Source organism: Moschus berezovskii, chromosome 10 (genome assembly GCF_049115385.1).
Source record: "Moschus berezovskii isolate FMDL1 chromosome 10, NW_MosBer_1.0, whole genome shotgun sequence".
NCBI lineage: Eukaryota > Metazoa > Chordata > Mammalia > Artiodactyla > Moschidae > Moschus > Moschus berezovskii.
Window position 1 is genome coordinate 93,970,791 of NC_142469.1, and position 58,475 is coordinate 94,029,265.

At 40.5% G+C, this 58,475-nt stretch overlaps 2 protein-coding genes and 1 non-coding gene across 4 annotated transcripts; 1 reads left to right on the forward strand and 2 right to left on the reverse strand.

Annotated features, from left to right (window-relative positions):
- Nucleotides 1–4,049: 4,049 nt before the first annotated feature.
- GINM1 (glycosylated integral membrane protein 1) lies at nucleotides 4,050–19,819 on the forward strand. The gene is made up of 8 exons (XM_055432967.2): nucleotides 4,050–4,216; nucleotides 8,906–8,962; nucleotides 9,122–9,218; nucleotides 14,735–14,886; nucleotides 15,413–15,569; nucleotides 16,098–16,228; nucleotides 17,915–18,078; nucleotides 19,103–19,819. Exons 1-8 carry the CDS (start codon nucleotides 4,097–4,099, stop codon nucleotides 19,212–19,214), a joined length of 990 nt encoding a protein of 329 aa, XP_055288942.1. The 5' UTR covers nucleotides 4,050–4,096; the 3' UTR covers nucleotides 19,215–19,819.
- Nucleotides 11,420–11,524, reverse strand: LOC129561360 (U6 spliceosomal RNA). The gene has a single exon (XR_008686979.2). It is a non-coding gene; the product is annotated as a U6 spliceosomal RNA (small nuclear RNA).
- A 1,321-nt stretch (nucleotides 19,820–21,140) lies between the features above and the next one.
- KATNA1 (katanin catalytic subunit A1) lies at nucleotides 21,141–57,724 on the reverse strand. Of its 2 annotated transcripts, XM_055432965.2 has the most exons (12): nucleotides 57,432–57,724; nucleotides 54,131–54,228; nucleotides 47,713–47,887; nucleotides 45,671–45,828; nucleotides 38,856–39,036; nucleotides 35,798–35,919; nucleotides 34,391–34,496; nucleotides 33,021–33,179; nucleotides 25,786–25,912; nucleotides 25,138–25,272; nucleotides 24,098–24,224; nucleotides 21,141–22,072 (listed from the first exon to the last, which is right to left on the reverse strand). In XM_055432965.2, exons 3-12 carry the CDS (start codon nucleotides 47,872–47,874, stop codon nucleotides 21,874–21,876), a joined length of 1,476 nt encoding a protein of 491 aa, XP_055288940.1. In that variant the 5' UTR covers nucleotides 47,875–47,887; nucleotides 54,131–54,228; nucleotides 57,432–57,724; the 3' UTR covers nucleotides 21,141–21,873. The 2 variants fall into 2 exon arrangements, with proteins under 2 accessions (XP_055288940.1, XP_055288939.1); XM_055432964.2 differs by lacking the exon at nucleotides 54,131–54,228.
- Nucleotides 57,725–58,475: the final 751 nt, after the last annotated feature.

The window sequence follows — 58,475 nt, forward strand, 5'->3', positions numbered from 1 at the left end:
GCAGAGTACATCATGAGAAATGCTGGGCTCAGTAAAGCACAGGCTGGAATCAAGAGTGCCAGGAGAAATATCAATAACCTCAGCTATGCACATGATACCACCCTTATGGCAGAAAGCAAAGAACTAAAGAGCCTCTTGATGAAAGTGAAAGAGGAGAGTGAAAAAGTTGGCTTAAAACTCAACATTCAGAAAACAAAGATCATGGCATCTGGTCCCATCACTTCATGGCTAATAGATGGGGAAACAATAGAAACAGTGTCAGACTTTATCTTTGGGGGCTCCAAAATCACTGCAGATGGTGACTGCAGCCATGAAATTAAAAGACACTTGCTCCTTGGAAGAAAAGCTATGACAAACCTGGATAACATATTAAAAAGCAGAGATATTACTTTGCTGACAAAAGTCCACCTAGTCAAAGCTATGATGTTTCCAGTAGTCATGTATGAATGTGAGAGTAGGACCATGAAGAAAGCTGAGCACTGAAGAATTGATGGTTTTAACTTGTGGTGTTGGAGAATACTCTTGCGAGCCCCTTGGACAGCAAGGAGATCCAACCAGTCCATCCTAAAGGAAATCATTCCTGAATATTCATTGGAAGGACTGATGCTGTAGCTGCAATAGTTTGGCCACCTGATGTGAAGATGTGACTCCTTGGAAAAGACCCTGATGCTGGGAAAGATTGAAGGCGGGAGGAGAAGGAGATGACAGAGGATGAGATGGTTGGATGGCATCACCAAATGTAATGGACATGAGTTTGAGTAAGCTCTGGGAGTTGATGATGGACAGGGAAACCTGGCGTGCTGCAGTCCAGGGGCTCACAAAGAGTTGGACACCACTGAGCAACTGAACTGAACTGAAACTAGGTTAAGCTGGAGACCAGAGTAGAGGGACATACTTTTATAGACAAAAGGGGATTATTGGGAGGGTTGGTTTTGAGTAGAAATCTATTGGAAGAGAAGTGTGAAAGTGTTAGTCGCTCAGTCGTGTCCGACTCTTTGCAACTCCATGTACTGTAGCCTGTCAGGCTACGCTTTCCATGAAATTCTCCAGGCAAGAATACTGCAGTGTTTCCCTTTTCCAGGGGATTCAGGGACTGAACCCGAATCTCCTGCATTTCAGGCAGACTCTTTCCCATCTAAGTCACCAGGAACCTCTGGGGAGAGAGCAGGAATTCAAACTTCTCATTGACCGAATGTGGTGGTTTCTCATTGGCAGGATATTGCTGGGTAAGGAGAAAACCTTCCTTATGCTGGAGCAGTACACAGTAAGCCTCTTCCTTTTGGAAATGCATGGTGCCTCTCTCTTCTTGTTTTGGGGTTCTGCAGCACAGGCAATGATAAAGCATGAGAGGTCCCCCTTTGGGGCTTCCAGACATCCGTCATTTTATTTTTTTAAGTTGTTTTTTTTTTGGTTATGTTTTTCGTTGTTCTGGGTGGCATGCGGGATCATAGTTCTTGACCAGGGTGAACTCCAAGCCCCCTGCAATGGAAGCTTGGAGTCTTAACTACTGGGCCACTGGAGAAGTCTCTATTTTTTTTAACTTATTTGCTTTTTAAAAGCTTTTATTTTATCAATTTTTCTTCCAGTTTTATTGAGATATAATTGACATATAAGTTTATGTATATGTTTATGGTATTCAGGGCTTCCCTTGTGGCTCAGCTGGTAAAGAATCCGCCCGAAAGACCTGGGTTTGGTCCCTGGGTTGAGAAGATCCTCTTGAGAAGGGAAAGGCTACCCACTCTGGCCTGAAGAGTTCCATGGCCTGAAGAGTCCATGCGGTCTCAAAGAGTTGGAGATGACTGAGCAACTTTCACTTCAGTTCACTTTAAGGTATACAACATAATGAAGTTATTATCACAATAAGTTTAGTGAATATCCATCATCTCATATGTATACAAAATTAAGAAAATAGAAAAAAAATTTTTTGTGATGAGAACTTTTTGGATTTACTTTCTTAACAACTTTCATGTATTACGTAATATAACATACAACAGTGTTGCTTATATTTATCGTGTTTTACGTTACAGCCTAGTATTTATCTTATAACTGGATGTTTGTACCTTTAACTGCCTTCATCCACTTCCACCCTCCCACTGCCTCCCAGACTTTATTTTAAATGGGGTTTCTTTATTTTCACATTTGCTTTAGAGGGTTTTACCAAAAGTTTTTTTAACCTGAAGTGGGGAAGAAAAATCTGTCCTTGTCAATTTATAGGTTAAGAAACTGACTAGAAAAGCTTTGAGAGCCCAGGTGACCTGGCTTCCAGCAGAGTGCTCCTCCCTGCCTCTCCAGTGATCCGATGAATGTTGAACTTAATGCGTGGTTGTTCCTTGGCCTTGGCACAATAAATCCCTGGGGAACTTTGAAACCTATCAATACCCAAGCTGCTGCCCAGACTTACTAAATCAGAAACTCAGGTTCCCTGGAAGACCCCAGAAACAGCAGTTTTTAAAAGTGCTCAGACAATTCCCAAGTGCAAACCAAGGTGAGAAGTACCGATTTAATAAACCCCTCCTCCAAACGTGAGGGCTTCCCCACGTGGCACATGTGGTAAAGAACTCGCCTGCCAGTGCCAGAGATAGAAGAGACAGGGGTTGGATCCCTCAGTTGAGAAGATCTCTTGGAGGAGGGCATGGCAACCCACTCCAGTATTCTTGCCTGGAGAACCCATATGGAGGAAGGATCCTGGCGGGCTACAACAGGCCATAGGGTCGGAGAGAGTCAGACAGGAGTGAAACGACCTAGCAGGGCACGCTAGGTGATATACCCCAAATGTGATATTCAGTTCAGTCGCTCGTCGTGTCTGACTCTTTGCGACCCCATGGACTGCAGCACGCCAGGCCTCCCTGTCCATCACCTACTCCCGGAGTTTACTCAAACTCATGTCCATTGAGTCCGTGATGCCATCCAACCACCTCATCCTCTGTTGTCCCCTTCTCCTCCCGCCTTCAGTCTTTCCCAGCATCAGGGTCTTTCCCAAAGAGTCAGTTCTTCGCATCAGGTGGTCAAAGTACTGGAGTTTCAGCTTCAGCATCAGCCCCTCCAGTGAACACCCAGGACTGATCTCCTTTAGAATGGACTGGTTGGATCTCCTTGTAGTTGATTTCCTTTAGGATTGATTATCCAAATGTGATAGGTTCAACAGTGTTCTGATACATTACCATTATTTTCACTTTGTAGATATATATAAATATATACACATAGAGACATACTGATGTACACAAACAATATGAGAGTTGGACTGTGAAGAAAGCTGAGCGCCGAAGAATTGATGCTTTTGAACTGTGGTGCTGGAGAAGACTCTTGAGTCCCTTGGACTGCAAGGAGATCCAACCAGTTCATTCTAAAGGAGATCAGTCCTGGGTTTTCATTGGAAGTACTGATGCTAAAGCTGAAGCTCCAATACTTTGGCCACCTCATGCGAAGAGTTGACTCACTGGAAAAGACTCTAATGCTGGGAGGGATTGGGGGCGGGAGGAGAAGGGGACGACAGAGGATGAGATGGCTGGATGGCATCACCGACTCGATGGACATGAGTTTGAGTGAACTCCGGGAGTTGGTGATGGACAGGGAGGCCTGGCGTGCTGTGATTCATGGGGTCGCAAAGAGTCGGACACGACTGAGAGACTGAACTGAACTGAAATAAAAAACAACGGCAATGAGAATGTACACTCATTCAGGTGAGGAAATTCTCCGCAAATCAGAGAGCGGGTCTAATGACGAAATCGGGCCTTCTGTGACTTGACCCCGCCCCCGAACGTTTTGCGGCGGTCCAGAGCCACAGAGCTCCAGCTGCTCGCGGAGACTTCCGGGTCCCGCCCCGCCCTCGCCCCGCCCCGCTCAGCCCGGCCCCCACAAAGGCCCCCGCCCCCCGAGGAGCCCCGCCCCTCAAGCCGGCTAAGCCCCGCCCCTCAGGCCCGCTAGGCCCCGGCCTCCGGCCCGCAGGCCCACGCCCGCTCCGCCCGGGCCCCACAAAGGTCACCGCCCCTCGGATAGCCCCGCCCCTCAGCCCTGCTAAGCCCCGCCCTTCAGCCCGCTAGGCCCCGGCCTCCCTCCCGCAGGCCCACGCCCGCCGCCCGCCCCCGGCCTGTCCAAGATGGAGGGCGCTGCGCGGGCGCCCCTCGCTCTCCGGCTGCTCTTCTTCGCGGCCCTGCCAGCCACCGGGTGGCTGACGACCGGCACCCCTGAGCCGCCGCTCCTGCCGCCAGCCCCGAAGGTAGGGCTAGGCGGACGCGACTCGGCCGGGATCCTCGGGGAGAAGCCCGGGCCGGGGACTTGGGACGGCAGCGTCCGCATCGACGCCTCCCGCCTCCCTGCGGGCAGGCCGTGGACTGGGATCGGGCCCGCCAAGCGCTGGGAGTGGTGGGGAGAAGCACCCAAGGAAACGGGGGCGGCAGGGGACGAGGGAGGCGAGAGGGAACGGGACTGTTTATCGCGTGGTTGAGCCCGGCGCAGCGACACTGCTTGTTGCGGTAGTCTCGGTGTGGCCGTCCCGACGGGCGTTTGCCGTCGAAAGTCGCCGATCACAGCCTTTTGTAATGGCGCCTTCTTGGGGCAGAGCCGGGCTCTGGGGCGAGGCACTGTTTATGTGCTAGGGAAACGTGGAAGTTGCTCAACGAGAGCGCGCGAGGGCGTTTCCAGGCCACCTGTCTGCGCCGGCGGGCGGCGGGAAGGAATGCCTGCCCCCGGCGCGCGGGGCTCCGGGTGCCCGGGCTCCGCAGAGGCAGAGACGGGAGACCCTGCGCTGCCGCTGCCGGCCTGCCTTTAGCGGGAGGTTTAGAGGAGCCGGTCCCCAAGCGCGGTGGGTTCGGGCGCGCCAGCATCCGCTGGAAACCTGGTAGAAACGCTCCAATCAAAAGCTCGAGGGTGAGGACCCAGCAGAGCGTTCCAGCCAGCTCTCCATCCAGCTGACCCCGAGGTGGGCTGAAGTTTGCGCATCACCGCGTGCTTGTACTGAAGGGTGACTGACTGGTTCTTACTGTTTTTGCCCGGGTGGGGGGACTCTCGCTGCCCTTAACCAGTGTTTGCCTCTCAGCCGTTGAATGTGTGATGGGGGAGAAGTCTGAAGACTTCACAATTCTTTTTTCCCAGAATGAAAATAAACGACATAGGTGCACCTTTTCTTACAAATCAAGACCTGAATACCCAGCATTCAGGGGTGGCTAACACCATAAATGTCACTGTTTTAAGAGTTACGGCGTTACCCTTCCTGCTACAAAAGTAATAGCGTACCTCGGTTTCAGTTCTCTTGGGATATTCCAAGAAGCGGCACCATCCCAACCTCTCAAAACCACTTATATCCGAAGTGGATGACAGTTGCAGCTGTTCGAAAATATGAATATGAGATCGAGACCAAATTAAAATGAAGTAATTCTTGCTGCTGCTAAGTCACTTTAGTCGTGTCCGACTCTATGCGACCCCATAGACGGCAGCCCACCAGGCTCCCCCGTCCCTGGGATTCTCCAGGCAAGAACACTGGAGTGGGTTGCCGTTTCCTTCTCCAACTCATGAAAGGGAAAAGTGAAAGTGACGTCGCTCAGTCGTGTCCGACTCTTAGCGACCCCATGGACTGCAGCCCACCAGGCTCCTCCATCCATGGGATTTTCCAGGCAGAAATACTGGAGTGGAGTGCCATTGCCTTCTCCAAAGTAATTCCTAGAGTCCTGGAAATAGAGTCATTGGTTACCCCTTTTCCAGACTTTATATTATCATAGTTACTTATGAACCCCAAAGACCTTTGAGTCTATTCCAATTATATGCTTGCCTTTTAGACTGCAGGCTGGTAATACACCATACTGTGGGTTCTTAGTGAGTTGTTCATTTCAGTTCTCCTTATGACTTCTGTCTGCTTTTGGAAAGTCCAGATCTACTCATTTCGTTGGTTAAATGAATGCTCTGCAACTCCTAGGAGGAGAATCTCATTCCTTGGAAGGTGTATGTGGGAAGCTGAGGCCTCTGAATCTAAACAATTTTCGAAGTATTATTGTGAAACTTTTCAAAGGTACAGAACATTTGAAAGAGTTTTAGAGTGGTCGTGCATATTTGATAGGAGTTGTTCTGTTGACTTTTGTGCAGCAATGGTGTGTTTGAACTCTTCGCATCAGGGTAACCACTGGACTACTGTGGTTATTGAGTATTTGAAATGTGGCCAGTGTGATTGAGGAACTGAGTTTTTAACATGTTGTTTAGTTTTAATTAAATGTAAATAGTCACATGTGGTTAGTGGATACCATATTGAATAATGCCAACTCAGCCTACCATTTGTATTTTACCATGCTTGCTTTATCACACACATTTTCATTTATCTTCGTATCCCACCTGACCTAAATGTAAGAAAATTGGTTGAAATCAGGAAAATTCTTTGTGTATCTCTTCAGTCACTGAGATTTATTGGATTATAAGCATTTTTCTGTTTTGTTGACACATGTAAGTTGTCAGATGTTGAGGTTACACAGATTGTGAAATAATAATTTTTTTACAGTTCATTCTTCTAATATTAAAATGACTTGGTCACCAAAGAGAGGGAGGCAGCCAGAGGACGCTTCTTTTCTTATATGTGTAAATATTTATTTCTTATGTGTGTAAGTATTTATTTCATTTATTTCCCTCAGACTTACTTTAAGCCAGGGATCTACTGGTTTTGTTCTTAGGAAGCCATTTTGTCCCAGGTGGGCATTTGTGAGTGACGGAATCAGAGGAGAATTGAAAATGAGTGGGGAGAGACTTCAGTTCTGCCACCCGTTTCTGAGTGTACACTGCCCTGGCTGACAGGCCTGTACTTCCAGCTCCAGAGGCTCTCGGAAAGAACAAGAAACATGACCTGGCTCTGAGCTTTGGGTTAGGAGGCAGGAAGGGATGAGAGTTTCTACTGTTGTGAAATCACTCAAGAGGATCCAAAAGAATTTAACTGGAGTTGGCCCTCTGGAAAATATTGTGTGCCCGTGTCTGTTCATTGTCTTTTCCAAAGACAGTGGGCCCAGTTCTACTGGGCAAGTGATATATGTAAGTGCAGTAAATTACTCACAATATAGGGTATGTTCTCTACTGAAAGGCAGAAGCTATAAAAAAGTTTCTCAGAAGAGCATCACTGGAGGCTTATCTCCAGACTGTTAGAAGAACAGTACTCTACAGTTTTCAAATAGATCATCTAGTTTGGAAAGAATGAATTCTTGACTGAAATTTGGGCATAAAACGATACAGCCAGCAACTTGATGGTTTATTGAATGTTAGTTTGTTCTAAGAGATAAGTTCACTTGTTCTAACCCACACTTAATTCTAGATAAGGATGGGCCAGGAGAAAAGTGGGCTGGAGCTGAGGAATCACTAGTCCTAAAGCTTCCTGGGCTCCTCTGGGAGTTGGGAAGTGGACCAAAGTCATCCTGAATAGATGGCATGCACTTCCATGTTAGTATCGTCTTTATCAAGTTGTCCCAGGAATCAATAAACTCAGCCCATAAAATCACCGTCTTAGTCTCTCATTTGTTAGAAATATATAAAGTACTGGGGTTGCTCATGGTGCCAGGAAATACATTGGTATGTTAGTTTGATGTTTATGAATAATTTTTCTTTTGAAAATTAAGAATACACCCCCAAAAGGTATTTAAGAGGAGTCTTCTTTTTATTCTAGGATAACAACGTTTGTGAATACAGTTAGGAAAGAATTTCATTTACAGATAACAAATTATAGTTCCTGTGACCCTGAATACTTAAAATAGTGCTGTCTTCTGTGTAGTAAGCATCCCGTGAATAAACTTAAATATTTGAGTAGGCTGTCTTTGCGCATGCCATGAGAGGCACTGAAACTGTGAACCCCAAGTCCTTGTCCATGGGCATTGGAAGACACCTTTAAGGATAAGAGCAAGTGTGTACGCGAAAACAATACAGTTGGAAACATTTGATGTCGAATCTCATGGAACAAATAAATAAATTGATGGTATATTACACAGTGCTGTGAGAAAACAAAAGTGTCTACATCTGCCCACATAGCTGTTTTAAATGAAAGAAGTTCCAGAAGAATACATGCAATATCATTCCACTTATAAAGTTCAGGAACAGATAAAACTAAACAATAGGTTGTTTAGAGAAAGAGAACACAGGGAGTTAAACTGTAAAGGAAAGCAAGAAATGTTAACATGGAAGACAGTATAGGGATTCCTTCTGAGGGGCAGTGGGAAATGTGACAGAAAGAATCATGCAGGGGACTTAGAAGATATGAATGACATTTTAGTTTTGCTCCTGGGTAGAAGATAACGTGAGTGTTTATCTTTTCTTTTAAACTCTATATTTGCATAGTACATGCTCAGATACATGATATATTTCATATTAAATGGATAAGTGTATGAAGTGAAGTGAAGTTGCTCAGTCGTGTCCAACTCTTTGCGACCCCATGGACTGTAGCCCACCAGGCTCCTCCATCCATGGGATTCTCCAGGCAAGAATACTGGATTGGGTGGCCATTTCCTTCTCCAGGGGATCTTCCTGACCGAGGGATAGAACCCAGGTCTCCCGCATTGCAGGCAGATGCTTTAACCTCTGAGCCACTGGATAAAGTGTATAGATTATGAAAAGTTGAAATTGTGAATAATGGCATTTAAAAGGCTGTAAAGGGAATTCCCTGCTGGTCTAGCAGTTAAGATTCAGTGTTTTCACTGCTGGGGCCCTGGGTTCCATCCCTGGTTGGGGAACTAAGATCCTGAAAGCCACCCCCCACACACACACAAAAGAGCTGTAAAAATGAAACTGATGAGTTCTGTTTTTTTTTTCCCTGATGAGTTTTTTAACAGTGTTCTTTTAATGTAGTCATAAGCGATCATACAGTAAGTATAACTGAGGGAGAAGAGAATGAACTGAGTTATGCTTGGTTCAGCAAATGCATCCCTACCTGATTTGTGTATTTATTTTGCAGGACAGCATCAGAATTAATGTAACCACCCTGGAGGATGGGGAGGTGTCTAAAGAACAGGTGTGTCTTTGTCATGCTTTCATTATATCACTTAGCTAAGTATCATGCAGACTTTTATTGTTTGTCTGTACACCTCATTTAGTTAGGTAAAGTATTTTGACATAGTTTGTCATCATTTGTAAACCATTGGAATTAATGTATATGCTGCTTTATTTTAAGGTTGTTCTTAACATAACCTATGAGAGTGGACAGGTATATGTAAATGACTTCCCTGTAAATAGTGGTGTAACCCGAATAAGCTGTCAGACTTTGATAGGTGAGTACTGCTAAATTATTTCCATAATTGTTCTGTGTTTTTAATAACACTAAATAAGTGAAATACAATTCTTTGACGTTATTTATTTCCATTTTAAATTAATAATATACATCATTACTAGAGTATATGATAACACTAATGGATTTAAAACTCTTTTCCTACTTAATGTTGGTTATTTCTGGTGTTTTCACATATTCTCTGTCATGGCATTGATGTTGCTCGGAACTGCATGTCTGGCAGGTTAATAGCAATGTAAGAATGTGTCTGGAGGTACTAAATGGGAATTTATAAGCAAGGCAAAATCTCTTCACATTTGTAAAAAAACAAAGAGAAAAGTGGGTTGTCTTTCTGATTCTTCTGCCTTTATGTCTGTATTACATTTTCCTTTTTGACCTTTAAAAATCTTGAGTTGTTTCAAGACAAGCAAAATGTTATATTGGAATATATCCATTGTTTGAATGAAATAAAGAATATGAGAAATTTGTATAATATTCCTGTTACCTGTTTTAATATAGATTTAAGACAGTAAATATTTTTCTGAGCACTTGTATCCTATACTTAATTCATTATGTGTCTTTATTATCATTCCATTCATGGTGTTTTCCAGTTATTGTGATATTTCCTTGTCCTAGGAGTCATTTTGAAGTATACTGCTTAGTTTTCAAACACTGAGGGGTTTTTTTTTTCTTTTTTTACTGATTCTACCTCTATCCTCAGAGATGAAGCTGTGTAATTTTAACCCTTTGAATTTAGAGACTTGCTGTATAGCTTAACACATGGTCAGTTTTAATAAATGTTGCTTTCCATATGTACTTGAAAAGAAGGTTAATCATGTAATTAGTTGGATATGATGTTCTCTATCTTTCAGGTCAAATATGTTAATCACGTTCAGTCTTTTATGGATTTACTGATTTTTTTTGTTTGCTTGTCCTGTCAGTTACTGAGAATGGTATGTTAAAATCTGCACAATGAACATTTGTCTGTTCTTTCAGTTTTGTCAGTTTTTGCTCTATGTATTTTGACATACGATATTACTGAATCATGCAGATTTAGAGCTGTTATGTCTTCTGGTGAATCCACTCTTTTATCATTATAATATGTTCTTATTTATCTCTAGTGATGTTCTTGCCTTAAAATCAGCTTTATCTAAATATATTATTTTACCAGTAACTGCTTTTTGGCTGGGCATGGAGGAGGGTGGTGGTTTGTTTTGTGGTATGTTTCTATTTTTTTCAGTCTTCCTGGGTCCTTATAATTAAGTTGAATGTCTTACAAGCAGCATATACTTGTGGTTTCTTTTTTTCTTTCTTTTTTTTTATTCAGGCTATCATTCTGTCTTTAATTGGGATTTTAATTTACTTACATTAATGTAATAAATGATAGATTTAGATAGTCTATCTTAATTATTTGTTTTCTGTGTCTTATTTGTTCTGTTTCTTTTTTTTTTCTTTTTTTGTCCTCTTCTGGGTTATTTACTTTTTGTTTCTTTGCCCCCGTCTATCTTGTTGGGTTTTATATTATTGTTCTTTTAATGGTTACCCTTGAGATCGGTAAACCCGTACTTTTATAATTTCCTAACCAATGCAGGAATCTTAGAACACTTAAACTCCATTTATTCTCTTTCTGCTTTAAAATTTTTTAATTTAATTTAATTTTTATTTTTTCAGCCTTGTGCCTTGAGGGATCTTAGTTCCCTGACCAGGGATTGAATCTGGGCCATGGCAGTGAAAGCCCTGGGTCCTAACCACCAGACCACCAGGGAATGGCCCTCCTTGCTGCTTTTGCGTTGCTATTTTCATGAATTTGAACTCTTTGGATTCTTTTTTTTTTTTATTGAAGGCTAATTATTTTACATTATATTGGTTGGTTTTGCCATACATTGACATGAATCCTCCCCAGGTGCACATGAGTTCCCCCTCCTGAACCCCCCTCCCACCTCCCTCCTCCCTTTATCCTCCCTCTGGGTCATCCCCGCACACCAGCCCCGAGCATCCTGTAACATGCATCAACCCTGAACTGGTGATTCGTTTCACTTATGACAACATACATGTTTCAATGCCATTCTCCTAAATCATCCCACCCTCACCCTCTCCCACAGAGTCCCAAAGACTGTTCTATACATCTGTGTCTCTTTTGCTGTCTCGTATAGAGGGTTATCATTTGCATCTTTTTAAATTCCATATATATGCGTTAGTATACTGAAAAATATGGAACGCTTCATGAATTTGCGTGTCATCCTTGCTCAGGGGCCATGCTAATCTTGTCTGTATTGTTCCAATTTTAGTATGTGCTGCCGAAGCGAGCACCTCTTTGGATTCTTGGACCCTGAGCGCCATAAGTTGTTCTTAGTGTGTTCCTGTAGTCCAATGTTCTTTTGTGCTTACCCTCAGAGTCACTCTTGCTATTGCTTTTCATTCCTTCCTGAACATCTGTGTTTCCCTCTGGAGTTATTTTCCCTCTGCCTAAAGAATTCTGCTTAGTTTCTCAGTGCAGATTTCAGTGTCTCTGTGTGCGTTCATGTTTTTCCATGTTTTCTCTGGTTCTCAGTGAGAGATTGGTGTACTGCAAGTTAATCCATCATAGTGAGGAAAAGAAGTGCAGTTACTGGCTTGAATAACTGATGTTGTATGTATTAGGAATTTGACGTGGGGCGGCAGTCTGCCTGTTTTATTTATTATAGTCATCTTTCTAGTCATCCCAGTTGCACTGAGTTTATTTCCTTGAAAGCTGAAGTAAAAGACTGTCTTATCATTTTATAGGAATCTACAGCAAAGTCTTCTGTCCTTAATTCTTAAAAAAATTTCTTCTTTGTAAATGTATTAGTTATATTGCTGTTTAACAGTTTAACCCAAACGTCGTAGCCTGTGACACTACTATCGCCTAGTTCCTGTAGGTCATAAATTTGAGCTTGACTTAGCTGGGTCCTCTGACTGTGGCTCAGCTGGGAAAGGTCTGCTTCCGAGCACTCGTAGTTCTTGACAGGATTCATTTCCTTGTGAATTGTTCCTCACAGGATGTTAGCTGGAGTCGCTCCTTCATGTTCTTGCCACGTGGGCCTCTCTGTAGAGCATCTCACAACATGGCGGCTGGCTTTATCACAGAACAAGAGAGACTGTCAGGGAGCGAGCATACCAGCAAGACACAGGTCACAGTCTTTTATAATCTAATCACACAAGTGACATTCCAGCACGTGTGCCGTATTCTCTTTGTTTGAAACAAGTGTCTGGGTCCAGCTCGCACTCCATGGAAGGCAGTTTCAAAGGGTCATGAAGGCTGGAGGGGCAAGAGTCATTGAGAGCCATTTTGGAAAGCAGTCTCCCTCAGTGAGAAAGTCAGAATATAGAGGGCTCTTGTTGTTACTAGTTTTATTCTGTAGCAGCCATTACAGATTTGGAGGAAGAGTCACATACATCAGTCCGCTTTGATGTATTGACGTGACTGCGTTTTCTCATCCGTTGAGTCTCTGTTCTAGTCACTGGCCTTTGGGCATACGAGTAGGCTGACGAGGAGCCTACCCTTCCCTGAGGGAGACCACTGGGTAAACAGTGAAAACACTGACATGGACCACGAGACAGGGGAAGCTTTCCAGTGAGAAGTCTCCGAGGACGTGAGGGAGGTTAGGCAGATGAGAGAGGGCACAGTAATGAGCCTGAGGGGGAGGACCAGGCGGAGAACGGCCAGAGAGGCCACGGGGTGCCGCCGAAGGCGTCTAGCAAGGCCGCTGGGCAATCAAAACCCTGTGACGGCGAGATTAACCTGGCGCCATCCTGTGAATGGTTGAAGAGGGAGGGATTCCAGAAGGGGAGAAGAGTTAGGTAAATATGTTAAGAGTAAGTAGCTAATGGACTGGGTGTTGGGTGGGGAGGTAGGTGGAGCTGGGACACATAGAAGAGGTACTTTGGATCTGGAATGGTCCGAAGGGAGCGGCTGACTGGCTACAGAGGGTGAATGAAGAAGTCAAAGGTGACCTAGTCATTCTTGTCCTTGGTAGTTTGGAGAAGGGGGAGGGGTTTATTAACAGAAACAGAAAAGTCAAGGAGGAACAGGTTTGTGAACTTAGATTGAGACCAGGGGTTAGGCCACTTGTTTCTCAATAAAAATGTATGTACCTGTTTAAAACTTACAAATGTTAGTCTGTACCCCCTGAGATTTTAAGACTAGAGTGAGGCTTTAGCATCTGTACTGTTCCCAGTTGATTCTGATATGTAGTTAGGGTTTAGAACCACTAGACCAGGTATTTGTTTTAAATTATGTATTTATAATTCTGGGTGTAATCACTACTTCACATAGGCTGTAGAATAAGAACTTAATGTATCCTCTCAAGGAACTCAGCCTGGTTGAGACAGGTTTACAAACTAAGAACTACACTGTTAGTGCTTTAATTTTTTTTTTTGAAAAAGGCATGAACTCAGCATTTTAAGGATATGGTATCTAGAACTATTAAGTAGGAGTTTATTGAAAATGTATGGGAGGGGACTTCTCTGGAGATCCAGTGGTTGACTTTGCCTTCCAATAAAGGGGATACAGGTTCAGTCTCTAGCGGGGGACTAAGATCCCACATGCTCATGGCCAAAAAACCAAAACACAAAACAGAAGCAATATTGTAACAAATTGCATAAAGACTTTGAAAATGGTCCACATCAAAAAATGATGAAATTTAAAAACCTAAGGGAGGAGAGTAATGGAGAGCATGCTGGATCAAGGGACCAGCTCTGTAAAGGCGTAAACAGCTGGGCCTGTGTGCAGGGTACCCATCTGGGTTCCTGTTTGGTGGATAATTCTCAGACAATGACATTTGAAAAACGGAAACAAAATGCTGCTTTTGCAGCAGTTTTTTTGGTTTCTATTATCTTTTTCTATAGCACTCCTTAGCTTTATAAACCAGTTGCAACTGCCACCCTCCATTGCTGCTGGGGTGGGGGTGGGGTTTCTCAACCAGAAGGAAAAGGGCCAATAGCCGATCCCGCTCCATCGTTTGTTAGTGGGGAGTAATTATGGGGCTTTCCCTCCCTCATCCCCTTTCCCGCCCTCCCCAGCGATTAACAAGTTGCTTACCGGGAGGATTGACAAAAACCCTCAAGTGTCCTTACTGCTAGAGCCCTTTCTATCACTGGATTTTGTGAATGAATGGATGGATGGATGAATGAATGTGCTCACCTCTCTAAAACTTGAGATTGTCTGTATCTTCCACCCTGTTTTGTAAACAGTTACACCTTACTGTTTCCTCATAGCCAATCTATGTAAAAGAATAGGAAAGGTGTGGCAAATGTGAAGTTCCATACAAAATCTGAAAGTCATCGGGCATTTTTCCCGTTAAATGAGTACAAGAATTGTAGGGATTTGTCAAGTTGTGTTTGTTTTCATAGATCTGAAACATTAATGAGGTCAGAAATAAAGGCAAAGATAATGGTATATAACTGTCTTGTTCCATGTAAATGTCAACAAAATGATCAAATTCAGTAACTGATTTGGTGGCATTTTTTGTTGAAAGCTATCACTACTTTTTCTTTTAACAGTGAAGAATGAAAATCTGGAAAACTTGGAGAAAAAAGAATATTTTGGAATTGTCACTGTAAGGATTTTAGTTCATGAGTGGCCTATGACATCTGGTTCAAGTTTGCAACTAATTGTCATTCAAGAAGAGATAGTAGAGATAGATGGGAAACAGGTAAGATAGTATGCTTGCTATCTGGGAATTAACGAAAGATTTGTGTTCAGTGTTATGCACACATTCAGTTATTTATTTCTGACTTGATAAGGAAAGAAGCTACACTCATGTTGCCTGTATCCAATCATTTAGAATTGTCTACTTGTTTTAGCATTTACTTGTTTAGAATTTGAAGTCTTAATTTGAAAAAATATATTCATACATGTTTATATCCCTTAAAATTATTATGATCATTATTAAGCAGAGCAAGTAAGTGAAGAGATTGAATTTGGTTCGTAGCTTCTGCCATTTCTTCTGGCCACGTCTCTCTTAAGTCAGTGAAACGAAACTGAGAGCAGGCCTCTAATAGTGAGTGCTGAAGCACACTGTGTGTGATTCAAGTTGCAAGTTAATTGTCTTAAAGTTAATTCTGTGACTAGGACAGGTTTTTTAGTTTCAGAAATCAGGGAAGAAAATTCAGTTTTAGACTCTTACCAGGTTGTGTTATTATTCAAAATAAAGAGTAATTGCTTCTGTTTTTTCATAGGCTCAACAAAAGGATGTTACTGAAATTGATATTTTAGTTAAGAATCAGGGAATAGTCAGACGTTCAAACTACACCCTGCCTTTAGAAGAAAGCATGCTCTACTCGATTTCCCGAGACAGTGACATTCTATTCACCCTTCCCAACCTCTCCAAAAAAGGTACTTTCAAAGACCATTGTTTAAGGTATTAAGGAAATGATTTCTTTAGTTGGTAACTTTTTCATCATAGTTAATATAAACATATTAACTTTATTAAAAGAAGTAAGCTTCTTTTAAAAATGCTTTATAACACGTATTGCTTTATGTACCCATTTTGTAAAATGTGGTCTGTGCTGTTGACAGAGGGACATTTTGCTGAAATCATCTAAAAATACATAATAAGAATTTCATTCACTTAAGTTCATTTAGAAGAGGAAATATCATTTTTTCCACTGAAACACAGAACTTAAAAAATTTGACTTTCTCTGTGACAGAATCGTAACTGCTGTAGCACCCTTCTTCCTGTCCTAATTTGAGGTTCCTTTCTGGCATTTAAATTTAAACAATCAAATGTTTTTCTCCCGTGAAAAAAATGGATGTTCTCACCATCCTAAATGTTACTACATCCTAGGTGTAGTAATCCTAGAACTAGTGGGAGAGTCACCAGCACGTGCTTAGCATTTTGGTAACTTGGCTCTTCCTTCTCAGGGGAAAGTGTTAGTTCATTGCAGACCACCAGCCAGTATCTTATCAGGAATGTGGAAACCACTGTAAATGAAGCTCTACCTGGCAAATTACCTGAAACTCCTCTCAGAGCTGAGCCTCCATCTTCATATAAGGTAAATCAGGTATTTGGGATTATCTTTATATGTGTTACAAGCATTTATGGTTATGGTAAAGAAAATAAGTGCTAGCGTTTAAAATGAGGTGGAAACCATGAGAATTGGATCCATAGGACATTGTTAATGATGAACTCATCACTGTTTTAATGTGACGTTTTTAGGTATTCTTGTTTTCCTTCTTAGTAATGTAGTCAGATGATGATGGTTAAGGCATTGGATTTCAGTTTGTTTGGGGGTCTTTCTCATATCCCCACTGGTCTGTTTATTCTGTGACTTCATGCATGCATACATGTACACACACGCACAGTCCCCTCAAGACCTTGTACAGTGACTTAGCACACGTGGTTGAGTGTACTTTCTGAAATCAGACTGCCTAGGTTTGAATCCTGGTTCTGCCACTGACTAGCTGTGTCAGCTGGGACAGGTTCCTAACCTCTCTAAGCTTTTTCTTTATGTGTACAGCAAAGGTCCATAAAGTGATACCTTTTCTGTGAGGTTGTTGTAAGCATTTAAATAAGATGGGTGCAAATGTAAATACACATTGGCACCTGTTAAGTACTCACATATGATTAATAATAGTATACTGCTGACTGGGAAATCAGGGTTCAGAGAGTATGGTGCGATCTCTGTATTAGCTAGGCCCCTTACTCAAAATAATTTACACTTAAATGAGCAGGATCTGTGCTTAGTAACAAAAGATTCCAGAGATGATTCTTTGAAGAGGTTCTCGCTGAAGGTTAGGATTGCTTGCTTTGGGTTACTGGAGAAACCTCAGTCACTTTTTTTGAATGCCTGAACTCTGGTGCCCTTACTAATCTTACTCCATCTCCCTCGGAGCAAGGAAGAACAGACTCTTCAAAGTCCTTGCATCAAAGCATGCCCAAGTTTCTTCTATCACTGTTGAAGTACGCAGTGAACTCCCCATCACCAGGGGGCATCACCGACTTGATGGACATGAGTTTGAGCAAGCTCCGCGAGATGCTGATGGATAGGGAAGCCTGGGGTCGAAAAGAGTCGGACACGACTGAGTGACTGAACTGAACTCCCCATAGGGCTCCAAAAGCTACGAATATGTCTGTCACTCTTTCCTTCTGTTGTCTTTCAAATACGGGAAACACATAGCTGACAGGTCCATTCTGTATAAGTGGACTGGCCTTCTTGTCATGCATGCCCAGATACTGAGTCATGTCTGACTCTTCGGGACCCCAGGGACTGTAGCCTGCCAGGCTCCTCTCTCCATGGGATTTTCTAGGCAAGAATAGTGGAGTGGGTTGCCATTTCCTCTACAGGGGATCTCTTGACCTAGGGATCAAACCCATGTCTCTTATATCTCCTGCACTGGCGGGCGGATCCTTTACCACTAGTGCCACGTGGGAAGCCCTTTATAGTCAGACAACATGTATGAATAGTTGTAAAGGATAGTAACATGTAACAAACATTTAGCCTCTTTTGCTAGAAAGTAATTTTTTAAATTGTAAATAACTTTGAGTTACATTTAAAAAATAAGATGCACCTGTTTAAAATGTACAGTTCGATAAGTTTTGACAAGTGTAGACACCCATGTTACCACCATTACAGTCAAGATGTATAAATGTTACCATTACCTAAAACTAGAACATAATTTTTAAAGTTTCTTAGAGCTCAAATGAAACTTGCGTATCTAATAAAAACTTTTTTTTTTAGGTGATGTGTCAGTGGATGGAAAAGTTCAGAAAAGATCTATGCAGGTTCTGGAGCAGTATTTTCCCTATATTCTTTATGTTTTTGAATGTTATGGTGGTTGGAATTATAGGAGCGGTTATAGTAATAACCATCTTAAAGGTGCTCTTCCCAGTTTGTGAATACAAGTAAGTATTTCTCATTTTTTATCACCTTTAGCATTTTTAATAATTAAAAAGTAGTTGTATTTACTGTAGAGTAGAAAATAGAAAAATTAGGAAGAGTAAGATGAGTGTGGGGGGGTGAATAATATATCTCTTTTTTTCTAGCCCATCTTTTGGCTTTAGCAAAATTAAAAGACTTTTGTTGGATACGTATATGGTCAAGACACCTGTCTTGGGAATTCACATGTGGACAGGACAAACTCTGTTCTGTAAGAACTTAGTGTATTGGAGAGAAAGGAAACAAGTGTCTAAAACGGAAAATGCATTGTATATAATAAGAAAGGAATGAAACGAGGGCTTCACTATGTATTTTCAACTGCAAAGGACCAATTTAAAATGCAATAAATTTTTGGAGACAGCAAGGTGTTTCAGCAACAGGAAAAAGTGAAAGAAAGTGAAAGTCGCTCAGTCGTGTCCAGCTCCTTAGGACCCCATGGACTGTATAGAATTCTCCAGGCCAGAATACTGCAGTGGGTAGCCTTTCCCTTCGCTCGGGGATCTTCCCAACCCAGGCATCGAACCCAGGTCTCCTGCACTGCAGGCGAATTCTTTACCAGCTGAGCCACAAGGGAAGCCCAAGAATACTGGAGTGGGTAGCCTCTCCCTTCTCCATCGGATCATGCAGGCGGATTCTTTACCAACTGAGCTATGAGTAACAGGAGAAATGCTGTCTAGAGATCTCTGGTTGCATGCCAGTGGAGTACTGATTAGAAAGCGGCTTGGGCCTAGCTAGTCCTCTTGCCCACTGTGTGCAAATCTAGGACTGTGTATGCAATGGAGATCTACAATTTACCTTGTCATCTCCTAGAGTACCAGCTAAGGAACTTCCTCTTACTCCTCCAAACCAATTAGTTTGTCATAAATAAATATATCATAATATTTATGAGTCATAAATAAAATGAAGCAAAAATACCTAATCCCAGGTATACATTTAATTATAACCTCAAAGTAGCCCTGTCTTACTTTAGTTTTAATTTTTATATTTCAGAGGAATTCTTCAGTTGGATAAAGTGAATGTTATACCTGTGACAGCTGTCAACTTATATCCAGATGGACCTGAGAAAACAGCAGAAAACCCTGGAGATAAAACGTGTGTTTAGAACACCATCTCAAATCATGGACTCTGAATTAGCCTGATGGTTCAAATTTGCCACTCAAATATAATTTTCTTTAAACCATTAGGAATCAGTTTGTACACTAGAGAAATTGCTAAACTCCTAAAGCTGTCTAAAACTTGATCTTTGAAGAGACAGTTAAAGTTCGTTCACCTTTTCTATAATAGGGCTGCCTGTTCCGGTGGTGAATTATTAAAGAAAATTTAAATGCAATGGAAGAGAAGACATGTGAAGAAACTTTGAAACTACCAAAAAGAAAAAAAAAGGGCAAGACAAAATGCCACGTGCCAATCCTTTTCAAGGTGCCTTCGTTAAGGAAATTATATACACTTAATTACTGTAATATATAAAACTTTATGAAAAGCACTTTATGAAATTCTAATTTAAAAGCTCAAGAACTTAACACTTATTTTTTTATTCAGTAAAATGTGCCTTAATATTAAGTATGTGACTCAGTATAAAAACCACTGAAGTGTGTATCATGATTTGACTGTATCCTGTACCAAGACTACTTACCTTGAATGAACCAGGATTTTAAAATATGACATGTTCTCACTCTAAAAATAAATTTTTTTTTTTTGAAGATAAAAGTACAATGGTTTTGGAATAAAATCTTTGCCCATGTGAGTTACTTATAATAGCTCCTTTCATGTAACACTGGCTGAAACCAAGGGTCACATCAGTTAATAAGTCCATCAATGTTGTCAAATTAGAATGTGCCTTTGCTCTTGTGGTTCTAAGTATAATCCTGTTTACCCTACAGTGATGTTTGGTCTTTTTTTAACCATCACCCATACTGACATATATTTTACAATATGATCTAGGACATAAAATTCTTATCTTTACTCCATGTGATACTTTCTGTTCTATTAAAATTCTTTTTTTTTTTTTAAGTTTTTTTAAAATTGTAACCCATCATTTAAATGGCTTCTTCGGTGGCTCAGTGGTATAGGATCCACCTGCAATGCAGGAGCCGCAGGAAACACGGGTTTGATCCCTGGGTTGAGAGGATCCCCTGGAGAAGGGAATGGCAACCCACTCTAGTATTCCTGCTTGGAGAATTCCATGGACAGAGGAGCCTGGTGGGCTACAGTCCATAGCGTTGCAAAGAGTTGGACGTGACTGAAGCTATTTAGCAAGCAACATTTAAAACACTTTAGAGGGAAATGACTGGATTTTAAAAGCACCAATTTTGGCTAAATAGGTACGTGTGGTACAAGGATGATAAGTAGTAAAGGAGTCATTCATTTTGCCTAGCTGTTTTTAATAAGGAATAACAGCCCTGTGTAATGTACTGTGTCCATCTTCTAGACAAATTAATATAGTTTACAATTTGATCCCAAAGTCACCCAGCAATTAACACTTTATTTTTTTTTTTAATGTCCTTCACTCTCTAAGTTGCTCGAAATCACCAGTTCTAACTTAAAACGACGACAGGGTCTTATTTCATCCTTTAAGCATAAGCTTGTAGCCTCTTCTGAGAACAGTGTAGGAGGCCTTCACTGGAGGGTGCAGGCTCTGCAGTCAGCAGTTCCCAGCCTGCCTTCTCTCCTTACCCGTGATGCTTGAAACCATGGCAAATCATGTGGTTTTCCAGAGGCTCTGTTCTCTATGGTTGGGGTGATCAGAAAGTATTACAAGGAATCATAAATAGAAATCTTCAGTTCAGTTCAGTCGCTCAGTCGTGTCCGACTCTCCGCGACCCCATGAATCACAGCACGCCAGGCCTCCCTGTCCATCACCAACTCCCGGAGTTCACTCAAACTCCTGTCCACAGAGTCGGTGATGCCATCCAGCCATCTCATTCTCCGTCGTCCCCTTCTCCTCCCGCCCCCAACCTTTCCCAGCATCAGAGTCTTTTCCAGTGAGTCAACTCGTCGCATGAGGTGGCCAAAGTATTGCAGTTTCAGCTTTGAAGATTTATACCATTACTATTTATTTCATTTATTAATTTATATTTGTATTGTTAATTATTTTAATTACACTTTGCATCCATGAGTGATGGGTTAGTGACTTTACAGTCAGCAGCACAAATGTAAAGGTAGCTTCCTGCCTACAGTGCAGCCTTTTACATGTGGGCAGAATAAAGTCAGGCAGGCAAGACTGTGTACAGATGTTATATATATATATTTTCCTTTTAAGTTGCACAGTAAAATGAAGGGGTCTTTAAAGCTCTCTCAGAACGAGGAGGGAAACTGGCCATAACACCAGGCAGGAAGGAAAGCACAGTGGGTGTGGTTCGGGCGTCACTCAATTGGCTATTTGTGTAAAAATGTTCAGGAATTTTCAGTTATCCTCTGGCACCTACAGAGCTAAAGCCAGTCTTATTCTTCAGAAGCAACAACAGCCACAGGCAGTGGAAGAGAAAAGGATACACTCAGAAGTGCACATAAAGACAGTTTTCCAAGCCAAGTAACAGCACTTGTGCTATAACATTTGTTGTCAGTAAAAGAGAAATACAGTAATGCTAAAGTAAAACAAGTTTGCTTGTAACTTGAAAAAATTGCCTTTATTCAGAATCATACTTTTTTCCACTCTTACCATAACGAAAGTTTAAAAAAATATAGCGCTTGGTGCAATGAAATACTACATTTAATTATTCAAACACTTAATGCAAGGTTGCTCACAGTTTACATGTGAGAATTTAGCATGATCCAAACTCAAATATCCATTTCTCATATCTTTCAATGTCTGCAGCCGACACCGACTTTGAAACCTTTTTTAAAGCCATTTCAAAATCCTCCATAGTTGTAGGCATGTGCATTTCTTCTCTTGAAAGATTTCTGATTTCTTCCGGGGTCAAACCTTCAATACGCCTTCTCATTGCCATCAAGGATGCATCCCTAGGTCAAATTAAAAAGACAAAAACCACAAAATGATGTGCTGGTCAAAGAAAAAACTCTGAACAGATTTTTTTTTTTCAGTGCATGTGTTATTCTGCAAATTATTTTATTATATATACATAAGTAGTACTGCACAGAATCTAGTATTGAACTACAAGGCCTGTTTTCAGCTGTTTTGTTAGCAGTTAAGTCTGAGCAAAAAGCCCAAGAAGTAGAAGGATATAACATGAGGGCAACTGAATTTTTTTAAAAGTGTGCCATGAAATAAAGAATAAGCATCACAGGAACAGACGAGAACTTGCTAGCTGGAAAATTAAATATTTTCTACTGCATGTGTAAGAAAAGCGAAACAATCAAGTGGTCTCTCCTTCCCTCCTCTGTATTAGTGCTGTATTTTTTTAAGAAGAAACTTAAAATTCAACTACCTCCTTGCTTTCACCCAATTTGATCCTTAACAGCAGCCACCACGTCTGCAAAGCGACAGCTACAAAGCTGTTTCATACACACGTTATTGCTAATCCTCACGTCAGCCCTGCATGGAATGTTTACTTTGGAGGTGAGTAAACCAGTGCAGTCAAGTACCTTCCTAATAAATGTCCAAGCTAATACTGCTGCTGCTGCTGCTAAGTCACTTCAGTCGTGTCCGACTCTGTGTGACCCCATAGACGGCAGCCCATCAGGCTCCCCCGTCCCTGGGATTCTCCAGGCAAGAACACTGGAGTGGGTTGCCATTTCCTTCTCCAATGTGTGAAAGTGAAAAGTGAAAGTGAAGTCGCTCAGTCGTGTCTGACCCATAGCGACCCCACGGACTGCAGCCTACCAGGCTCATCCATCCACGGGATTTTCTAGGCAAGAGTACTGGAGTGGCTTGCCATTGCCTTCTCCGAAGCTAATACTAAGATTAGGACAAAACCTACTTCAATCAGGTTTTGAAGTAGAGACCATCTTTTCTTGTTACTGCTATTCCTATCACATTTATGACACTTCACTGAAAATGAGACTGTACTCTGTTCTGATGGGCCAAATCAATCTGCACTGGATTGCGTCTCCCATGGAACAATACGCTGAATGAATGCGCCAACGTTAATTTTCCTAACCCAGGCACCTGGCAGCGGTCACCCTGCAGACCGGACTCGCTCAGTCATGCCTTGCTCTGCTTCCTCTGCAACCACGTCTGACATACCTGATAGGGCTGAGAATTTGGTAAGTCAAAACTGAAGACAGAAACAAATGGAAGAGAAAAATCCACTGCTTTAAAAAGAAATGACTGAACAGAAGCAGGCAAGTTTTAATAAGGCGTGTGCTGCCAATCAGCACCGTACGTTCCACAGGCTCTGCCTTCTCACCTTACTTCCTTCAGCTGTTTAACTGTAAGATGCAAAAAGTGTGCATCACATTTAAATGACTGTGCTGCCCTTTTCACATGGAAGAAAGGAGGGCTACTGACAGCGGGGCTGAAGGCCATTCCTGCCTCTCCCATCTGCCTGTCTGGCTAGTGGGGAAGAAAACCAGTTCACGTGTTGGTGAAGGAGGAAGCTGGGTGGGATGACAGTGACATCTAAAAAACAAACTGGTCCAAGGTGTCCCATGGGCTGTTAAAATGCAGCGTAATCAGAATAACATTTTGTTCAAATGATTTTAATTACTAGAACGCACACTTTTTAAAGTATGCAAATAAAAAGTTTTAAAACCTAAAACTTTTTTTTCTAATCCAAGACAATTACTGGTTTTCTATTTTATATCAGCTGTTTTAACACTACCTTCTTGAATGTGTAGCTTTTAAATGAACCACAGTCTTCAATGACATACAAGATAACCAAATGACTTACTAGCACCAGCTAACACTAGCTTAATGCCAAAACTTGTCTCTCTGACTAGGTTATATAATGTGGGTCTTTATTCTTCATCTATCTTAATTTAGCATAAAAACTTCATAACGTAAGTTTACGTTGACAAAAACCTATGGTTCCTAAAAACAAAATCAGAACCAGAAACAAAAACCTATACTTCCAGAATAATTCATACCTGCACACGTTGGTAATGTCCGCACCTGAATAACCCTCCATGTTTTCTGCTATACACGCAAGGTCAACATCATCAGCCAATTCCAGCTCACGAAGACTTATTCGTAATAGTTCTTCCCTGCCCTTTGCTATTGGGAGAAACAAAATATAAATGAATATATATAAATATAAACATAACATATACATATTATATATATATAAACATATATATAAATATAAACAAATGTAAATATCACCATAAACAATTTTTATTTTTCTCCAGTCTACTTTAATAAGTTGTTTTTCAATTCTTAGAGCTCATTTGCTTAAAAAATTTACGAGCTATTCCTCATTGAATTTAATTTTTTCTTTTTTTTTTAATTTTTATTGGAGGCTAATTATTTTACAATATTATATTGGTTGGTTTTGCCATACATTGACATGAATCTGCCCCGGGTGTACATGAGTTCCCCCTCCCGAAACCCCCTCCTGCCTCCCTCCTCCCCTTATCCTCCCTCTAAATTTTAATTTTAATTAATTTTTATTTTTTTAATTGAAAATTTTTTTAGTTTTTATGTTTTTAATTGAACTGGTTTGTCTTTTAAAGTAGTTAATTAATACCAAACTTCAAAATTTAGCAAAAGGTGGCTCAGACGGTAAAGCGTCTGTCTACAGTGCGGAAGACCTGGGTTCGAGCCCTGGGTTGGGAAGATCCCCTGGAGAAGGAAATGGCAGTCCACTTCAGTAGTATTGCCTGGAAAATCCCATGGACAGAGGAGTCTGGTAGGCTACAGTGTATGGGGTTGCAAAGAGTCAGACACGACTGAGCAACTTCACTTCACTTAAGAGTTAACATAAGGGACTTTCCTGGTGGTCCAGTGGCTAAGACTCTAGCTCCCTATTCAAGGAGCCTGCGTTCAATCCCTGGTCAGGGAACTAGATCCCACATGACTGCAAATAACAGTTCACATGCTGCAACTGAGACCTGGTTCAGCCAAATAAATAAATAAACGATATTAAAAAAAAAAGTTAACATGAGCTTTCTGATTCAAATGAAGATACCTGATGGTAATGGAATATAGATTCTTTTCTCAAGACGCCGTCTTAAAGCCTCATCAATATCCCAGGGAAAATTAGTAGCTGCCAGAACCATAACCATTTTGGAAGGGTCATCATTTTCAGAAGCACCTCCAACACCTTGAGGAAGGGTAAGAACATAGTTAAAAAAAAAAAAAAAGAAAAGCAAAGCTCAAATACTTAAATATCCTCAAATATTTAGCTCAACATTAAAAGCAATGTAATCATCAAGCCTCCTTAAGACTTACAAAGCAAACTGGTACATGTGTGAGCTTGCAGTTCAAAAAAATGAGTTTTTGTAGCATGCAGAAAATATGACTCAAAAACAGATTTAATAAAAAGACTAGTTCAGCAAAACTATGTTAACAATTTTAAAAATTCTTCAAAACCATACATAGCCCCCTTTAAGGCCAATTTATCTGCATTTGTTTCAGTTTCATGGCTAAGAATGAGATGTGTGTTTGACAAAAGGTGTTCAGTAAAGGAACAGCCATTATTTCTGGTGTGTCACCACTGTCAGCATCCCCAATTTACTGCTGTCGATCTCCAGGACCTACTTGCCAGCGCCTGGTCATTGGAGCTGGGGGTTAGCACTGTGAGTGAAGCTTAGTTCATGCTTATACACACGCATACCATCCATCTGAACCAGCAGCTCGGCCTTCACCCTTCTGCTTGCCTCGTGCTCTTCAGAAGTCCCTCTGCGGCTGCAAATGGAGTCTATCTCATCAATAAATATAGTAGCTGGAGAGTAAAATCGAGCCTGCAGGAAGAAACCAGGCAACACCAGGTTTTTAATTCCATTTAAAAGTAATCTACAGTTAAGCAGTTAGAAAAGAGTGGAGGAGCCTCCCACACTGTGCATCTCTCCCTCTTGTCCTAATACTGAGGAGAGAATTGGAAGAGCTAAAACACAGCTTCTAATACAGACTTATTGTATACTTAAATATTATATGGCAATTTCTATACTATTCAATACTCTAATTGGCTATATCAGTTCAGTTCAGTTCAGTTCAGTCGCTCAGTCGTGTCCGACTCTTTGTGACCCCATGAATCACAGCACATCAGGCTTCCCTGTCCATCACCAACTCCCGGAGTTCACTCAAACTCATGTCCATAGAGTCGGTGATGCCATCCAGCCATCTCATTCTCTGTCGTCCCCGTCTCCTCCCACCCCTAATCCCTCCCAGCATCAGACTCTTTTCCAGTGAGTCAACTCGTCGCATGAGGTGGCCAAAGTATTGCAGTTTCAGCTTTAGCATCAGTCCTTCCAATGAACACCCAGGATTGGTCTCCTTTAGAATGGCCTGGTTGGATCTCCTTGCAGTCCAAGGGACTCTCAAGAGTCTTCTCCAGCACCACAGTTCAAAAGCATCAATTCTTCAGCTTTCTTCACAGTCCAACTCTCACATCCATACATGACCATGGGAAAAACCATATATATGTCATATAAATATAGGATTATCCTGTATGATATGGATAATGATAGTGGGAAAACATTTATAGATACTGATAAGCGTTCTAAAGTTTCAGAAAAAATTTTGTTAAAGAGAACCATTACCTTATATATTAATAATATCACATAGATTTTTATAAATATTTAAAATTATATTTAAATTTTAATATTTTATTTATATATAAATTTATTTTAATGTAAATATATACAATGTGAAAATATATAAATGTATAAATATATTTAAATTTATATTTTTATAAATATAAACTCTAAGGAATTCTAATTAAATTGCCATTTTTCATTTGACTGATACAAGTACAGCTGACCCCTGAACAATTCAGGTATGAGCTGCATGGGTCTACTTACATGTGGATATTTTTCAGTAATAAATACTACACTACTGCCTAGGTTGGTTGAATCTGAGGGTGTAGAGGAATTGTGGATACAGAGGGCTAACTATAAGTTACATGCAGATTAATCTTCACGTTGTTCAAGGGTCAATTAGAAGAGACAATTAAAAAGGCCTTTTTTAAGATAAAATTCATATAACAAAAAATTCACCATTTAAACCATTTTAAAGTATACAATTCAGTATTCAGCATATTAATACTATTATGCAACCATCATCACTGTCAATTCCAGAACATTTCAGTGCCTCCCCCCGCCCAATAACCCCCACTTCTCTTCCCCCAGCCCCTGGTGATCACTGATCTGTTTTCTGTCCCTATGCGTTTGCCTGTTCTGAACATTTCAAATTAACGGGATCAAACAATATGAGGCCTTTGTGTCTGCTTTCTTCCACTCAGCATGTTTTCAGTGTTTATCCATATTATAGCATGTACAGTACTTCATTCTCCTTTATGGCTGAATAATATCCCCCCAGTTTATTTTTGTACCTTAAATGCATTTCTTCTTCCTCAAATCAAAGGACAGGGAAGACTGATCCACTGGTCAAGTATTAACCTAATAAACAGCTGTGTAAGACTCAGTAGTATCACCCTTTTCTTAAGGAGACAGAAGCAGCATTTTATTTTATCTATTTATTTTTGTGGGTTTTTTTTTGTTTGTGTTTAGTAGACTTTATTTTTTTAATTGGAGTATAGTTGATAAGCATATTATTACAGTAACTAATATTTACTGTTAATCATTTTTTAAAAGAAATATCCACACTTAGAGAATCACCACACAAGAAAGCTTGAAACTAAATGATGGCAAGGATTTCTCAAAACAGAGCTTAAGTGAACAAACAGCATTTTAAAAATAGAAGTCCACAATGGCAAATGAACACAATAGACTTGGACATGCAATTGTACTGGGTCCATCAATTCTTCTGACCATGAGGTTACAATTCAGTACCCTCTAAAAGGTACTGTGCTAAAGACTGTGCCTTCAAAGTACAGATTTACTTTTGTCTGTTCACCTGGAAAATCCTGATATTAAAATCTCAGTTTCTTTTCTAGTTAAAAACTTTAATTCTAAGTCATCTGTTTGCTCCAAAAGGATCATACCATTTTAAATTAAGGTATCATTTTACTTGGATTTTAGGCACTATGTACAAACATTTTTCTGCTTTCTTTTCAAGAAACAGAGGGGGAAAATAAACTGGATGGAGGGAAAGAAAAAAGCAAACACGCAAGAAAATTTGTAATTGAAATTCTAGCTAGCAACCATCAGAACCAATGACAAAAATCAAATTTCAAGCAAAAACTACTAGATTTGAGTTTTTCCCCAAACTAAGAGTACATAGTGGAGAAGGCAATGGCAACCCACTCCAGTACTCTTGCTTGGAAAATCCTATGGACGGGGGAGCCTGGAAGGCTGCAGTCCATGGGGTCTCGAAGAGTTGGACGCGACTGAGTGACTTCACTTTTACTTTTCACTTTCATGCATTGGAGAAGGAAATGGCAACCCACTCTAGTGTTCTTGCCTGGAGAATCCCAGGGACGGGGGAGCCTGGTGGGCTGCCGTCTTTGGGGTCGCACAGAGTTGGACATGACTTAGCAGCAGCAGCAGCAAGAGTACATAGAAAGGTCCAAATTAAGGCAGAGGCTATGTGGCACATTTAAAATTGGGTTTGGATGACCTGGGAAAGTATCGTAGAGAGGTGTGGACGAGGACACCGATTGCTTCTGCCTGCACAGCACCGCTTCTTCCGATGAGAGAAGCGCTCCTTTTCATTTGTACATAAGTCATCTCTTTCTCATTCTTACTCCACTGCTTCAAGTGGGGCCAACCTCTGCTGGACTCCCAGGAGAGTCCAGGCACAAGCATGTGACTCAAGCAAGGCCAAACATTAATCTCTAGAGTTTTACTGGAACAACTGAGAAATGAGGACTAATTCTCAGGGATTGCCATTAGGACAACAAAAGTACGATGTAAACTTCTAACAGCTATCTCAGTCACCACATGGATCTGCCAATGTCAAAGTCAACCCAGAGGTAAAAAGAGCCAAATGTTTAGAGAGAAACAATTCCCAAGGACATCTGAATTGCTGGATCCTGCTAGACCTAAAAATCTAAAACATAACCTGACAATTCCCAGTTATGTCACCCAACATATTATTCTTTTTGTTTAAACTGATTTGATTATACTTTTTTCCCCTTTATCGGCTGCACCTGTGGCATGTGGGCTCATAATTCCGGACCAGGGATGGAACCCATGATCCCCGTATTAGAAGTGCAGAGTCTTAACCACTGGATCACCATGGAAGTCCCATGATTAGATTTCTGACACTTAAAAATGAAAGTTCTTGACAATATAACAAAAAAAATATACAGTTAAATTTTTAAATGTCTGTACCAAGTCATGTGACAAACTCTGGACATATTTTAATAATATTTAAGTGGTACTACCCGGTGGCTCAGATGGTAAAGCGTCTGCCGGCAATGCAGGAGATCCAGGTTCAATTCCTGGGTTGGGAAGATCCCCTGGAGAAGGAAATGGCAACCCACTCCAGTACTCTTGCCTGGAAAATTCCATGGACAGAGGAGCCTGGTAGGCTACAGTCCATGGGATTGCAAAGAGTCAGACACGACTGAGTAACTTCACTTCACCCTGGTGCTACAATGGATAAGAATCTGCCTGCCAGTGTAGGGGACACTGGTTCGATCCCTGGTCTGGGGAGATTCTACATGGTCATGGGGCAACTAAGCCTGCGAGTCACAACTACTGAGCCTCAGAGCCTCTGCCCCACAGCAAGAGAAGCCACGGAAACCAGAAGCCTGCCCAAGGTAACTAGAGAGTAGTCCCCCTCCAGCACCCAGAGAAAGCCTGAACAGCAAAAAAGACCCAGTGCAACTGAACGCAAATAATTTAAAAAACAGTATTTGTCCATGTATGGCAGAAATCCATACTGTAACGCAACCATCCTTCAATTAAAAATAATTAAAAATAGTAATGGTAATATTTAAGTGGCCTTATTCAAAATACAGGCCTTGAGCCATGCTCACTTTGAAAAATTCTGGTGGGGCAGGGCACGTAAGAGGCAGTCATCTGCAGAGCAGTCAAAACCAAGACATAGGGGGCAGTACAATTTTACTCCTTGAGAGAGTCCACATGATGAAAAGGAGAAAATCAACCTGGTTTCAAAGGAGCCATAAACAAAATTCAGGGAGGCAGGAGCTCCAAACTGCAGGCACTGGTTTGTGATTGAGCCTCTAATCAAGTGAGCAGCTCAAGGTAGCACCCTCCGGATAAGATTTAAAGATGGTTAAGATTTTCCTAGGCAATACCAGGGAAGCCTGTAAAAAATAAGCTGTTTGATATGTCTTTATAAACTGCAATATAAAAAAAAATACTACAAATTAGCACTTTGTAAGAGACTTTCCCTCATAGAAGAAAACAGTCCTTTTTCCTCAAAACCCTACCTTATATACCTATGGCTGATTCATGCTGATGTATGACAGAAGTCAACACAGTATTATAATTATCCTCCAGTTTAAAAAAATAAATTAAAAAAAAAAACTGCCTACATTAAAAAAATAATCAAATAATTCTTAAACAGTAATAGTAAATATTTGTGAGTTCTTATGAGTCAGGCTCTATATTAAGCAGCTGAAGTGCACTGGCTGATTTCACCCTCCAAACATTAGAGGTCGGTTCAGTTTAGTCACTTAGTCGTGTCTGACTCTTTACAACCCCATGGATTGCAGCACGCCAGGCTTCCCTGTCCATCTTGAACTCCCAGAACATGCTTAAACTCATGTCTGTTGAGTCGGTGATGCCATCCAACCATCTCATCCTCTGTCGTCCCCTTCTCCTCCTGCCTTCAGTCTTTCCCAGCATCAGGGTCTTTTCCAGTAAGTCATTTCTTCACATCAGGTGGCCAAAGTATTGGAGTTTCAGCTTCAGCATCAGTCCTTCCAATGAATATTCAGGGTTGATTTCCTTTAGGACTGACTGGCTTGATCTCTTTGTTGTCTAAGGAACTCAAGAGTCTTCTCCAACACCACAGTTTAGAAGCATCAATTCTTTGGCGCTCAGCTTTCTTTATAGTCTAACTCTCACATCCATACATGACCACTAGAAAAACGGTAACTTTGACGAGATGGACCTTTGTTGGCAAAGTAATGTCTCTGCTTTTTAATATGCTGTCTAGGTTGGTCATAACTTTCCTTCCAAGGAGTAAGCCTCTTTTAATATCCTGGCTGCAATCAGCATCTGCAGTGAGTTTGGAGCCTCCAAAAAATAAAGTCTGTCACTGTTCCCACTATTTCCCCATCTATTTCCCATGAAGTGATGGGACCAGATGCCATGATCTTTGTTTTTTTAATGTTGAGTTTTAAGCCAGCTTTTTCATTCTCCTCTTTCACTTTCATCAAGAGGGTCTTTAGTTCCTCTTCGCTTTCTGCTATAAGGGTGGTGTATGTGTATATCTGAAGTGAAGTGAAGTGAAGTCGCTCAGTCATGTCTGACTCTTTGTGACCCCGTGGACTGTAGCCTACCAGGCTCCTCAGTCCGTGGAATTTTACAGGCAAGAGTACTGAAGTGGGTCACCATTTCCTTCTCCAGGGGATCTTCCCAACCCTGGGATCGAACCTGGGTCTCCCGCACTACAGGCAGATGCTTTACCCTCTGAGCCACCAGGGACACCCTGTGTATCTGAGGTTATTGTTATTTCTCCTTGCAATCTTGATTCCAGCTTGTGCTTAAACATTAGAGGTAGGTCCTAAATTACTGTCCTCCTCTTACAGATAAAGCAAATGAGCAACAGGAGAGGAATTCTCCCACAGGTAAGCTAGCTGGGAAAGTGACGGAAGTGGGATCTAAACCAGGTCATCTGACTCTAATGACCCCATATTTAGCCATTCATTCTACTGAACTTACATTTTTAAAACACCAAGTTATTCTGGAATACTGGTAAGTTTTTTCCCCTGAAGAGAATTTTTCAAAATGATTTAAGAGGTTCTCTATTACACACCTACTGTGGGATTGACTATTAATAATCCATAAGAATCTGTCAGAATTTACATCCTGCCTTATGAATTATCGCAGTTGAAGGAGGAAAAAAATGGGAACTGAAACAGGAAGAAGCCTTTACAGAAAATGGATAGCATGAAATTGTGAGGGTTTTGTTTTGTCTTATTCTGAGCCTAGGAAGCAAGATGTGGTATAATGTCAGCATGATCATCTAAGAGTTTGGCCACCATGATTAAGAATGTAAATCTTTGTCACTATTTATATAATAAATACAACTCTGTCTTCATGCATATAACTAAACAATTTCTTAAATGAGGTAAGACGGAAACAGTTAAGTGAAACTTAAGGTCCAAAGTCTAAAAGCTATTGAATTCAACCCACTCATCAGAACTTGTTGAATTATATTTATTCTACTGATACTCAGATGAGTGGCAGTGGAAGAAGGAAAAAGAAACTCAAAGTAAGAAGCAAAGAACTGAATTCAAAGATCATGTCATTAAATGCCAGGTATTTGATACAGTGAATAGATTGGAGGTAATCTCAGTTCCATATTTACTTGTGATTTTCACCTTTCCCCATTATTTACCAATACTGAATTTACTATACTATAATAAAGCCTGGCTTAAAAAACATAATAATTTCACATTCCTATAGCAGGAGATCAGTAACGTGGATCCCATGGCATAAGCATGTCCGTAAACTAGCAGACAGTCATTCCTCCAGAGAAAAGGAGTCAAAGAGAAACACAAGTAATTCATGTTAGTAAAAAGTTTCTAAGGATGGAGGAGCCTGTCAGGCTATAGTCCATGGGGTCGCAAAGAATCGGACATGATTGAACAACTTCACTTTTTCTTTTTCACTTTCTTTCAAGGGCACAGGAACCATACCCTGGGCACAAGCGCATCCTGCCTGGCGATTCTACACCATGGAGTTAGTTACAATTCATTTTCTTCCCTTCTAGAAGTAAAGAATCATTAGAGTTGTCTCAGACATTCACCATTTCGAACAGAAGACGAACAAGCTTCTCAGACTCTCCTCTGTATTTGGAAGTCAGAGTTGATGAAGAGACATTGAAGAATGTTGTCTTACATTCCGTTGCTACTGCTTTAGCAAGGAGGGTCTTTCCTGTGCCAGGTGGGCCCACCATTAACACTCCCTGTTGGGAATATAACAGTGTCAGTAAAGGGTTTATCTGCCGTTGTTCTAATTCACAAGAATTCCATTACTAAGAATCAATCTTCAACCAACTTACACATAATACTGAGATAAAAGACAAAGACAAACAGAAGGATATTTTATCATAAATTTACCTTTTGCATTACAAAAGTAAGATAATTACACATTATTAAAAATTTGGAACTAAGAGATGAGAAAAAATATAATCGATATTATAGTACTGATATACCCTTAACACAGGTATCGTTAGGATCTAGATATATTTCCTGCTAGTCCTTTTGCTCAAACAAATTAGCTGTTTTTTTTTTTGACATGGTTGTACTCAAGGTATGTCTAGAATTTTGAATCTTGCTTATCACTTAACATTTCAAGAATTCCAAAAAATAAGTAGAGTGAGCCATTAGCACACTTCCCAAATCCAAGAGTTTTTTTTGACACTTTTCAGATCAGCACGTGACATTTACGAAGTACTCATTAGGGCTTCCCTAGTGGTTCAGCTGTAAAGAATCCGCCTCCCAATGCAGGGGACACAGGTTCAATCCCTGCTCTGGAAAGATCCCACATGCTGCCGGACAGCTAAGCCCATGTACCACAACTACCAAGCTTGTGCTCCAGAGCCCAGGAGTCGCAACAACTGAGCCTGAGGGCTGCAACTACTGAAGCCTAAGCACCTTCCTAGCACCCATGCTCTCCAACAAGAGAAACCACCACAATGAGAGGCCCATGCACCACCCCGAGAGAGCGGCCCCCCGCATGCTTCATCTAGAGAAAGCCCGCGTGCAGAAATGAAGACCCAGTGAAGCCATGTATAATTTTTTTATAAAGGGGTACTCATTAGATGCAGATATATCTTATTAATTTCTTAAGAACAATTCCAAGCAATACAGATGCAAGTTCTGCACCACAACATGTAAAATGGAGTATTTTTGTATTTAGGCAACTTATTCATATTTGCAAATTTACGTTCACTATGAATCTGTCATGTGTATACCTTTTCAAAGATCACACTGCATCTGTTTCCTATTCTGGAAACCTTGCAGTAGTTTTTCGTCTGAGTAACACAATATATTTAAAATTTTCTGTACCTGCTCTACGTTCTACTCCCCCTTCCCTCAACACAGATAAATACTGGCTGTCTGCACAACGCATTTGCCATTTGTTTTGACAATGCTGTTACAGTAAGAAACTTACTTTCCATGGTCTCCTAATGCCTTTAAAGAATTCTGGCATCCACATTGGTAACACCACAGCTTCCTTAAGCAACTTTTTAGCTTCTACTAAATCAGCAATATCATCCCTGAAAGAGAAGATATTTGATTAAAACCTTAGATCACATATTTAATTCAGTGTAGTCATTCTTGAGAGCCACTGAAAGCACATGATTTTATGCTGCTGACAGAATGTGAAGTTTCTTCCGAGGCACGAGTGGACTAACACATTGTGATGAAGTTTCTGCCACACCAGCCAGTATACAGAAAGGGCACAATCTGAATCTTCAGGTCTTGGCAGTAATGATTTTCAGCTTGGTGAATAAAAACACAGGTCTATAGGCCTACTCTTTTTTATTATGCCATCTTATTTTAAATTTCTATTCTTAAAATGCTCATTCCATAAATTCCATAGTTTAGAAATAATAAGCCCAGTAAACAAACAAACAAACATAAGAATAAACATGGCACGAAGCAGACACAGGTTGCAATTCAGCTGCTTCACCCCCTACTCTACCAAGAGGCAGACAGCAAGGTTAATAGAGATTGCCATGAAATCAACCACGAGACAAGCACCACTACTACAATCGCTAGCACACATGGCGTGATAATATATTATGACATATGACATGTTAATATATTTTAAAATATCCCCAAAACTATACCTGAAAATAAAGTTTTAACAAAAAATATATAACTGAATGTGCCTAACTTTGTGGGAAATGGAACTTTAGAACTTGTGACAAATTATAGTTCTTTGATTAGATTTTTTAAAAATAATTTATTGAAGTATAGTTGATTTACAATGTTATGTTAGTTTCAAGTGCACAGAAGGGTGATCCAGTTAAACATACATAGAGTATCCTTTATTTTTTCTAAGATTCTTTCCCCTTATAGATTAGTATAAAATTTTTAAGTATGGTTCCCTGTGCTAGATAGTAGGTCCTTGTTGGTGATGTATTTTATATGTAACAGTGTGTAATATGTTAATCCCAAACTTCTAATTTTATAATATTAATAAAGTTGAGAACCACTGCTCTAAGTAATAGGATATATGAGCAATATGTATCGTATAAACCTAAAGATAACCAGAAATACATATGCATAAGAATGACTGCCATTTTACCTTTAAAGAATGTCCCAAAAAGAAGATGAAATTTTTGTGATCTTGTTCACATTCTGTACATAGGATTTTTTAATTTAATAAAAATTTTATTATTATTTATTTCATTAAATTTAAAAATTTTAAACAAAAACTGGTATAGCCTGAATCAAAGCGAAGTTTTTCATTATGTGTCTTCCGGTTCTATCCTCAAAGACTGATCTTCCGCGCATGCCCATTTCTGTTCCAAAAAGCAACAACCAATCGTTTTGTTGTGCTATAACTTACCATCGAACATTGGGATTCTGAGAAATTATATCCCTTTCCAAAGCTTCTACTAAGTCCTTGTCATACCCAGTACTATCAAATTTATTTGTCTCTGGTTCTGTAGCTGCAGCAGGTGATTTGTTCTACACAAAGAGATGAAAAAAAAATGAGCTTATGATTAACTCAAACACTGTATTTCATTTCTATGAATCAAAGATTGGACTCAAGTGACATTTTTATAAAAGCTAATGTAATAGTGCAGTAATAAGGACAGAATCAAAGACTATAAGTCATCATTCTACATCAACCTCAGAGTTTCATACTGAATTTTTATTTTTACATAAAAAGTATGACAATGGTGTTAAACAAAAATATGCATATGAACTGACAACAGAAAAAGTTAGTAATGAGATAAATTGTGGTCACTAGTGAATATTAAATATGTATATTTATCTCAAAGCTTTAGCAGAGATAAGGTTAAAGACAGATGGTTTCTTCAGGTAAGATAATAGGTCAATTCTTAACACCTTCTCAGTTCCTACTGATGCTCCAAAAACACCTTTTGATTATTCCCATATTCCCCCAAGAGACACCTCAGCCCTTAGAAGAGATCTCCTCCCATCCTCTGTGATGTCAGTCATTAGGGCTACAAAGCTGCATGCTAAAGCACTCCAAGGCACAGTGACAAACTCACAGGACACTGCAGGATATTTCAAACTTTTGAGAGAAACACAAAAACATCTATTTGAACTCTGGGTGGACAGCCAGCTCAATGAAACCTAATAGAGAGCCCATAAACAGACCCACACGAGTATTCCCCCCAGAATTTTGAGAATGGTATAAAAATTTTATTGACGTATATATTATTTATAATGTATTAATTTCTGTTGTACAGCCTAGTGACTCAGTTATACATATATATATTCTTCTTCATATTCTTTTCCATTATAATTTATCACAGGATACTGAATATAGTTCCCTGAGCTATAATAAATCCTTTTCAACAAATGGTGTTGGAGCAACTGAATATGTATGGGCAAAAAATGAACCTTGACCTAAGCCTCACACTTTACATAAAAATCAACTCAAAACAGATCATGGACTTACATGTAAAACATAAAATTATAAAACTTTTGATAAAAAAATTTTTTAAATTGGGATATAGGCATAGGCAAAGAGTTAAGAACTTGACAACAAGAATACACTCTATAACAGGAAATTACTGGACTTTACCAAAATTAAAATCGTTTGCCTTGTGAAAGATCCTGCTAAAACAATGAAAAGACAAACTATACGCTTAAAAAAAAATCTGCAGAATACATATCTGACGAAGAACTAATCTCGAGAATATATAAAGAACTCTTAAAACTCAACAGTAACAAAGAAAAGTCATTTGTATAATGGGCAACAGACCTGCCCACTATAGAAGAGACATTTCTCTGAAGAGACTTGGTTCTGTGCTTTTATTTCCTTTTCTTAGGACAGCTTGTACAGCTACTGTTTAGAAGAATAGACTAGCTCAGCATAGATTGTTAGGTTGTTGAGTAGAACAGCACTGGGGACTTCACATTTGCTATAACCCAGTTTTCACTTTGCCCAGGTGGTGTGGAGGGGCCTTTTGGTACAACGAGCCAAAGGATCCGGTGCTTTACCATTTCATAGACTAGGTATGTGCCTCAGTCAAGGGGCTGGGGAGGTGGAAAAGAGGACTGAAACTAAGTTCTTAGAGCCCTGTATGCTTCTCACTGCGAGGGGCGTAAGCACTCAGACAACATTAGCTAGCACTGAAATCTCGGTTTACGAAACTCATTCCTCACTAACAGGAACCAGGGTTTCCTGGGGAAACAAGGGTAAATACAGGAGGAGCCTGGAACACTCTATTTTGTGAGTACATGTTAAAAGACTTAAGATCCAGCTTCAAGGGTCTCCTGCTCCCCAAATCCTGGACAATTTAAGCATCAGAAAGGTAGTAACAAATTTTAATTCACTGAATAAAATAAGAATGCATGAGTCCATACAGATAAAATTAAATAAAGGGGAAGAGATAGAACTTTTTCTTACAATTCAATTAATTAAAGAAGAGATAATAGCATTAGAAAATGATTTTACAATTGTCAGAGGAGTAACTGATTCAGGCATGAACTCCTGGATGCCGAAACAAATAAAATTTTGATGAGAAACAGGATATTTATATAATCTCAAAAGTATCTCCCCACAAATGACTATAAAGGGAAAAAGAGTAACTTATAGTGGAGAGACTTGGCAGACGCCACCCTAGCCAAGTGATCTAATTTATTAGAAGTAACAGAGCAATAAACATCCTGTGTGCCTTATATGATACACTGAGCAGAACAAAACTTCACTTCTGTTGCCTTCCTGCCAAGAATGCACAACCCTAATCTAATCACAAGGAAACATGAGGTGAACCCAAACCAAGGAACATTCTACAAAATAACTCTTTAAAAAGGCCAAAAAAGATAAAGGCTGAGGAAATGTTCACATTAAAAGAGACTAAAGAAACGTGACAACCAAATGCAACGCATGCTTCTATATTGGGTCCTGGCATGGAGCAGGCCTGGGGAAAAGCTATAAATGACATCATTAGTGTAACTGGAGAAATTTTATAAAAGTCTGTGGATTAGATGTATCAATGCAAAATTAATGATTGTTGATCACTGCTTTGTGTTTGTGTGAAAGAATGTTCTAGTATTCAGGAAACTGACACTAAAATATTTAAGGGTAAAAGGGCAAGATTTCTACAACTTATCCTCAACACTTCAGGAAAAATTAAGTATACACAGAGAGTAATGATAAAGCAAAAAGGGTAAAATATTAATAACTGGTAAAAACAGGTAAAGAATATACATAAGTTCTTTATTACCAAGATAGAAAGTTACAAAGAGCAACCAAAAATATTTGCTGAATATTGAGTAGGAAAAATCCTAGCCCAGGTGCAGTGTGCCTATAGTTTTATTATAGTAGCAGATTTAACTCCTAAAAATTATTAAAATTTGTAGTCTTCATTCTTAAGGTTAATAAATAAATAACTTTTTAACTGATAAAAATCAGTAACATTTACCTTTTCCTCTCTTCCTTTGTTCTGTTCTTTCTTCTCCCGACTACGAACAGCTTTCCCTCTGTCGTTGTGAAGATTGTGTGCGGATGGACGGTGAACTCTGACAGCTGTACTCAGACGGTTACCCTGTGGTTTAGGGTCGCTGTACTGAGAAGACTGGCGTTTTCTCGGTCCTGGTGATGGTCTAATCAAAGACAAGATCAGGAAAATCGTAATCAACTCTTGGAGTTGGTACAAACATGGATGAACACACACTGTGTAAATCAATCCATGACTTGAAGCAATGGCAATAACTGAACACAAGATAGAACTGCAGTTCACTGAAATCTAAGATCTAGCACTGAAACTGGACATAACTGTCTGTGGTGCAGTCTAGTTATATGGCAGAAATAACTGATCATCACCTCTCTTCTGAAATGAAATACCTGCTGTATATCAAAGATAAATGAAAAAATAGCCTGATTCTTGAAAACTGAAAAGAGAGCAAAATAATCAGAGAAGGGAGTTTGATCAAAAGAGAAAGAACAAAGCACAGCTGTAGAAATCACACAGTTTGGTACCATTTTATTTAGAATGTATCATAGCTCTCATGTTTTAACCAATAAAATTTAATCATTTTCCCATTTAAAAAAAAACTGATACAAGCACTGGCTATGGATAGCTATAAGAACTCATGTATGGTGCTTTGCCTTTATGTAAATCACTTCATCTTTATTTTTGTGGCAGAATTTAGATCCCTCAAATATTTATTCAGTTCAGTTGCTCAGTCATGTCTCTTTGTGATCCCATGAACTGCAGCATGCCAGGCCTCCCTATCCATTACCAACTCCCAGAGTTTACCCAAACCCTTGTCCATCAAATCGATGATGCCATCCAACCATCTCATCCTGCCCCCAATCTTTCCCAGCATCAGAGTCTTTTCCAATGAGTCAGCTCTTTGCATTAGGTGGCCAAAGTACTGGAGTTTCAGCTTCAGCATCAGTCCTTCTAATGAACACCCAGGACTGATTTCCTTTAGGATGGACTGGTTGGATATCCTTGCAGTCAAAGGGACTCTCAAGAGTCTTCTTCAACACCACAATTCAAAAGCATCAATTCTTCGGCGATCAGCTTTCTTCACAGTCCAACTCTCACATCCATACATGACCACGGGAAAAACCATAGCCTTGACTAGACGGACCTTTGTTGGCAAAGTAATGTCTCTGCTTTTTAATATGCTATCTAGGTTGGTCATAACTTTCCTTCCAAGGAGTAAGCATCTTTTAATTTCATGGCTGCAATCAGCATCCGCAGTGATTTTGGAGCCCAATAAAGTCTGACACTGTTTCCACTGTTACCCCATCTATTTCCCATGAAGTGATGGGACCAGATGCCATGATCTTCGTTTTCTGAATGTTGAGCTTCAAGCCAACCTTTTCACTCTCCTCTTTCACTTTCCTCAAGAGGCTTTTTAGTTCCTCTTCACTTTCTGCCATAAGGGTGGTGTCATCTGCATATCTGAGGTTATTGATATTTCTCCTGGAAATCTTGATTCCAGCAAATATTTATTAGGCTCCTACTATTATGCTTCTAGACTTGGTTGGGGTAAGATGAGCAATAAAAATGGTAGGGGAGTCCTGTACTCAAATACCTCAGGTAGAGTTAAGAAAGAAGATACACAAGATTAGGCAAATATACCAGAAAGTGTGAAAGAGACCTAGTGCTGTGGCAATGGGAATGGACTCTTGAAGACAGAAAGCAAACTGGATCTGGAAACATCCTTCTAATTTAGGAGTTGACCTAAATAAGACAGTACAACTGCAGATAAGAAAATGAGTGAGGAAAAGCAAAGAAAGCAAGATGAGCTTAATCGACATAAAGGTCATAAAGATACAAACTGTAAAGATACAATGAGAAACACTCAAGGATGATACTGGAGCTTCCCTGGCGGTCCAGTGGTTAAGAATCTGCCTGCCACTGCAGGGACACAGGCTCAATTCCTGGTCCAGGAAGATTCCACGTGACACGGAGCAACTAAGCCTGTGCTCTGCAACAAGAGAAGCCACGGCAAAGAGAAGCCCGCACACTGCAATGAAGAGTAGCCCCCACGCCACAGCTGGAGAAAGCCCTTGCGCAGCAACGAAGACTCAGCGCAGCCAAAACAATAAATCTTTTTTGAAAAGTGAAAAATGAACTAAAAACAAAAAAAAAAGATGATACTGAACAGATAAGCTGGTTCAGTAAGTTGATCTAAATATCACCAGTTCAAGAGGCTTGGCTGAACTTCCCAACCAAGGGTTAGAACCCTGGTCTCCTGCATTGCAAGCAGATTCTTTACCGTTTGAGTCACCTGTATCCCCACTATCCACAGTTAACCACTTAACATATTAGTTTATTTTCTTATGGTTGCCTTTCATTTAAACAAAACTGGAACCATTATACATATATATTCCCTGGAGGAGGAAATGGCAATCCACTCCAGTATTCTTGCCTGAGAATCCCACGGACAGAGGAGACTGGCGGGCTACAGCCCATGGGGTCACAGAGTCAGACATGACTAAGTGACTAACATACATACATACACATGCTCATATTTTTCTCTTCTCATTATATCATGAAACATTTTTAGTATCTTTTCCTCTATCATTACCTCATACATGACTTTTAATGCCTAGATGGCAGTCAGTCACATAAAATGTACCACACTTAATCTACTTTTTGGGGGGCCAAACCACATGGCCTGCAGAATCTTAATTCCCTGAACAGGGATCAAACCTGTGCCACCTACAGTGGAAGCAGAGTCCAAATCACTGGAACACCAGGAAAGTCCCTTTATCCACTTCTTACTGCTATTCATTCATCCGAGAAATAATTTACTGAACTATTACTACTGACAGGCACTACTCTGAATTCAAGATAAAAAAAACCAATAATAATAAAAGCCTTTACTCTCCCAAGTTTACACATTAGTGTGAATGGGGGGCAGATGGGGCTTCAATGAAGAAATAAACAGTACATCAGATGATGATAAGTGCCATCTAAGAAAATATAATAAAGAAGGGTAGGGGATATGGAATGATACAGGTAGGCTGAACAGAGAAGGCCTTTCTGAGGCAACATTTAAGTTGAGACTTGAAAGAAATGAGAGAACAAGCCACCACGTATCTGAGCTGAAGGAAAGGTGAGTGCAGAGAACTGAAGTATTTGCATCTGACTTGTTCAAGAAGACTGAGGGATAGAACTGTAAGGTTCTACCTCTGAGGTCACAGAGGTAGTGGGGGACAGGATCTCACTGGGTGGCACTGAGGGACATGCTGGAAACTTTGGGTTTTATTCAGTGAGATGAAAAGATGTTTGAGGGACTTCAGCTGACTTTTAAAAAACATTTTAAAATAATTATACCTAATGGCTTTACACTATTTTTAATCGTTCCTCTGGAAGCCTTCAATGAACCTCCTTGTACAAACAAGTTTGTGCACCGCACTAGAAGAGAATGCAGGATCGACTGACTCTGTTCCTTAAATGGGATTAAAATTTAGGCGATGTCACGGTTACAATCCCCAACAGAGTTGAAAGAACAAGCTCTCTTAAGCATGAGATTAAGACTAACAGAAAAATAGTTTTGAGGGATATTCAGCTGAGGCAGTTAAATAAATTACAAGAAGAAACAGAAAGATGTAGCAAATAAAGTCAAAGAGGAGGATTTTGTAGCTAATAGCTATCCAGGGCATTTAAAATCAGAGACAGAACAAAAATATGGAAGAAAGCCAGAAGCAATAAGGAGGGACCCTACAGTTCATCATTATAGACTTTTCAAGATGAAAAGCTCATTTAACAACTTTCTATTACCCCAAAGAGAGAAACCTCCTGCCTCCTCTTGTTAAGACTGTGGCAATCAAACAGTTCATTAAATCTGAAATCACCTGAATAATCACTGGGAACATCTATTCACTGGAAAGTTCTTATCAGTAACCGAGGAGTTATGGTGCTGTCACAGGCTGAATTTCTGTATTCCTCCAAAACTGAGTTTATGCTGAATTCCTAAACCCCAGTGTGATCATTTGGAGCAAGGAAGTAAATCAAGTTAAATAAGGTCATAAGGGTGGGGTCCTGATCTAATAATTAGTGTCCTTATTAAGAGACACCAGAGAGCTTGCTGTTTCCTCTGCCATGTGAGGACGCAGAGGAGGTCAGCTACTCAAGAAGACTCCTCACCAGAAACCAAACTGGCTCACACCTTAAGCTTGGACTTTCTATAGCTTTAGAACTGTGAGAAATAAGTTTCTGCTGTTTAAGTCACCCAGTCTGTGGGATTTTGTTACGGCAGCCAGAGTGACCAATACAAGGGTCAAATGATGATTCTCCAGGAGGAGGGGTAAAAAAAAAAGTTAAGCAGGAGTAAAACATATTTATAGGCAAGATAAAATAAAAACATAACTTCACTCATCTTTTATTAGTTCTACTTTGGAAATTAAGAAAAAATAAACAGATGTGGAAAAATTTTCAATTTATTTATAATAAGAAAAAAAGGGGTTAACTATTGTAGGTTACATCCCTTAAAAGCGCAGCAAACAACCATTTAAAAACAGCAAAGAATAGGGTCTAAGATGGCTTATAAATTACCTGTGTTTAGGTAACTATAAAGAGCAAGTTACTTTACCTATCTAAGCTTAAGTTTCCTCACCAGAAATTGGGGCTAACAGTTTAGTACCTACCTTCTAAGTCTGTTTTGAGGATTAAATAATATATGTAAAGCAACTGACATGGTACTTGGCAACACAGTAAATGTACAGCAATTGTCTACTATTAGGATTTTTAAAAAATGATACAAAGTTATATATTATGGGTATGGCACAACTACAACTATGAAAATAAACAATGCATAAAGGACCAGAAGTTGCACTAGGATGACTGTGTGATTCTGCCTCTACTTTTATGAATTTTCCTGTTTTTCTTTAATGAGTGAATTCTAAAACAAAATAGAATACACACACACACACACACATAAGTACTTAAGAGTAAGGGTAAATGTAGTAAATATTCAGAAGGTATAACCGTCAATAACAGAATATTAGTATTTTCATCTGGAGCTGAAGCAAATGAAAGTGACTAAAAACAATCAATGCCCATTAGTCAGTCCTAAACTGGAGGAGAAACTTTGGTACAGTACTTCTTAAAGCGTGATCCACCAACCACTTGGATTAGAATCGCCTGCAGATTCCTGGGCTCCCCTGCTATTATACCAGACTCTCTGGGAGTGAAACCCCAGAATCCACATTCTGAATAAGTTCCCCAAGAGATCTTTGTGTATGCTAGACTTTGAGAATGACCAATATGGCGGAGAGTGCTAGCTTTGTAACCAAATCCACCTGGGTTCAAATCTTAACTCCACCAGCTACTAGTTTTGTGATAACGGGGAAAAGTTATCTAAGTTCACTGTATCTCAACTATCTTACCTGAAACACAGAGAAAATATAACTAATTATTTGGAAGGCTTATTGTGAAAAATAAAAAGAATAACATGTGTATTCTGTATTAGTGCTCAGAACCACATGAGTACTCAATATCTAGCATAAAATACCGGAGAAGGCAATGGCAAGCCACTCCAGTACTCTTGCCTAGAAAATCCCATGGACAGAGGAGCCTGGTGGGGTCGCTAAGGGTCGGACACGACTGAGCGACTTCACTTTCACTTTTCACTTTCACACATTGGAGAAGGAAATGGCAACCCACTCCAGTGTTCTTGCCTGGAGAATCCCAGGGATGGGGGAGCCTGGTGGGCTTCCATCTATGGGGTCACACAGAGTCGGACACGACTGAAGTGACTTAGCAGCAGCAGCAGCAGCATAAAATACAGTCAAGGAGTAACAGTTGCAATGATAGAATCTTAAACATCTAAAAAGCACCTGAGCAATGTTTTAATGCAAGGCTCTCAAACTGGTTAAGGGGCAAAGAAACTGAAAGTTACTGTTCTTTGTAGAATGCTATTATATGCTGCTGCTGCTGCTAAGTCGCTCAGTTGTGTCCAACTCTGTGTGACCCCATGGACTGCAGCCCACCAGGCTCCTCCGTCCCTGGGATTTTCCAGGCAAGAGTACTGGAGTGGGTTGCCATTGCCTTCTCCGCTATTATACACTAATATATTTAAACATACAATACAAACTAGGAAATCTATTGTGTGAGTAAAATAGATATACGACATCCACTCGCACTCCTGTCAGTTAAAAAAATATGCAGTGGAACTAAGCATAATTGGCTCTTTTAAGCATTTCAGTAAATATAAACTTTCACTAATCGTTCACTTTCTGGCACCAGGTAATAGGAATTTGGAAAATAAAAATGTCAGAATAAAACCTATAATTGAGAACATTGTATCTTTTTTTCCTGTTAACTAAAAAGCCTACTTTTCAATTTTAGAAGTACTGTAGCTTGATAAATAGCAGTGTTCTGTGAATAGTTTTTTGAGAACTACTGTTTTAGTCTAATTCCCACACTTTACATAACAAAATCTGAGGTCTAGAATGGTTATATGCTTTTCCCAAAGCTACAGATAGTGGCAAAGATAGACTTACAGTCCAGATATTTCAATCTCCATCCCCATGTTCCTTCCATAAGGGGTATCTCTACTACTTTGAGCTCATTCACAAGAGAATACGTCTACCTAAATTTCATTTACTGAAATGGGTCACAGAATCACACAATACACAATTTAAGTTACAAACGATATTTAAAAACACAAATCTTCTCCCATTCCTGTCTCTCAGCCCCTCAGTTCTCCTCTTAGACAGAATGCTATCAGTTCTCTGTGTCAGTTTGTTCCTTAAAGAGTTTCCACTTACCTTCGTTCGGCAGGTACAGGCAAGGACCAGACTTCTCCCTCAGATGCTGGAAGCTCGTGTTGTGCGGCTTTTAATGGAGTGCTGTCTAGTTTAAAGCTCTCTAGTGTTTTCATGATATCCTTAACATGTTTCGCTTCCACATTTATTTCCTGCCAAACCTGATTGCAAAGGAGAATATGGTTCTTTAAGTTTCTATAACTAATAAATCACTGCCAAATTAAGTTGGGCCATTTATTAAGAATGCTAGAAGCCTCCATTTTGACATCAGACATCCAGGAAATCATACCAAAATGTTTTGATGAAATTTTATAATTGTTCATAAATTCTTTATTTTTCATTACAAAATTAATTCTGATAAAATGAATTAAGTGTTCTGGCCTAATTAGGTCATTGTTACTCACTTATAACGATGTGCATTATAAGTCAAGTGCATATTACTTCTGCAAGTTGTGCTTTGATGGTTCTTATGCTACTTAACTGACTTTAAAAACGCTCATCAGAACTGACTAATTTCACAATTCACTAATGTACTGCATCCCACAGGTTGAAAAATAAAGCTTCAGAAGATAAATGGCTCAATTTACATACAACCTATATATTTTTTTTAAAAAAAGCTGCCTTTACAACTTTAAAATGATATATATATATATATATATATGAAAGAAATGAAACTAGCAATGTTTGGTTTTAAAACTAAATGATTTAACTATCCTTTTTCTCTTTTTTTTTTAAAAAAACACATTTAATCTTGGCATTTCCCTGGTGGTCCAGTGGTTAAGACTTCACTTTCCAATGTAGGGGGTGCAGGGGTGCAGGTTCAGTCCCTGGTTGGGGAGCTAAGATCCTACACGCTTTGGGGCCAAAAAATCAAAACATAAAATGGAAGCAATGTTGTAACAAATTCAATAAAGATTTTAAAAAATATACTCAATCTTTTATTTATATTTATTTTTGGCCATAGCACATACCTTTCAGGTTCCCACAAAAGGGATTGAACTTGTGTCCCCTATGGTGGAAATGTGGAATATTTCTACTGGACAGCTAGGGAATTTCCAATTTAAATATTCTTATAAAACTTTAGACTTCTTAAAAAGTTGCTGGCCTAAGAACAAAAGGTCTTAAAAGTCTTTCAGTGGCAAATTTAAGACATTTTACAAAATATTTTCCCCTTCTAATGTAAAATACGAAGAGGCAGATTTAAGGAAAGAGGTTAATAAGTTCAAAGAGATAGACTATTTCTCTTTTAAAGAAATTAAGGACAAATATAGAATATTATTAAAAAGGCAGTTTAGTAGAACTTGGGGGTAATATTTTCTCTAGAAGATCAGCTCAAAAAGACTATTAATTTCTATAACATTTCTTTCCTGGGACATTGTTGAACCTTATTACAACTGACACATCCAACTGGACGTTAAGTTCTATAGTTTCTACCTATAAATTTCTTCCCTCATGGCTCAGTGATAAAGAACCCGCCTGCAATGTAGGAGCCGCAGGAGACTTGGGTTCCATCCCTAGGTCGGGAAGATCCCCTGGAGGAGGGCATGGCAACCCACTCCAGTATTCCTGCCTGGAGAATTCCATGGATAGAGAAGCCTGGTGAGCTACAGTCCATGGGCTCGCAGAGTCGGACATAACTGAAGCAACTCAGCAAGCACACAAGTTTCTACTGCTCAGTGGCTAAAACTCCTCACATGGGATTCAAGTATGGTCTGATTTATGATGTTGTATAGGGAATATGGTACATGTGAGATTCAGGTGTCATCTGCAGTTTCAACAATGGCTTAATAAAGTCAATTCTAATTTTACCAGGTCAAAATGTGATCTAGAAAAAAATTTCAAAACCATTCCTATTAGACTCCAAAAATTAGAATAAATGAGTAGAATTCATCATACTGAAGATGGGGAATATGACACATTGTTTTAAGTAACATTATATACAAATCCATATAATAAATTATACAGTCTTAATGCATAGCTGCAAAAGCACTATTTAAATCTGAGTATTTTAAACCACTGAAACAAACAGCAGTCACGAATCTTACCTGTTGCCATTTCTGCTGGAGGTATGTATCTTTGACTGAGTACAGATACTTGTTCATTTGGTCAAGAACTCCCTGATAATAGACCATTGCAGAGTCATAATTTCCCAGCAATGCATATTCACGGGCCAACTTTACATTCTCACTAATCATAAGAAGACTCATGCTCAGTTACAAGCTAAAAAAGAAAGAAACATTTCATATTAAGTCTTTTAAAAATGACAAAGAGTTTTTTAAAAGCATACTTTCCAAGGATCCCTGAAGAAGCTTGCTTTCACACACACTACATTTTCTATCTCTGTACATTTCCTTATAATTTCCACTCCTTCAGAGAAATTTCTTAGTTCCCACAGTCAAACCCTACCTATGTGTCAAAGTCCCACTCGGAGAAGTAGCAATTTTCCCAGTATGTCTATCTTCCAAACTTGTCAGTTCAGAATAAGCCCTCCCCCTTCTAAAGTCCCCCGGTACTTGACTGGGGGCCTTCATCTCAAGGCACTTGTCCACCTTGAATCTCTGAGAGCAGGAAAAGATCTGAGTTGGTAACTTCAGTGTATGAAATACAAGTCTTATGGAATATCTGCAGAACAAATGTAGAATGTTAGATGCTTTTCTTGGAAGGCAGTGTGAAACAGAGAAAACACATGTTTTGATGTTAGAAGAATCTTGATAGAACTGTAATCCTGCCACCTTTGTCAAGCCCTTTATCTTTTCTGAGCCTTAGTTTTTAAATCTGTAAATTGGGATTGTTACTACTTCTTTTTTGTTTTTAACCACACCACACAACTTGTGGGATCTTAGTTCCTCCAACAGGGATTGAACTTAGGCTCTCAGTGTTGAAAATGCAGAGTCCTACCCACTGGACTGCTAGGGACTTCCCGAGTAACCATGTTTCCAAGAGTAGCACTATAAGGAATAAATGACTATTCAAAGTAGCCAGCACACTACTTGGCAAAGAGTAGGTCTTCAATAAACGCTAACTGCACCTTCCCTGAAACTTTCCATATACAAAAACCATATAAAGCATAGTCTTTATACTTTGTAGGCTGTGGATATATGGATAAGGGGTTTTCACAGGTGGGTTTTTACCTACCCTCCAGACAGCAGATAATTTCAATGACATAAATATTGGGCCAGAAAGTAAGGGAAAACTGATCAACTTTTTATGAGGTAGAAAGTGAAAGTGTTAGTCGCTCAGTTGTGTCCGACTCTTTGTGACCCCCATGGACTGTAGCCCGCCAGGCTCCTCTGTTCATGGACTTCTCCAGGCAAGAATACTGGAGTGGGTTGCCATTCACTTCTCCAGGGGATCTTCTTGACCTAGGGATCGAACCCACATCTCCTGTGTCTCCTGCACTGCAGGTGGATTCTTTACCTGCTGAGCCACCAGGGAGCAACCACCTCAATTTTCAAAACTAAGGACAATACAAAGCCTATTTCACTTAAGACCATGATGTGGTAATCTTAAATAAAACATTAGCTATTTAACAATGTATCACCAAGGACATGCATGCACACGCGCACACACACACACATATACTCCACAATCAAGAAGGTTTATCCCAGGAATGCGAGGATAACCTAAGATCAGAAAATCCACCTCATAATTCCTCACACTAATGGACAAAAGAACTTCATACAAAAATGAGTAGCACAAAAACAGCAATTTATGAAGGGGAAACCCAAATGGTTAACAAGTATAGACACTAGTAATAGGAGAATGAAAATAAAGTGTGCGAGACCTCTTTTACATTTACTAGATTAAAAAAAAATTAGTACTGGCAAGAATTTGGGGAAGAAGACATCCCCTCACATACAATTTGTAGGCATAAACTCCTACAATCATTTTGAGAGCGATCTGGTCGTATTTAAGAGAAATTATGTATGCAGCTATACTATGATGCTGCCACCCTACTTTTCTATAAATATTCCAGACGAAGTTTCACACAGACCCACAAAGGAACTTGTTTTTGGATGTTAATGACAAAACTGTTTGAGATATCCAGTAGTTCAGTTCAGTTCAGTTGCTCAGTCGTGTCCGACTCTCCGCGACCCCATGAATCACAGCACGCCAGGCCTCCCTGTCCATCACCAACTCCCGGAGTTCACTCAAACTCATGTCCACAGAGTCGGTGATGCCATCCAGCCATCTCATTCTCCGTCGTCCCCTTCTCCTCCCGCCCCCAACCTTTCCCAGCATCAGAGTCTTTTCCAGTGAGTCAACTCATCGCATGAGGTGGCCAAAGTATTGCAGTTTCAGCTTTAGCATCAGTCCCTCCAATGAACATCCAGGATTGATCTCCCTTAGAATGGACTGGTTGGATCTCCTTGCAGTATAAGGGACTCTCAAGAGTCTTCTCCAACACCACAGTTTTTTCAAAAGCATCGATTCTTCGGCGATCAGCCTTCTTCACAGTCCAACTCTCACATCCATACATGACCACGGGAAAAACCATTGCCTTGACTAGACGGACCTTGGTTGGCAAAGTAATGTCTCTGCTTTTTAATATACTATCAAGGTTGGTCATAACTTTCCTTCCAAGGAGCAAGCGTCTTTTAATTTCATGGCTGCAATCAGCATCTGCAGTGATTTTGGAGCCCAAAAAAATAAAGTCTGACACTGTTTCCACTGTTTTTCCATCTATATCCCATGAAGTGATGGGACCAGATGCCATGATCTTTGTTTTCTGAATGTTGAGCTTCAAGCCAACCTTTTCACTCTCCTCTTTCACTTTCATCAAGAGGCTTTTGAGTTCCTCTTCACTTTCTGCCATAAGGGTAGTGTCATCTGCATATCTGAGGTTATTGATATTTCTCCCAGCAATCTTGATTCCAGCTTGTGCTTCTTCCAGCCCAGCGTTCCTCATGATGTACTCTGCATATAAGTTAAATAAGCAAGGTGACAAAATACAACCTTGACGTACACCTTTTCCTATTTGGAACCAGTCTGTTGTTCCATGTCCAGTTCTGTTGCTTCCTGACCTGCATATAGGTTTCTCAAGAGGCAGGTCAAGTGGTCTGGGATTCCCATCTCTTTCAGAATGTTCCACAGTTTATTGTGATCCACACAGTCAAAGGCTTTGGCATAGTCAATGAAGCAGAAATAGATGTTTTTCTGAAACTCTCTTGCTTTCTCCATGATCCAGCAGATGTTGGCAATTTGATCTCTGGTGCCTCTGCCTTTTCTAAAACCTGCTTGAACATCTGGGAGTTCACGGTTTACATACTGCTGAAGCCTGGCTTGGAGAATTTTGAGCATGACTTTACTAGCGTGTGAAATGAGTGCAATTGTGCGGTAGTTTGAGCATTCTTTGGCATTGCCTTTCTTTGGGATTGGAATGAAGACTGACCTCTTCCAGTCCTGTGGCCACTGCTGAGTTTTCCAAATCTGCTGGCATATTGAGTGCAGCACTTTCACTGCATCATCTTTCAAGACTTGAAATAGCTCAACTGGAATTCCATCACCTCCACTAGCTTTGTTCGTAGTGATCCAGTAGTTGGAGGTAATCTATTTCCTGCTACGGAAAAGATAAGAAAGTATGTTGCATGCACTAACAAATACTATGTAGCAGATGGAAGCAATGAAGAAAATGGACAAATAGCAACATGGAAATATCATCAAAATACAGGGTTAAGGGAATTTCCTGGCAGTCCAGTGGTTAGGACTTGAAACTTACTGCCCAGGACCTGGGGATTCAGTCCCTAGTTAGGGAACTAGGATCCCACATGCTGCTCGGCCCAAAAACAAAAAATACAGGGTTGGGTGGAAAAAACAAAACAAAACTGAGACACAGAACAAGGTCTAACCCCCCAATACCACTTTATAAACTTAAAAATATGCTATGTTTATATGTGGTATATAAAACACTCTTTTTCAAAGGATACATACACATCCAAGAACACATATTAAATACATTACAGTGTCTACAGTGGGTAAGATAGGGAAATATGAGTGGAGAAAGAGGATGAAGGGTAGGGTTAGGGTTAAATAACTACAACAAAAGAAGTGCCTTATATCCATCAATAATCACAGAGAGCCTGAAAGATGGCTCTCAATGACTTCTGCCTCCAGGTGTCCAGACCCCTGCGTAATCATCTCCTCCTGAACGTGAGCCTGTAAAATAATGAAGTGTCATTTCTGAGATTACACTGTGACTTCTGCCTTGCTCACCGTCTTCTGCTCTCTGGCTGGACCACTCCAAAGGAAGCCCAGCTACCATGCTGCGAGTTGACCATGCATAGGCTAATGTGGCAAAGATCTGATGGAAGCCCAAGGGCAACAGAGGAACTGAGGCCCTTAGTCCAATGGTCCAGAGACACTGAATCCTGCCAACGATGCCGTGAGGGAGCGGGGAAGGGGATCTTCCCTCAGCCGACCCTTGAGATAACTGCAGCCTTGACTGGTACCCTGACTACAGCCTGTGAAAGACTCTGAATCAGAAGCACCCAGCGAAGTTATGCCCAGAGCCTAACCAAATAAACTGTGAGATAATAAATGCTTGCCGATTTAAGCCATTTAGTTTTCAGGTAATTTGTTATGAAGCAATACAGCTATAAACTGACTCTATAAGTAATTCAAGACTGATCATCTGCTGTCCAAAAGGAAAAAAAAAAAAATCCCATGACTTTCTGGAGTCATGACCACAGATAATATTCCACTTGGATAAAAGCTCTGGGTCAGGGACATGGCTCTCTGTTATTTTATGGATATAGCCCCAGCACCATGCGGCCTCTCACGCAGCAGACACTCAGGAAATCTCTGAATGAACGAGTGCTGCCAGGTTTTGTCCAACTACTAAGATTTCTTAACTTTGCCCAGCTTCTTACCCTCAGCACTCTCACATTCCCTGATCCTCAACTCATCCCTATTACAACTGTGGGAGGCTTGGCTCTGAAGGTACATATGCCCTCGAGTGACACCCAGTCTGGGCAACAATGCAAGAGGAGCACAGCTGGGGCCTGTTGGAAGCTGTTGGAAGACGTGCTGCTGGCAGAACATCCTTGATCTGGATAAGCACGCTCAGCAAAACTTGCATGTCTTTTCCTCCCTTAACAGACACTGGCTCTTTCATCCTCCCCACCCACTCCACCCCTCACTTAAAAAAATCTAAATTATTGCCCTTGTGTCCTTCTGAGGGCCAGGGTTCACTGTCCCAAAGCTCACAGAAGTCACTCTAGGCCTTCTTTGAAGGTTCTGTGTTATGGATACTTCTTTCTACTCAGATAAAATTCCTAAGTGGTTAATGAATGGGCAGTTCTTAACAAACAAATGTAAAGTCAACCCAAGGCCACATCAAAAATGACCTAAAAATTCTTGGTTATCAAAGAAAAGATGGATTTACTGAAAATGAATCAAAATACCACTCAAAATCTAAACTGTCAGACAAAAAATAAACTTTCCAATTCTTTTAGCATCTCTAGGTCTAAGACACTCTTCTCAAATGAATGCCAACATGGTAAGTTTACAGGAATCTTCAATTTCCAAGAATATATCCTTAGTTTGTGCCTGCATTCTCAGTCATGTCTGACCCCGCATTGGCAGGCAGATTCTTTACCACTGAGCCACCTGGGAAGCCCTGGTGGCTCAGTGGTAAAGAATCCTATCCACCTGTCAATGCAGGAGATGCAAGTTTGATCCCTGGGTCAAAAAGATCCCCTGGAGGAGGAAATGGCAACCCACACCAGCATTCTTGCCTGGGAGATCCCATAGACAGAGGAACCTGGCAGGCTACAGTCCACAGGGTCACAAAGAGTTGAATATGACTTAGCGAATAAACAACAATATATCCTTATCACTGCCAAAATTACACTTCAGGAAGACAGTATTTGGGTCTACCTGACACAGTATCTGGCAATACTTGAAGAAATGATTAGCCCTTAGACCAAACTTTAACCACAATGAACTGAAAACACTACCTATTGATTCAATTAATAGAAAATGAGATTGTAAAATCATAAAAATGAGATTGTCCAAAAACACACTGCTGGTTTTTAAAGAGAGGTAATTAAAAAGAAAAATAACCATAAGTATAGGTTATGCATGCTTAACCTGGATAAAAAATATAAGTTTTTCCTTTATATGATCCTTCCTGTCAGAACCACCCTTTTGCTTAAATGTCCTGAGTATTTCTTTTACCTTATGACGAAATTCATTCATTTAACCTAAGTAAGATGAAATTTTAATTCAAGTAACAGAGCCTCCTGATGAGGGTGAAAGAGGAGAGTGAAAAAGCTGGCTTTAACTAAGCATTCAGAAAACTAAAATCATGGCATCTGGTCCCATTCACTTCACAGCAAATAGATGGGAAAAGTAGAAACAGTGACAGATTTTATTTTCTTGGGCTCCAATATCACTGCAGACTGTGACTGAAGCCATGAAATTAAAAGACACTTGCTCCTTGGAAGAAAAGCCATGACAAACCTGCTGCTGCTAAGTCACTTCAGTCATGTCCGACTCTGTGCAATCCCACAGACGGCAGCCCACCAGACTCCGCGGCCCCTGGGATTCTCCAGGCAAACCTAGACAGCATATTAAAAAGCAAACTCATGAGTTTGCCGTATAGTCAAAGCTATGGTTTTTCCAGTCTTCCTGTATGGATCTGAGAGTTGGATCATAAAGAAGGTTAAGTCCTGAAGAATTGAGGCTTTTGAACTGTGGTGTTGAAGAAGATTCTTTTGAGTCCCTAGGACAGCACGGTGATCAAACCAGTTAATCCTAAATGAAATCAACTGGAAGGACAGATGCTGAAGCTGAAACTCCAATCCTTTGGCCACCTGGTGAGAAGAACCGACTCACTGGAAAAGAGCCTAATGCTCGGAAAGAGCGAAGGTGGGAGAATGAGATGACAGAGGAGGAGATGGCTGGACGGCATCAGCGATGCAATGGACGTGAGTTTGGGTAGGATCCCAGAGTTGGTGATGTACAGGAAAGCCTGGCATGCTGCAGTCCACGAGGTCGCAAAGAGTCAGACCCAACTGAGCGACTGAACTGAGGAGAAGGGGACGACAGAGGATTAGATGATTGGATGGCATAATCGACTTAACAGACGAGTCTGAACAAACTCTGGGAGACAGTGAAGGACAGGGAAGCCTGACGTGCTGCAGTCCATGGGGTCACAAAGAGTCAGACAAACTTAGCAACTGAACAACAGAGTCAAATTATTTTAAATACTAAAAACTCAGAATTACAACAAAATTTCTACCAAACTTGATGCGATGTTGTGTAGTATTTCTGCTGCTGCTAAGCCGCTTCAGTCATGTGCGACCCCACAGACGGCAGCCCACCAAGCTCCTCTGTCCCTGGGATTCTCCAGGCAAGAATACTGGGGTGGGTTGCCATTTCTTCCTCCAATGCATGCACGCACGCATGCTAAGTCACTTCAGTCGTGTCCGACTCTGTGTAACCCCATGGACAGCAGCCCACCAGGCTCCTCTGTCCACGGGATTCTCCAGGCAAGAATACTGGAGTGGGTTGCCATTTCCTTCTCAGTAGTATCTCTATAAAGAGACAAAGTATCTTTACTCCTCCAGTATTAGGGAAAGAAACATTCAAAGAAATTGAAAAAGGTTACAGATCCAAATACCTGAGTTCGAAGATTTCTGTTCTCTGCCCCAGAACAAATACTGGACCTTCCCAATTCCACACCTAAACAGGATACCATGCCCACTTAATTTTTAAAGGAACCTTAGACAGGGTTCCACTCTCACTACAGTTTTTACTGTAATGTGCAAAGGTCATTCATTCAAGAAATATTATGGAACACACACTGAGGTGCAAGGAATTGCACTGAATACAAAAATAAGACAGACCTTGAAATCATTTTATTTATCCTCAGTTTTTTTCTTTGCTAAGTAGAAGGAAACAAGCGCAGAACATTATTAAGCACAGGCTAAAAAATCAGTATCAATGTTAAAAAATATTTACCTGCAAAACTAATGTCCTAAATTAAAAACAGATAAGGCTCAATTATGCATTTTCCTGAGGGCATTTCAGTAAGCTGAGTGTGTGTAACTTCAGCAGTGACAATACACTGTGAAGCAATTTTCAGAATGTTCATCTCTGGAATATGAAAGCAACCATAATGCTAATTTTACAATCAGTCACTGATGATTACAAATAAGCACAATAGTGATCAATGACCAATTATAGCACGGCATACATTCATACCTTTATAATCATCATATGATAAATACTCAAGAAACACAAAAAAGTTATCACTACAAAAAAAGCACCGAGAGAGACCTGGTCAAGAAAACAAAAACATATATATGTATTTGGTAAACTTCCAGTTTACCTCGAACAAATCAGTGAATATAAAAATTAAAAAGTAAATTAAAAGCCATATTCAAGCCATATAAATACCACAGGCAGAACCTATTTAGCATGTTATCAGTATTGACCATACTGATTTGACACACTATCTTTTAAACCAGTCAAGCAGCTAAAAAGCAAACAAGCCCAAACCATTATTGTAAACCAAAATTCAACATTGTTCCAGAAAATTCTCTAATCCTTAGTATTTGTCAGAACTGTGATACCAGTTTCAAAATAAGATGCAGAATCCATTGTAGACTACGGATCTAGCACTGAATCTTTAAAATGTAAAAGCTACTTGAATAACTAATGCCATAAAGGACCTTTATATAGCTTTTCATAGTCTAAGAATGTTGGAAAGTTGACTGGCATTGAAAGAAAATTAAGGAAAACATGAATAAAAAAACACGTTGATTGGCACTACCTCTTTATTTTTTTAAGGCATGAAACAAGTCACAAGTTAATACTTGTATTAATAATGCAAGACAAAGAGTTTTGCCACTGTTTCTTTGTGTGAGAACTCACTGATTACAAAAACCATCTCCTTTGGAAAAGAAAACAGGACTGCACACTGAGGTATTTTGGCCCGTATGAACATCACAAGAATCTTTCTTGATACCTTGGTGTTCTAGCATTGTGACTATGTGGTAAAGATATACCGCACACATTCTAAAATATTAAGAATGTCCTCAGCAGTACCTAAGGGTCTTATTTCAAAGAGGAAGACACACACGAGTGCTTTCAAAAGAGAGGTGCAGCAGTGTGTTGTCAGAAGTTAGTAACTGATACAAAAATGGCACTTGGCACTTAAAAGAGAAAATCCTTTTTGGGTAAATGAGGGCTTGAGTCTATCCCCCACAAGGCATTTAGGATCCACGTCCATCTCTAACTTTGTCACCACATAGTATACAATATGAAACAAAGTTTCGAGGGATACTTTTTCTAAAAGGTACCAACTCGAAACAAACAGAGTCGTCAGCCTCCTGTAGGATGCCCAGCTCCAAAATAAGAAATAACGTCCTCAACATCACAGCTACCTAACAGAATGTAATCCCCGATGTCAAGGCTTTTGCTTTTTTTTTAACCCCCCTGAGGGGAGAGGGTTTCGGGCGGGGAACGTGTCAAAAAAGCGAAGAAATAAAACCAGGTTTGTCGACCGGAGACGTCGCCAGCGACACAGGCCTAGAATGGGATCGGCAAGGGCCCCCAAAAGTCTCCGGCCAGACAGGATTCCTCAGGTGGGAGGACCGCCGCCCAAGCCACAGGTGTCAGCGACAACAGCGAGGACCTAGCACCTCGGCGCAGGCACCGGCAGGCTCACAAGCAGAATGCGCAGGGGATCGCACCACAGGTTCCCGAGTCCCTCCGAGACCTGATCACGGGGGTCCGGGATCCGCGCGACACTCACCTGCGGCGCAGAGGCTCTCGGGAAACCGCCCACTGCCGGGCGGAGGGGGAGGGCCGCGCGGGGTTCCGGGCAGCGAGGAAGGAGGGCCCTGCCCTGTCCTGCCCCAACCACCCTGCTCTCTGCTCACGGACCCAGCACTGCCTGGTCCAACCGTCACGAGCCCCAGATGCTGCTTCAAGTAGCCCAGACTTTGAAGGCACACCCGCCACGGTCACTTCCGGTGCCAAGGCTGGCCTCGGTGACTCCAGCGCACGCGGGGCGACGCCCCGGGAGCGAGGACGCCAGGCGGCGTGCGCGCGCCGGGCGCCGACTGGGCGGGGCCGACGGAGGTGGGCGGGGCCGACTTCTGGGCGGGACCGATGGGTGCGCCTGCGCAGTCCCGAGCAGCCGCCTCCCCTGCGGACAGGTCTGGCCGAGGGGTGGGAATGAGTCAAATAAGTGCTACGCTTCCAGTTCCTCGGTGTTTTCCGAAGTGCTTTGCTCACTTTTCCTCCCACTTGATTTTCATCACGCTGCTCAGAGGTTAGGCGATTAGAGTTTCTATTTTACAGGTGAATGTCAGGGGTCATACAGTTCGTTTATGACAAATCCGTTTTTAGAACCAAACACTCAGAATTTGGCTGCGGCGCTTCTAGCTATAGAACATGAATACTGTAAAATAGAGAATGAGTGACCAAAGATATTCGGACAAAATGCTGGTGAAATTTCCTTTTTTTGGTCAACGTTTTAATGCAACCAGACTACACATACAGTTATGATGTTTCACGATGTATAGAAATACGCGTAATGGACAGTTAGTATTTGTGGACAGGCTTCCTCCAGCCTTTATCTCCAGCCTTTTTCTTCACCTAAGGTGAAAGAGACGCATTTAAGGCGCGGTTTCCTCTAGAAGGGCTTGGTAATTAAAATTCTGATTTTAAAGCATCCCTGCTTTAAAAATATTTAACATACTAATTTTAAACCCCCTAATTTAACACAGACTTATATAAATGCAATTAAGGGAAATACATTCATTCAGTCCACAGATGTTTATTAATCGAGTAT

Excerpts from the sequence above, each read along its gene's own strand:
- KATNA1 (XM_055432964.2), bottom strand. The coding sequence starts at position 47,874 with ATGAGTCTTCTTATGATTAGTGAGAATGTAAAGTTGGCCCGTGAATAT. Across the intron at positions 45,829-47,712 it reads TCCAGCAGAAATGGCAACAG|GTTTGGCAGGAAATAAATGT; the intron begins GTAAGATTCGTG and ends CTTTGCAATCAG. Across the intron at positions 22,073-24,097 it reads GACATTACCAACGTGTGCAG|GGATGCATCCTTGATGGCAA; the intron begins GTATGAATTATT and ends AATTTGACCTAG.
- GINM1 (XM_055432967.2), top strand. The coding sequence starts at position 4,097 with ATGGAGGGCGCTGCGCGGGCGCCCCTCGCTCTCCGGCTGCTCTTCTTC. Across the intron at positions 14,887-15,412 it reads TAGAGATAGATGGGAAACAG|GCTCAACAAAAGGATGTTAC; the intron begins GTAAGATAGTAT and ends GTTTTTTCATAG. Across the intron at positions 18,079-19,102 it reads TTCCCAGTTTGTGAATACAA|AGGAATTCTTCAGTTGGATA; the intron begins GTAAGTATTTCT and ends TTTATATTTCAG.